General features: G+C 36.8%; 2 protein-coding genes and 1 non-coding gene across 3 annotated transcripts; 2 read left to right on the forward strand and 1 right to left on the reverse strand.

Annotated features, from left to right (window-relative positions):
- The first annotated feature begins 5,214 nt into the window (after nucleotides 1-5,214).
- Nucleotides 5,215-20,513, forward strand: LOC141676568 (putative methylenetetrahydrofolate reductase (NADH)). The gene is made up of 11 exons (XM_074482239.1): nucleotides 5,215-5,938; nucleotides 6,575-6,635; nucleotides 6,720-6,802; nucleotides 7,367-7,540; nucleotides 15,962-16,135; nucleotides 16,223-16,323; nucleotides 16,417-16,528; nucleotides 16,898-16,978; nucleotides 17,075-17,252; nucleotides 19,750-20,084; nucleotides 20,172-20,513. The coding sequence occupies exons 1-11, from the start codon at nucleotides 5,543-5,545 to the stop codon at nucleotides 20,277-20,279; spliced, it is 1,803 nt and encodes a 600-aa protein (XP_074338340.1). The 5' UTR covers nucleotides 5,215-5,542; the 3' UTR covers nucleotides 20,280-20,513.
- Nucleotides 20,514-21,220: 707 nt separating this feature from the next.
- On the reverse strand, nucleotides 21,221-27,691 carry LOC141677999 (T-complex protein 1 subunit eta-like). The gene is made up of 14 exons (XM_074484171.1): nucleotides 27,503-27,691; nucleotides 26,904-27,164; nucleotides 26,110-26,235; nucleotides 25,813-26,016; nucleotides 24,907-25,076; nucleotides 24,690-24,825; nucleotides 24,270-24,386; nucleotides 23,987-24,106; nucleotides 23,808-23,906; nucleotides 23,633-23,722; nucleotides 22,745-22,832; nucleotides 22,162-22,250; nucleotides 21,929-22,003; nucleotides 21,221-21,613 (listed from the first exon to the last, which is right to left on the reverse strand). The coding sequence occupies exons 1-14, from the start codon at nucleotides 27,515-27,517 to the stop codon at nucleotides 21,524-21,526; spliced, it is 1,680 nt and encodes a 559-aa protein (XP_074340272.1). The 5' UTR covers nucleotides 27,518-27,691; the 3' UTR covers nucleotides 21,221-21,523.
- A 26,544-nt stretch (nucleotides 27,692-54,235) lies between these two features.
- LOC141681069 (small nucleolar RNA R71) lies at nucleotides 54,236-54,342 on the forward strand. Its single transcript, XR_012558511.1, has one exon. It is a non-coding gene; the product is annotated as a small nucleolar RNA R71 (small nucleolar RNA).
- Nucleotides 54,343-72,089: the final 17,747 nt, after the last annotated feature.

The following is a 72,089-nucleotide window of genomic DNA, read 5'->3' on the forward strand; positions in this document are numbered from 1 at the left end:
CTCCCTGCCTCAATCCTCTACTTGGATTAATTGGCCCAACTAAACTGCCATTAAACGCTAAATTGTAACTCACTGTCGTGACACAGAGCATGATCCACTTGATCCATGTGTTACTAAACCCCATCATCTGCATCCTTTTCTTCAAATATAGCCAATCAACACGATCATATGCTTTGGAAATGTCTAACTTCAGAGCCACTTCCCCATCTTGACCCCTGTTTTTCTTTTTCATAAAATGCAAGACTTCAAAAGCCACAAGCACGTTGTCCGATATGTTCCTACCCGGAACAAATGCAGATTGGTTCTCCGTTATCACCCCTGGCAGAATAACTTTGAGTCTGTTTGCTAAAACCTTTGCTAAAATTTTGTATAGCACATTACAAAGTGCTATAGGCCGCAACTCTGTCATTCGTTCTGCATTTTTCTTTTTTCGGAATAAGCACCAAGGTTGTGTCATTTAGGTTTGCAGAAAAAGAACCTTCATTTAACCATTCTTTGCAACATTTGAAGACTTCTTCACCCAATAGATCCCAAAAGTGCTGAAAAAATGCCGGACTAAGCCCGTCAGGCCCTGCACTTTTATCTGGGTGCATCTGCTTAACAGCAGCAGTGAATTCTGCAAACGACAATTCAGCTGTGAGTTTGGCATTTTGAGCCTCAGTAATGACTCGATCTTCCTCCTCTTCAATCTGAACATAATCATTATTGCCCCCTGTGAACACCTCTTTAAAATAGTCTACTGCCATTTTGCACATATCATCATGACTATCTATTTTCTCCTCATTCTCTGTGACAAGATGCGAGATATGATTGCTTTTTTTCCTCTTCGATGCTGCAGCATGAAAGAATTTAGAATTACAGTCACCTTCAGCCAACCAAAACGTATTAGCTCTTTGTTTCCAGTATAATTCCTCATGAAGCAGCAAATCCTCAAGCTTTTGCCTTTCCTCAAAGTAGCACTTAACACCAACTTCATCATTTCTATTCATCAGCTCATCTAAAATGGCTTTTTGTTTCTTTACTTTATCTCGAAATTTATGAAAGAAGTTTATTCCCCATTTATCCATAAAAAAAGTTAAAGATAACAGCTTTGGAAGTAAATGCATTCTAGGAATCTCTCTCCAGACGTTAGAAACTTCCTCTTTAAATTCAGGCTCATGCAACCAGGTGTTTTCAAATTTAAATCTGAAATGCTTCCTAGAAAACTCAGTATGCATAGTTTCTAGCACAATAGGATCATGATCTGATTTAATAGTATGCTTAACTGATAACTTACAGAGTGGGTATTTCCTCCACCACAGGACATCTGCAAACGCTCTGTCCAGACGTTCTCTCACCCAATTTTCTGATCCTCTGCTCTTTTCCCACGTAAAATCACCTCCAAACAGATCCAACTCTGATAGACCACATTCCTCTATTGTTGATTTGAATCCATCCAAAAGTGACTGAGGGTGCACATGCAATCCAGATTTATCTTGTGCCAATAGCATGTCATTAAAATCTCCGAAGACACACCACGGGATACTATCCTGTCTCACCAAATTTTTAAGAATATTCCAAGACTCCTGCCTACGATTTCTCTCAGGAAGCCCATAGAAGCATGACAGTCTCCACATTACATTCGAACCTTTCAACATATGAATATCAATGTGATTTGTCGATGATTCAATCACTTTACAATCTACAGCTCTCTTCCACATAACAGTTAGACCTCCTCCCATCCCTACTCTATCCACAGCAAAGTAATCAAAAAAACCAAATTTATCTACTACCTCTTTAATAACCTTCTTCTCTACTAAAGTCTCCGATAAAAACACAAAATCAGGGTGATGAGATTTAAATAAATCTCCCAACAAACGAACTGCACGAGGGCTCCCCAAACCCCTGCAGTTCCAGCTTAGAAGTTTCATAATGGACGGCTAGCTTGCACAGCAAGCGTAGCCAAATCGTTGTTATTAGACCCTGTATAATCCTGTACAGAAAACACAGCTTCTTTGTACTGCTCCATATTTTTTATCTGTTCCAGGCTTGGTAGACTGTCACTTATGTCCATCGTAACTTTAGTTGGTGGCCCAATTCTTTTTCTTTTCCTTTCCTCTACATCCAGCCCAACGTCCTCTTCCATTTCCAGCCCATTTATAAATTGAATCAATGTCTTTGGCCCAGCCCCATGAGATATCCCGCCTTGAGTTATCAATAACGAACTACTTTTTGAATTTTCCCCCCCACTGTTCCTACTATCACGCCTCATGCTTGATCCCCTATCTTGATTTCCTGATTTTTCTCCCGTGAAAAAAGGACAGTTATTTTCACGGCCAACTCTCTCTGCCCAACCATCATCACCTTCCTCCCTTAACCACTTGGAACCACCCTGACCAGCTCCCCGGCGTGGTGGTGCACGCAGCCATGAACCCCATTCCTGACTACCCCCCTCGCTTCTGGAATCTATGGATTTGCGGCAAAATCTGTCTGTATGCGTAACTAGTCCACAAGCAAAGCAAAAATCACCCAATCTTTCATACTTACACGTTACAACAAACTCCGTTCCGTTTTTCCTTCTAATCTTCTTCTTCCTCTTTAATGGCTTCCTAACATCCAGTCTTATTTTTATTCTCATACATTCTCTCCAAATACTACTATCATTTTTTGGATCGTAATAGATGAACTCACCAAAAAAAATCCCCAACTGGTGTCCTACAGCCTCCGACATAAACCCACTAGGTAATCCATGAATCTGAATCCAAATATTTAGCCACCACAATGGAACCTTCAGAGGGTCTTCTCCTACTGGAATTGGTTCGACCAACAGCATTGCATTGTCGAAATTCCAGGGGCCTCCATTCATAACCCAAGCCTTATCCTCCTTGTGATAGAACTGGAAAAGGTAAATGCCTGACTCCAGTTCCTTTATGTTGATGCCCATTGTTGGCTTCCAAATATCAGCGATCTTCGTCTTCATGGCACGATTATTGATATTTTTCTCTGTCAGAAACCTACCGACCAAACATAAATCGTACTTATTAACCTCCTCTTCTATGTCGCCCTCAAAAATTAAATCTTCGTTCTCTTCATCCTCCACAGTTAAATCTACTAGTTGCTCATTGATGTTCTGGTACCGCGCCATTGACACAGCCTCACACAAATCTGAATTTCAGATAAGGAGAGAAAAACAACCTCTCACATGAAAGGAGAGAATAGGGCTCACTTACTTATTGAATGAGAGAGTTATCATTTATACGTGAATCCTGATTTTGGATTCCAAGCACTATTCCTAAAAACAAGCCAAACTCATCAAAAATCTATTCCTTTTTTTTGTGAAACGTCCAAAAACTATGAGTAGTGCTATGTTATCCTAAATTCTTCCCCAAAATTTTCACCCAGCCACACAACTTACAATTTTGATAATGTAGTATGCAAAAAAGTGATAGTTTAGATACACACTTTGTATTTTACCCTTTTAAAATACATTTCTCATAATTGAGCTGCTAAACCTTACTTGTACAGTTTCCGAAAATTATTTCATGGACACAATATGACAATACTCCGAGTTATTCATGTACATATATTTGGTTGCCTTAATAAAATCATTTTCTTACTTCACATACTATAATGCAAGTGAAATCTAGATGGAGTCTCCCATTGTTTTCATGGGCACACGAGTCTTGCATTAATTTTATGGGCGCAAGTGACAATATTTCAAGATGTACATAGGTTTGGTTACCTTAATTATAAACAGAAGCATATTCTTGCTCCACATACTATAATATGTGTTAAATATAGATGAAGTCTCGCATTATCTCAAAAATATATTATAAGATTTAGCTAAAATTAAGAAATCTCATCCTCCTTTTTTCTTCTAGAATCATATTTGGCCGAAGAAGCATCGAACATGTTGAAGTTTTTGCATTTTTTGGGCTTTATGTATCAAGTTATGCTTATATTGACTTTGTTTTTCTCACCACCCAGGCTTCGAATGTAAAAACAAAGAAGATAAATTTTAAAAAGATATTTATATATATTTCAATTTTGATGATTTCAATTTTCACATCAAATTTATTTAGTAGGAATTTAAAGGTTACATTTGTTAATGAGAAATGCTAGATTCCAGAAAAGAGTTCTAAAAAATATTTCAAAATATTTAGTTGTTTTTATATATTACTAACTAAATCCCGTGTGAAGCATGGGTTCTGTTAATATTTATATTTTTTATTTATATTTTATATGATTTTATTGAAATTCTAATATAAATAAAAAAATACGTTAATTAATAACAATATAATTATAATTTGATTGTGTATAATTTTAAGTTAAATCAAATAGTATAGTATAAAATAGCATATGTTTGATGAGATTTGAACCATTAACCTTATTTATAAATAATAATTAAATGTTAGATGTTGGCGGGGTTCGTATCTGTGAACTTGGTTAGTATATTTATTTATAAATATTTGTTGTTGACAGGATTCGAAACTAGAAATTTATTTGTAATTTTATAAATAATAATAAAAATGTGTGTTGTTGGCAGGATTCGAACCTGTAAGCTTGGTTGCTGTATTTTTTTTAATATTCGGATCTAACGGTTATGATCATTTGGTTAAGAGATCTGACGGTCGTAATCAAAAGGGATAACCAAAAATAGGGTTAACCAAACTACAAATTATACCCCTGTTCGGTTATTATAGTTTAGTACTAGTTTACGGCCCGTGCGATGCACAGGTCTTAGTTAATATTTATATATTTTTAATTCTATTTTATATAATTTTATTAAAATTCTATATAAATAATTTAATACTAAATAATGATTATATAATTATAATTTCAAATTAGATTCAAATAGTACAAATAGTATATGATTGATTAGATTTTATTCATAAATAAATAATAATGTAAATGTTTGTTCTTAGTGAGTGAGATTCGAATCTGAAAATTATATATATATATATAATATAAATATTTGTTGTTAACATGATTCGAATCTCAAAACTTATATATATCTTTATAAATAATAATATAAATATTTGTTGTTGACGGGATTCGAACCTGAGAACTTGTGGAGTGTACTTTTTTAGTATTTGGATCTAACGGTTCTGATTATTTGATGAGTATGATCCAACGGTCGTGATGGAAAGGGATAACTAAAATGAGGGGTGATGGGTTTCTTGTTTCGTTACAGACATGGAGCACTTATGAGTTCCAGGAATAATATTATATCAATTTGGATCAACAAGTAGCCCTACTCTTCCTTAATTGAGCCATAGATGTTTGCAATAAAATTACAAGAGTAGTGGCCGAAGTATGCCAAGTCACCGGGGCGAAATCTGGTAGAAAATGTGACCATTTATTTTCAAACAATATATCAATTCAATACCCTCCACCGACACCGCCAACTCGAGATTCTTACATATACAAAGATCTCAAATTCATCGTGCTACTGTGTTTTGTCCATAAAATATCGTTATTCGTGTCATGTTAACATATCAAACCCTAATGCCTCTATACAAATAATCCCAATAAACATTGACATTCTACACCAAACATCACCATGAAGGTAATCGACAAGATCCGCGCCTCAGAAAACAACGTCGTGTTCTCGTTCGAATTCTTCCCGCCGAAAACAGAAGAAGGCGTGGACAATTTGTTCGACAAAATGGAGAGAATGGTGGCGTATAATCCTACATTTTGTGATATAACATGGGGAGCAGGTGGCACCACGGCTGATATAACTCTCGAGATTGCGAATCGCATGCAGAACATGGTTTGTGTGGAGACTATGATGCATTTGACGTGTACTAATATGCCTCTTGATAAAATTGATCATGCGTTGGATACAATTAAGAACAGTGGGATTCAGAATGTGCTCGCGCTACGTGGTGATCCGCCTCATGGACAGGATAAGTTTGTGCAGGTTAAGGGAGGCTTTTCGTGTGCTCTTGATCTCGTAAGTTGAACTTCTCGCTTTTTTTTGTTGTTATTTCTTTGTTTTAGCTTCGTAATTTTTGGAATTTATTTGTAGCTTCAATGAAATTCAAGAAACATTTTGTTTAAATCTTGGCTTAGTGTTGTTTTCAAAACCTAATATGAATAGAATTCCTCATCTCTGATCTTGACCTCGTAATTTTGGTTTTGTCAAAAGAATATTTGTATTCTTTTTCGTAATTGCTGGAATTTGTATTTGTTGAAGTTGCTAGTGTAAGTGTGTGGAAGCTATGCATTCAATTTACATGTCATTGAAGCCAAAACTAATATGAGATATAAGTCCATGCCTATAACGTTCTTAAAACCAGGGTGTTGCTTATGTGCGTGTGCTTCTCTGTGTTGGAGATGGAAGTGTTTACATAGAAGAAATTTATAAACAGACATTTTCTGGAAGTGTATTTCCGTTAATTTTATATCCTAATAAACATAAGCTTGGTAGGAGATTATTGTGTAAGTTTTTACTTAGAAAGGGAAGTGTTCATCAGCTGCATAAGGCTCCACCAATTGTGCAATACATTACTATTATGTGTTACTTGAAATCTACTAATATAGAGAGCATTCAAATGTCTTACAATTCGAAGTTTCCCTTTTCTGGCAGGTCAAACACATGCGATCTAAATACAGTGACTACTTTGGCATCACTGTTGCTGGCTATCCAGGTCTCAGTTTTACTTGCTTCACTATTATAACTTTTAAACTTCTATATGGATTTTCCATATAACCACCTTTTAAAATTCCTGCAGAGGGACATCCTGATGTAATACAGAGTAGTGGAGAGGCTACATTAGAGAGCTATAAGAACGACCTGGCTTACCTAAAGAAAAAGGTAACTACTTAACCTTGCAGTTTTACTCCCATTTAAAAGAGCTTGCTTTAACTTGTCTTAGAAAAACCCTGCAGAATTTTGTTATACAGGGATATCCCTACAATGCTCAGAATTTTTTTCATTTTATGCCCCCAAAAACCTGCTGCCTCATATTCCCTGATAATTTCTACTGAAACTGTGATTCTAATCACTTGAAGGAATTTAGGGAAGGAATTTAGGGAATTGATTTTCTATCAGATGCTATAGACTTTATGCTTCTTGATGTATATGATATTCTCTTGTGAGTTGTGATAGTCAAATTGGAATTCGTACAATGCTAAGAAAATGACAGCAGGTGCTACAGATTATGCTGAACACATACAGTTTTTCTCTTGGCAATTTAGATAAAGATTAATATCTTTCAGTGAATCTATGTGAACTTTAAATGTTCTCTAAATTGTTAATCATAAACTTAAGTTGTGATTTATCAGTCTGTGCACTAGTCAAGAACTTCTATGTTCCTTAAAAACCTTAGACTACTTTATGGCTGTGTAGCCCGCTTCACTGATTGTGTTTGATTTACAGGTAGAAGCTGGAGCAGATGTTATTGTCACTCAATTATTCTATGATACAGATATTTTCCTTAGGTTTGTAAATGACTGTCGGGAAATCGGAATAACTATTCCAATAGTTCCTGGAATCATGCCCATCAACAATTATAAGGGTTTCATCCGAATGACTGGGTTTTGTAAAACTAAGGTATGCTGTCTTGCAAATTTGAGCCTGCAATAAGTATATAATTTATTTGGTTTCATACAATTAAGTACTTGCACACCCATGCTTCTATTGAGGCATATATAAACCCTCAACCTTTTTATAACTATGAAGAGATTCGCTAGGCTTTAAGCCAGAGGATTGTTTTCATACAGTTCTAGTCAAGAGAATTTTCACCGGGATTAGCATTACTTTGGTATCATTTACATAACTTTTCTAAAAATTCAAATAGCAATTATGAAATGTATTTCTGAGCTTGAATAATTGTAATAGATGGTGGATCTCTACTAAAGTTAAGGTTGTAAGCCTTTAAGCTTTTATTTGTTTAAATTGCATGATATCTAATTATCTATAACTTCTAAACAATATCAGGTAGAACAAATATCAAAACAAATATCTTTAATTGCTTACACATGCCAAGGTACTTTCTCTACAGAGCAAATAACATATACAGAATCCCTCTCCAACCGGAAGATTAATAAGTAAATTTACTCTTCACATGGCACAGCTTAAGGAACAAAAGTACTTGATTAGAAAAAACTTTTAATAATGCATCAGCATTGGTTGATGGCTTTTAAATCCTATTAATGTGTCATCCGGAGCCCCGACCATGAGGACCTTAGTGCAAATGAACCGAAATAGACCTTTTCATCCTCTCTACAACCACTGCAAGCTCTATGAATATTTAACGTGTCCATCATTTAGCATATTAGTTAATTCACCATCTATTTCAATTGAATGTTGATGTTATTCTTATGCTGCAGAATTTTAAAATGCGAGGACTCTATATTAAAGATCTTATACATATGTTGTTGTGCTTGTGCTTTCTTCAGTTAAAATATCAATGCTGTTAGAAAAGGGACTTGATTGAACTATATATCTTTAACAAATGCCTCAAAATATTACTATCTGATAGTATCAGATTTAGTTTTTCCTGTGAACGAGTCCACTAAATATGTTACTTTTATACTTTCAGGACAAACCACTGTTGATCAATTATCAAATTAGATTTGTAATATATTTACTAGTTGATGTAGTACAATATAAGAACGATATAAAAAGTGCTAAGATTATACGGTTTTCCAAGAACAATCAATATATTATTCTCAAAAATAAATATATAATCAAGCGTGTCCCAAAAGTAAAATGTTTCGGTATATATATACCTACATAAAATCCTAATGGGCTAATAAACCAAAACCCTAAACATGTGGGCTAACATAAGTCCAAAATGTATTAATATATAATTATAGGACCCGATCCCTATCAACTCTCCCCTGCTAAGAAAAGTTCGGCTCTGTCGAACTGAACTCCGTGTATCGCTGGAAAAGATCAGGAGCAAGCCTCTGAAACTCTGAAGCGCTGATCCAGGTGCGCTCATCCACCGACCTGCCACTCCAATGAACCAAATATTGATGATAACCACCACCACGCCGAGTCGGCACATACCTCTCATCAAGAACATCAACAGGCACATTAACTATATGTTGTGAAGAAACATAAGGGGGTGCAGGGGGCACAAGTACTGGTGGGGTAGATATAGGATCAATGGAGCTCGAAGGAGCTGGTGTAGAAGTGGATGGCACAGGTGAAGAAAGTGAAGAAGAGGGATAAATGCCAGCTGGTCTATGAAAAGGAGTAAGATCTTCCACATTAAACACAGGCCCAATCGCCATACCACTAGGAAGATCTAACTCATAAGCATTAGTACCAACCCTCTTACGAACCCGAAATGGACCCGTTCTCTTAGCATGTACTTTCTTCCAAGCACCAGGAGGTAACCTCTCATTTCGGTGTCGCAACATAACCTGATCACCCTCATTATACTCCTGAAACCTGCAATGAACATCTGTAGCAGACTTATAATTTTCATTGCTTAAATTAATTTTCTGACGTATCTCAGCATGCAACTCATGAATGTGACGTGCAAAAGACTCTGCAGACTAACTAGACCTATATGCAGGTGGAAGTGGAACCAAATCAACGGGCTTCCTAGGCTGACGACCAATATAGACCTCAAAAGGACTGACACCCGTAGACCTATTAACAGAACTGTTATATGCAAACTCAGCTGTAGGAAAAACCCCATCCCAAGTGGACACATGCTCTCTTATAAGACAACTAATCAAATCACCTAGACTCCTATTAACGACCTCAGTCTGTCCGTCGGTCCGTGGATGATAGGCGGTGGAGAACTTGAGACTAGTCCCAAGCAACTTCCAAAGAGTCCTCCAGAAGTAGCTCACGAACTTCACATCTCTATCAGAAACTATAGTCAGCGGAACACCATATATCCTAACGATCTCACAAAAGAAGATGGATGCAATATGAGGGGCATTATCAGTCTTACTGCAAGGAATGAAGTGAACTATTCTAGTGAAATAATCCACAACAACGAAGACTGAGTCATGCCCACTACGTGTCCTAGGTAACCCCAACACAAAATCCATCCTAAGGTCCTCCCAAGGAATGTGAGCAACCGGAAGAGGAGTGTATAAGCCCGTATTCTGTTTCCTACCCTCCGCCGTCTGACAAGTACGGCACCGTGCAACTATACGAGCGACATCCCTCTTCAAACTAGGCCAATAAAACATATCATCGACAATAGCAATGGTCTTATCTCGACCAAAATGACCAGCTAGCCCTCCCGCATGCAACTCTCTAGCGAAATGATTTATCAAAGACGTATTAGGGATACACAAGCGAACCCCTCGAAACAGGTATCCCCCATGAATACAAAACTCTCTCGAAGGCGGAGAACTAGGATCCTGAAAGCTAGCATATATCTCTCCAAAATCTCGACATAAAGGATAGTCCTGGATCATATGTGCAAATTCGACTACCTCTACACTCAAAGTGTTAAGGAGAATGGACACCCTACTAAGTGCGTCAGCGACTTTGTTCTCACTACCTTTGCAATGCCTAAGCACAAAGGTATACTCCTGAACAAACTCAAACCACTTAGCATGTCGATGATTAAGCTTCTTCTGAGCATTAATATGTTGTAGTGCCTGGTGATCGGAGTAGAGCACAAACTCCTTAGGCAACAAGTAATGTCGCCAGTACCTAAGCGCCTGAACTACAGCATAGAACTCCCTCTCATAGGTGGTATACTTCCTCCTGACCTCAGTTAGCTTTTCACTGAAGAAAGCTATAGGATGGCCCTCCTGACTCAATACTCCACCTATACCCACTCCAGAAGCATCACACGCTACCTCAAAGACCTTACCGAAATCCGGTAAAGTAAGGACAGGAGCGTGTGTCAGCTTATCCTTTACCTCGGTGAAGGCTCTCGCGGCTGACTTAGACCAAACAAACTCCCCTTTCTTCATGCTGTCAGTAATGGGAGCCATAATGGTACTAAAGCCTCTAATAAACCTTCGATAGAAGGTAGCCAATCCATGAAAACTGCGCACCTCATGGATATTGGAAGGTTCAGGCCACTCTCGAATGGCCTTTACCTTCTCAGGATCAGCGGAAACCCCATCCCTGGAAACGACAAATCCTAGGAATATCACAGAGTCACGCACAAAAGAGCATTTCTTCAGATTCACATACAACTTCTCATGTAAGAGAGCTGCCAGAACCTGACGCAAGTGAGATAAGTGTTCCTCACGCGTGGGGCTGTAGATGAGTATGTCATCGAAATACACGACAACAAATCTGCCAATAAAAGGACGAAGCACCTGGTACATGACTCTCATGAACGTGCTTGGGGCGTTGGATAGCCCAAACGGTAGGACTAGCCACTCATAAAGCCCATATGCGGTCTTAAAGGCAGTCTTCCACTCATCTCCCTCTCGGATACGAATCTGTTGGTATCCACTCTGTAAGTCAATCTTCGTGAATAACTGAGCTCCAACAATCATGTCTAGCATGTCATCAAGACTAGGAATGGGAAACCTATACTTCACCGTGATCTTGTTGATAGCTCGACTATCACAACACATCCTCAAACTGCCATCAGCCTTTGGCGTGAACAAGGCTGGCACAGCACAAGGGCTAAGACTCTCTCTCACAAAGCCCTTACTCAACAACTCCTCAACCTGTCGCCTCATCTCAATTTTCTCGATAGGGTTCATCCTATAGTGCGGCAGGTTAGGTAATGAAGATCCAGGGACTAAGTCTATAGCGTGCTGGATATCTCTAAGAGGTGGTAAACCCTGGGGTAGCTCACTAGGAATGACATCTGCAAACTCATCAAGAATCTGCTGAACATCCCTAGGAAGCTCAGTATCCCGCTCTACGGGTGCGTCTCTCACCTCTCTAGCAACTAGCATATATATAACCTTAGACTCTAAAGCACATCTCTCAAACTCACTCCTCGTCAGAATATGGAGAGATTTAGTTGGCTGTGTAGGTACGATGTTGACCTTCGGCCCACTACCAGGAATCTCACGAGGCATACTAGGTCGCAAGGTGACATTCTGCCCGTTATGCATAAACACGTACGTGTTTTGCCTCCCATAGTGAGTCACAATATGGTCATATAGCCAAGGTCGCCCTAGGAGTATATGAGCAACATCCATGGGAAGGACATCACACCATACACTCTCCTCATAATCCTCAAGGTGGATCGGTACAAGACATCTGTGGGACACAGGAATAAACACCTTGTTGACCCAAGCGACACTATAGGGATGTGGATGTGGTTCAACCTTCAGCTTCAACCGCGCAACTGCGATCTCGGCGACCACATTCAGACAACTACCCCCATCAATAATGACCTTAGACGACACTCCCCCAACCCTACTGAAGATATGGAAGATAGAAGTCCTCCTCCAATCTTCCTCCATCACATTAGTATACATCGCATGACACTCAACTGATGTTGGACCATCTGTAGGCTCCGCTCAGCCTCATCGTCCGGGGGATCAAGGGGACGGTTCTCCTCATAAAGATCAAGATCATCCTCTCCCTCCATTGCTCCATCTGGAACTGCCCCAATATGGTTCACACTCTTCTTCTTCGGGCACTCAAACGACCTATTCCTTCGCTCCTTACAGTAGAAGCACGTAAGAGTGGAGTTACCTATGGACTATCGAGTAGGGGTACTCACGCTGTTACTAGCCCGAGAAGTCCCCTAGGACACAGAAATGGCCCGACTCTGTGGGGCGGCTCGACTCGCTGACTGACTCAAGTATGAAGAACTCCTCTGCTGATAAGGGTCCTTCAATCGATACTCGTGCTCTAATGCGACCGGAAAAATATCCTATAATGTGTTCATCTGATTAATGAGAACATGTTGTCGAAGATCCGACCGCATGTTATTGTGAAACATGACGAGGGTCATGCGAGTCTCCTCCTTAAGATCACACTTGTGGAGCAACTCCCTAAACTTACTGATATACTCAACAAGAGGCATGGTACCCTGGTAAAGGTTATCAAATTGCTCCATCAGCCTATCTTTATGCCCCCAAGGAAGGTATTATCGAGACAAGCGCATCTTCATCTCAGGTCAGTGCCTAACAGGCGGTTGTCTCGTGCGCTCGAGGTCTCTCTCAATACTACTCCAGAAGATGTTAGCTTGCTTCACAAGCTTCATCTTAGCAAACCTAACCCTATGATCATTACCCATCTGATGTCAATCAAAGAACTTCTCAATACTGGCTAACCAGTCGGTGAAGGCATCCGGGTCAAATTTCCCATCAAACTCAGGGGCATCGACCTTAATCTTAGACACATCGTGTCGCTGATAGTCATATGGGTCATGGTCCCTGTAGTTACGGTAACCCTCTTCTCGCTCACGATCCCTATAAATGTGAGGATCCACACGTTCGCGACGTAGGGGTGGATCAACCACCTCTTCATCTCGGTCCTCGACACGTGCATGTTCCACTTGATCTATCCTAGTATGCACCTCATCGAACTTTGTTTCGAACGCAGTTTTCATAGATGTCATTCCAGTACTAAGTGCTTCTATCCTTTCGAAAATTTGAGCCAAAGTTGGCTTAGGACGGTCGGTGTTAGAACCATTGTGTGTATTAACTCCCATGATTACCTAAATGCAACGCTGAGACACAACAGTGAATCAATTAAACAACTTAAATTATGACTCAGCCACAAATGTTATCGCTAATCTCAAAGCAGTATAATAAATGGGACAAGAGATATGCAACTAATATGGAATAATATGCAACTAAGAGAATAAGTTCACACGAATAGTGCAAGAGAATTAACTACTAATATATGAATGAAATACTCTAACGATATGGAAAATGAGCCTAATATTTAAAACAAGAAAATCTTTTTTTCTTTTTTTTTAATATATGAATTAACCGATATATAATTACGCAATAAAAGAAGACCTAATAATAGGAAGAGAAAAAAAATGCTACTTACTAAACCAGGGGAATAGTAGTGGGTATCATGGTGTAGTACAGAGAGATATGGGATGTGTGTATGTATATAAAACTTAAAGTTACTCCTTTTGTTTCACACACAAGCTGATGGATGCGCGAACAGATGTCTAAAGGGGAGGCTGTGATGACTTTCCTCGCGGAACAGTGGCGGCAACAGCTTGAATCGGCGGCGGCAGACGTCTAGTGGTGATTCCGATGTCCTGTGGAGCAAAGAAGGGATTTACAACCGGGTCGGGTCGGATCTGGTTGCAATTGGGTCTGGGTTGAATTCAGTGTTGTGAAAAGCACGCCTAGGCGCAAAGCGAAGCAAAGCGCACCCTTAGCGCCTCATATATGTCGAGGCGAAACAACTTCAATCAAGCGCACGCTTTTAGCCTTGAAGCACAAAGCGCGCTTAAGCACGAAGCGATAGAAAAGCGCGCTTTAGCGAAGCTAAGCGCTTAATAAGATATTTAATGTTATTGGGCCACTTTTAAGGCCCAAAAGTACTAACCTATAACAAAAAAAAAAGAATTTTGGATCACTTTTAAGGCCTAGAAGTACTAACGAATAACAAAAAAAAGAATTTTAGGCTCAAATAAAAAGGCTATATCAGGCTCTCAGCTTCAACGACTTTAAAAGGGAAAACCCTAGCCGTTCTCTCCTCTCATCTTCTGAATAGCGGCATTCAACAGTCAGCACAAACCCTAATAATAAAGTAAGTATCTTCTCACTTACTTTCTCTGTCTACATGTTTATATATACATATATATATGTATATATTATCTTCCTTGTATTCTGCTCCTTGTCCCCATATATAATATATAACACATACATATTCACATGCACATACTTAAAGTTTATTATATAAACTTAAAGTTTACTTATACTTTATCTTTCAGATTGTTAATTAAAGATGACTAACAAAGCTATTGATCCCGCTCATAAATATGCCACTCGAAACCCCACATATTTGTACAAGTTCACGTGCAATTTCTGTGGGAGCTGGAAGCCTGGAATTCTGTGGGAGCTGAAAGCCTGAAATTCTGTCAATGAAACATAAATTTTGAATTTTAATTTTCCCTCTAAAAGTATTATTTAATATATTATAAAGGATAAATTAAGTTATTTTTGGCTTAAATTGTGATTTAATATATTATGAAGTAATTATGTTATAAACCTATATACATATATCCTAAATAATAAAAAAAATTGTAAAACATGCGCATAGCTTCAAAGAAGTGCGCCTCGCTTTTGCGTGCGCCTAGGCTCTAGAGAGTTTTGCGCCTCGGTGCGCTTAATGTTTTCGATAACACTGGCTGGATTAGGGATTCACAAATTGGGAATTAGGGTTGCCGCGGCAGCGGTTGGTGTGAAAGATGGTGTCCGGTAAGGGGGATGGTGGCTTATTAGAATTAGGCTCCGATTGATGAACAGTAGACGCGACTGTGGCTGTGAACAATAAACGGCTGTGAACAGTGCACGTGAACAGTGAACTCGATGAACACTAAAAATTTCTGGATTTAGGCTCTGATGCTAGTTTGATGTAGGACAATATAAGAACGATATAAAAAGTGCTAAGATTATACGGTTTTCCAAGAACAATCAATATATTATTCTCAAAAATAAATGTATAATCAAGCGTGTCCTAAAAGTAAAATGTTTCGGTATATATATACCTACATAAAATCCTAATGGGCCAATAAACCAAAGCCCTAAACATGTGGGCTAACATAAGTTCAAAATGTAATAATATATAATTACAGGGTCTGATCACTAGTACATGCGCACTACATTCGTAGCAGTACCTTGTAATATCTTTTGTCAATAATTAATAAGAAAAGGGAAACTTCTGTACTAGATTAGCATGATTAAAAAGTACTTAAGGAGATTTAATCCTCAGTTGAACTTGAAACTTAGGTAAAATTAGTTTCCTTTAATATCCAGACTGTCTAATATATGGAAGATTTTGAAAGACATGTTGTATATATTGTGGGTACTTGTTTTCATACGACGATGCTTTCAAAGTTTTGTGCAACGCAATGTATATATATACTTGGCACAGATACCAGCTGAAGTTACAGATGCTTTGGAATCCATCAAGGACAATGAAGAAGCTGTCAGAGCTTATGGAATCCACCTTGGAACTGAAATGTGCAAGAAGATCATGGCTACAGGAATTAAGCAATTGCATCTTTACACTTTAAATATGGAGAAATCAGCACTGGCAATATTAACGGTTATTTATCATATCCACAAGCAGTCTTTTTCCTTTTAATTTAAAATGTTTGTGTGTGTGATATGTATATCTGACTCACGTTTATAGAATCTTGGACTGATTGAAGAGTCTAAAATTTCAAGGCCTTTGCCATGGAGACGGCCAACCAATGTTTTTCGTGTTAAAGAAAATGTTCGCCCAATATTCTGGTATGTAGTGTCAATTAAAAAGGTTTTTACTGCATTTAATGACAACTTACAAAACAATCATATATATATTAAATCTTATGTTGAACTATGCAGGGCTAATCGTCCAAAGAGCTACATATCAAGGACAAAAGGTTGGGAGCAATACCCACATGGTCGCTGGGGTGATTCTTGTAATGCTTCATATGGAGCAATGGCGGATCATCAGGTAAACCCAACTAGTCCAATTCAAGTATATAAGCTGTAAACCTTTTGATAATTTGCTGAAAATAGAATGGTGACGTTCCAAATAAACTCAGCTCTATAGAAATGACTTTTAATGATTTTATCCAAGACTCCAACTTTCACGTGCGAGGTTAATGTATTCCTATTTGATTAGCACAACTTAAGCTATGTATTAGATCTTCCTCAGCACAAGATTCATACAAGTGTTGCGCTGCAAAATTCTCTTTTATAATATTTCGTTTATTGATAAAGGTTATAGATGTGGGCAGTCTTTAAGCTTGCATTTTTAGCCACTACTGCGGCCACATGATACTGAACATTAGCATAATCATCACTCTCTGCTCATGCACAGTTCATGCGCCCACGTTCACGCGATAAGAAACTTATTCAAGAATGGTTTGTCCCTTTAAAGAATATTGAAGATATTTATGAGGTATGTGTGCCTGCCTGTGGTAGTGTATCCTATTTTTGAATTTCTTAATGTGATGATGTTATCGATAATGATTCTAAAGCCACTGTCATAAATCAGAGATTTAACATGTTCTGCATGGGAAAATTGAAAAGTAGTCCTTGGTCGGAGTTGGATGGGCTTCAGCCAGAGACTAAGATTATCAGCGAGCAGCTTGGAGATATTAACTTGAAGGGCTTTCTCACAATTAACAGCCAACCAGCAGTAAATGGATTAAAATCCGACTCTCTATCTGTTGGTAAATCTGATGTCCGTGTATCTACTGCTCATTTTGCTTCTGCTATCATATGTCCAGTCATTTAAATATAAACAGTAAACACTATTTCAAATGATAACCAATGAGTCATGCCGATAAATAAGGCACCCAAATTATTAGAGAACTTATTTGAAACTTTAAACCCTGTATAACGGTCTATACACTCTCCCGTAGAGCCGGCAATTCACATCGTTCGTATATTTTCGTATCATGTACTTTTGTGTTCCGTGTAGTGAATGGCAAACATATGTTCGACCCATTTAGCATTCGTATATTAAGAATAAATATGTATCAATAACTCATCGTTTCGTGTTCGTGTAAAAAAGTAAATAAACTAATTAATAAATATATAAAATATTATATAGGTGGATATAATTTTACATATATATATTTATATATTTATATATATATATATATTAAATATATATATATAGGGTTAAGTTCTATGGAGACCACTTTTTTTAGAGACCTTAGAGACCACCTATGTTCTGCAAGTTAAATATTGCAAAACATATTACTCCCTCTGTTTTTTTTATTTGTCGCTTTGAATTTTGCACACATTTCAATGTTCTTTTACTGGCTAGTTAAAATTATCATTTATAAAATTTTCTTTTTGTAAATAAAAGTAGACAACTTATATTTTAATTCACAAAAAGAAAATTTTTAAAATCATATTTCTAACTAGCCAGTCAAACCACATTGAAATACGTGCAAAAGTCAAAGCGACAAATAAAAAAATAGAGGGAGAATTTTGCGAATCATGCTCTACAAAGATCCCTATTTTATTCAAAATCTTGAATATCATATATGTACTGCATGTAAAACATTACAAAAATATTTTATTCTGCAAAACATGTTAAGTTTGCGGAACATTGGTTCAGGTTGCGGAACATTGGTTCAGGTTGCAGAACATACACATTCTACTTATTAAACTTAAATGATTTTCGATAATTTTAATGAATTAGTGATACTCGTAAAACATACTTCACAAATAATATATTTTATAGTGTTTTGATTGCAGAACATATGTGGTCTCCAAGGTCTCTGATGAAAACGTGGTCTCCATAGAACTTTATATATATATATATATATATATATTTACAGATAACGGTATATTTTTGGATATATTTTTATAAATATATATGAATTTTATGTATATATACATATAATATTAAAGTTTATATAAATGAATATATAAATATTAAAAAAATATTAATAAATTTATTATTTCGTATACTTTCGTGTCGTGTCGTGTATTCAAGGGTAAACACATATCCGTAATCGTTTAGATTTCGTGTTCTTTCGTGTCGTGTACTTTCGTGTTCGTATACAAAAAACTGGACACATATCCATTTATATCGTATCGTTCTCGTGTCATTTTATCGTGTCTTATACCAAATTGTCAGCTCTACTCCCAAATGCTAAGGACCCCAATTTTTTCTCCAAATATGACGTGTCATGTATAAAAGATAATTTTTTATTAATATTATGTGATCATGTGTGTGTAAATATGAGTATCAAATTAAAATTTAATATGTATCATGTCACATCATTTAAGCAAATTTTGGGAAAAATATTTGGGAAACCTAGCATTGCTCGATTGATTATTAGTATTAGAGTATTAAAGATAATTGCATTTGACATCCTTAGTTTTGGCTCAATATCAATATTATATACCTATTTTTATAAATTGTAGTTTGCAATCTCTAACTCTCAATTCGTATGCAAAATGTACCATTTTGACAGTAACAACTAAAACAATGAAGGGTAAAATTGAAATTTTAATATAAAATATAAATAAATTTAGTAGTTATAACTCGAAAAAACCTAAAAATATTTATAATAATGAATTCTTCCCCTTAAATACACACTAAAATAATAATAACGTCAAATACTAAAAAAAGTGATGCAGCGGATTTAATATTTAAATTTAATATATCAAAATTAATGTTTAAATTTATGTTGTAAAATTAATTTTAGTGAAATTATAAATTTTTGGAATTAACACCATATAATAAAAACTGAAGTTGAAATACTAGTATGACTCAAAAATTCAAAAATAAAAAATAGATATATAATTCAATTTTTAATACAAAATTAGAACATATAAAATATATTTTTATTATTTTTATAGCTGAAATTCTTATTTTACCCCTGTCCAACAAAAGGAAATTAGGCAAAAAGGGTGTTATTTGTATTGGGTTTCAAAAAAATGATGCAAACTGCAATTTCTAAAAATAGATATATATTATTGATTTTGGGTTAAAACTAAAGATTCCAAAATGCAATTCTTTCTTAATATTACCAATTATTTCTTAATATTACCCTTACAAAACGACTTGTGTTCTGGAGCAGTATATCATTGAAGTTGTTTTTCTTGGTTCCTCAAAGTCACAAGGGAGATTTATTATGCACATCCGATATGCATTCTCTAGACGAGATTAAATTTAATGAAGTTGTTTTGGTACTCGGTCTGCAGGATGGGGTGGCCCAGGTGGGTATGTTTATCAGAAGGCTTATGTAGAGTTGTTCTGCTCCAGTCAGAAATTAGAGGCTCTTGTCGACAAATGCAAAGCTTTCACATCACTCACCTATATGGCTGTGGATAAAAAGGGAAGCTGGGTTTCTAACATGAGCAACAGTGAGGTGAACGCGGTAACATGGGGTGTCTTCCCTTCAAAGGAAATCATACAACCAACTGTGGTGGATCCTTCCAGCTTCTTAGTGTGGAAGGATGAGGCATTTGAACTATGGTCTAAAGCATGGGCACAATTATACACTCAAGACGACGCTTCAAGAAAATTGCTACATGAGGTTAGTGCTATCAGTTGTTTAGCATGATATGGAGTTTGGTATATAAAAATTCCGGCCTGGTTTTCTCATATAAAACTTTGGTTACAGATACAAAACAGTTACTACTTGGTCAGCCTGGTAGATAATGATTACATCACTGGTGATATATTTGCCGTCTTCAAACAAATTTCGAAGATTGAGGAAGTAAACATTTAAACATCCTCCTGCCCGTTACTACTGCCAGGTATCGGCCATCACTTGCATGGTTTTACTGAAACTGTTATTATCATCATCTTTGTGCTTAATCAGTTCTAGTACAACCTCAATGTTCTGTAATAATAAGATTCATTCTTTAAATTTTGTGTTTGTCCCCTGCTTCATACATGTATCACTGTGTTATGAGTTTGTATCTGACTTTCAGAATGCGACTAGCTACCAGACTTCTAAATACTCCCTCCGTCCCGTAATACATTTCTTATATTGACTTCGGACACTATTCATGTTAAGCGATTGACTATTAATTTATGTCTAATCTATAAGATTAAATATAATCATGTTAATTCGTATTTATGAGTATTTTAATATAATAAAGTTTTTATATTTAATATTAATACGAAATTAAAGATATTAATAATTAAAAGTATGCATTGGTAAACGTATCCATCACAAATAGCAAACATTTTTAGGGACAAAGGGAGTAACTTTTATCTTTACCTCCCAACTGATATGCAACTAAATACAACCTTTATCTACGGAACAAGAACACTCGTCTGATGAGGGGTCAAATTTAACTCTGATGAGTTTCAACTTATTTTGACCTTAAATTTTTTATCAACTTTCAACAGATAAATCAAAGTGCTTTGTCAAATGTGACTGTATAATATTGGTACATCAAAATTGATCTTATATGCTTACATCAAAATTTCATTGTACATAAACATGTCAAAACGAAATATTGGCATTCACATGATATATAAGAAAAAACAATTCTACAATTAAACAACCAAGTGCTTCACGAGTCCAACAAATTGCATGTCACAAGAACACAAGTACAGATGATTTTGATTATATAACTTAGTATCAAGCAAGAAAAAACTTGCGTGGGCCAGAAATAAACGTAAGAGATACTTTGCTATCGTCAAAAATAGACAAATAAATAACATAAATATCAACAACCTCACTCTCATCCACCTTTACTTTAAAAATACAAAGATACAAAGACATAATGTGTACTCCCCAGTGATCAAAATTGGCACAAGCCATACAAATTTTTGAGCATTGGTTTCAAAACTGCACCACTAAGGCCAAATCACAAATAAAAATACAGCCTTAAACATCTTAGTTTAGTTACAAAGGATGAATAAAACAAAAAATTAAGAATGGTGAATCATGCCTAAAAACTCCTATTGGGGTCAACCATCCATTAAACTGTGTAAAAATACACCTAGTACCTTAATAGCCTATCGCCTACGCATTCCTCTACCACGACCACCGCCACCACGACCTCTACCCATTGCACTTGCAGCAGCTTCTCCCTGTGCACTCTCAGACTGCATTGGGAATGTTACCAGAAGCCATTAGAAGCTTTTAAATACAACAAAAAATGAAGTAAAAAACATAAAAGGGTAACCGTTGAAGGAGAGTTATGCTGCAAAATCAGGGCTTAATAGCTTGGTAACAGTAATTTCTAAGTTAATAAAAGAACGCCAAATAATTAAATTTAAATTCAACATAATTATTATCACCTCGGTTCCATCAACCATAGATAATCCTCAGCAGTGGAAAAGAAGTATTTATTCTAGAACTATGAGTCTACATTTGTGATTTGATTGTATAAGCAGCTCTAACAAAAGGAGCAACATTACCTTTGGGTTCTTCACAGTCTCATCCACACTTAAGATAAGACAAGCTGCCTCTGTGGCTGCATTGATGGCATTTATCTACAGCAACAAAAAAAACATGAAGTAATCTATTTTTTTTGGTATGGTCAATTATAGAAATCTAAGTATTCATGCACACATGGATGAAATCAATCAAATCATCTACTTGCAGGATTTTATATTAAACAGTATTCATAATCAAGTAGCCAAAACCATACCTTTACAACTGCTGGTTCCCACACAAAATGTGCGTATGAATCAGCAATCCCGCCTGTATTTATATCTACCCCATAAAGTGCACCCTCACCTGCAAATAATTTTTCAGCACAATTACATTCAAGAACTGGTAAAATCACATGTTCAATGCTGAAATGTCAAACGCTGAGGGATGATATCAAAACCACAAAACATTAAACAAATGTGAAAGCAAATACATATATTTATGTTGGCTACTTTAGAAAAGAGGTGAATGAGGCAAGGAGAAATTCAGTTCACCATTTCTCAAGATGACTTATATCATCAAGGACACAGAGAAGTATGTACATAAAGTTTAAAAGATTTTAAGAAGTGCAGATCCACTGGCCAATGCCTATACAATAGGACCCGAGCCAATATTCAAACACAACCACCCTTTTAAATATAGTACAAAAACTTTAGGGACATTTAAAGCTCATATAAATTGTTAAAGACAGCCCCTAAATTCATAAAGCATGTGCATTCCAAATGCTAATTAATAATTTATCAAGAATCTCTTTCAGATTACAAATATATAGAAAAAGAAGATGAAAATAAGTGGCTAACCTGAAGCTAGCGCATGTTTCTGTCTTAGATTGTTCAGCACATCAGTTGCATCAAATCCAGCATTGTCGCAAAGTTGCCGTGGGATAACCTAGAACACATAGTTTACAGATATAAGTAGAACAGTTATTTAATTTTTTTTATGTACTTGACCATATTAGTAGAGGAGAAGAGAATATGCAGCTAATAGGATGACTGACAGATATCTATAGAAATGGTAATCTCCTAATTAGCATTACATTGATTTTTGCTTCAATATTAAAGCTAGGAGGATGGTTCATACAATGTAAAAAATTAATACCATTGTTGAACTTCCAGGGATCCAAAACTGGATTGCACAGCAATCGTAGTCAATGAGAATCATTGATACCTAAACTTCGCTAAAATCAAGCAATAGCCAGCACAGAGGTAGAGTTCCATAAAAGTCCAATAAATGTACTGTTTCACTCCTGCTCACATTTACATGGTCCAGGTTTTAATCACTCCTTTCCAACCTTTGTCAAATTTAGAAAGTCTAGCCCACACAGCCCGCACAGTAAAACACTGCAAGCTTGCTAGTTAATTGAATTAATATTCTTCGCAGAATATCAATCAAAGATGTTTCATATATGATCCTGAATAATCTCCAATGTTGTCACCAACATATTAAAGATATAGTTATGAGATTTGAGAACTCAAGCCACCTGCCTCTAATATGTGTGTTTAACTTTCTGGCTTACGGGGGTAGTAACATAAATCGAGCTCAATTTAAATTTTGTAAAAAACAAATTAGAGGAAAAATAAAGCAGGAAAAAAAAATGCAACTTCGTGCTCGAACTAGCAAAATATAGTGGTTTTCTTAAGGGCACCCACTAGGCAGATAATCTTCTTGGGAATCGTTAAAACATTTACCTCAAGAGCTTTTGCATAGGAGTTTATAAATAGTTGCGACTTTCCAGCTATTGTGCGTGAATGCTGCCTCAAGTATCTGCTAATCTCCATCTACAGAACAGAATATTAGTCATTAAGGTTCTATTATATTTATACTAACATAAGAATTGTCCTAGAGGAAGTGATGAATCCATACATCTATAGCGCCACCACCAGCAACTACAGTAGAGTTCTTCATAGCCCTCCGAACTATCATAATTGCGTCATGTAAGCTGCGCTCTGCTTCCTCGATGAACTGATAGCAACCACAAAAAAAATAATCAACAGTGTGAAACCTAGAATACACAAATATACACAACGGTGATAAAGACAAACCTGATCAGCTCCCCCGCGCAGAACTATAGTGGCTGTCTGGCCTGAAGGGCATCCACTAAATATATTAAAACGCTCATTTCCAACTTGCTTTTCCTCAAAAATCTCACAAGTTCCCAGAACCTATTTTACAAATCAATCTCAACAACTTAGCCACATGAAAAAAGAGAAGGGATCTGATTTAATAGAATATCATAGTATTCTAAATTCCTAACAATTCTTGATACAATAGTATATTTGACAGTCTAATGGATGAATTTTTTTTTAACCAAATCAAAGGCTAAACCTCATCAATGACATTGTTGACTGATGTCTGAACAGTTCCTCCTGTGGCTGCTGCAACCCGCTGCAAATCCTCTTCAGCAACACGTCCAGCACAAAAGATATCTCGATCTGCAAAATACTGAAGAAAACATACAGATTAGTAGATGATAATTGTTAAAGAACACTCCCTGATGTTGAACAATATTGCAATAAGTTCAAACTGAGATAAGCACGATGAATGTCTCAATACCGCATATTGTAACAAGTTGGAAACTTGGATTGATTTCCCAAGTTCAAACACTGGTATAACAAAAATTTACTTGTGGGAAATTCTAGTGAACTAACACGGACAACAAGAAACTTTAAGTAATGTTTGCAAGATGTCTGATCAAGTAATAAGATAATTTGAATCAATGCTCAAATAAGTGAAAGAGGTCATCACTTGTGTTCCTAGATCACCAATAGCCAGACGTGAAAGAACAATTTTGGCTCCACTCTTTACACATTTATCCAATTTATCATAAATGATATTCCATTCTGCATCAACAATTGACTGATACTGCAATGGATCTGATAGCCTGTGGTGTACGAGCGCACTCATTTAGTAAGGTTCATATTGCTTAAAAACATATTTTTTAGGAGAAGCTGACCAATCCAACCTTATTTCAGCATTTTCTTTTTCTGATTTTAGCTCCAATTCAATGTTAAGTAATAGTATCTTGGGATTCTCAAATTTCTTTGGTTGCTGTTCAAAACCAGCATATGAAAATGTCTTCTTGAAGGCAACACCATTTACTAGGAAAGAGTCGCGCATTGTACCTCCGGGAACCTGTAAAATAAGTTTTGATATAAACAAATAAAAGAAATGGAAATAACTTCAAGCATAGAAGGTGACCTAACCAAGGAATATGCAAATAAAACGCACATGAATGGCAGACCACCAAATTTATCAAATTTGGTTGCAAGCATATTCAACTCTCGCGGTACAATGTTTCAAAATACACAATCAACACGAACCTAATAATCCACAGGCTTAGCAAAAACACGACACCAAAATATAGTTTACACAACATGGCACTTCAGTCTAGCTCTCTACACCTTACTATATGGAGATACTAAATAGACTTCAGTATGAACTTCACAACAGTTTCTGCAGTAGCATCTTAATGTTATACGAGTATGGACTATGGACAAACAGAGAAATAAAGAAATTCAAAAAGAATGAAAGATATTTCAGTAAGGAGAAGAGAAGTGTTGTATTTGCATATTAATTTGCCTGCTACGATCCACTTATTAATGGTTTGCAACACCTTTTAAATAAGAAAAATCTTTTTATAACATGTAGATTTACTGTCATAAGACTCGCAAATGTTACAATAAACCAGCTAAATGTCTGTAGTGATGTCAATATACAAAAGTCAAACAGGCAATGTTGCAATGCAATCAAGATTAATCAACTATTAATGTCACTGTTGTATAAGTATAGTTTAAACCAATGTCCATAAGACATGATCACTCCAGCTAGCTTCACAATTTATTCCAGATTCAATACCAAACATGATTACCTTCTTTATTCCAATCATGTTTAGCCTATCATCATTTCCAATTGCTAGGACAGAATCAACAACCATTGATGCAAAGAACTCTTTCTCTCCACCTATAAGCTTTGAGGAGAGCGTGGTAGCAGCACACTTAGCTAATAGACTTCTCTTTTCTTCTAAACTTTTTCCCTCTATGCTAACAGCTAATTCTTTGATCTTCTCGATTGCCTATTGAAAAGTACATGATGCCAAGGCTTAATTTAAATTATCAAAAGAAAAAAAAGAACACAAACATTACACAAAAGAACCAAGATCCTCTACCAAATAGGAAGCGGTCCGATAACTCCGGATGAGGTTTTGTGGGTGCACACCATCTTCAATGAAGGGCTTTGCCTCCTTCAAGAACTCCCCTGCAAGCAAAACCACTGTAGTTGTTCCATCACCCACCTGTTACATCATTGAGACAATATATATTCAGTTAAGAGCATCGTGGACATTTCGTAACGACTTTGTAATTAGGCAAGGCCACATTTTCCACATTAATTAACAAATCAATCACTGATACTAGTTTTAAAAAATATGTGGATTATCGTGGGTATATAAATGTATTTAAGACATCTTTATTTGTTCTCAAACACCATATGTAAAAAGTATTATAATCTGCAAGGTATTTATTGTCATACAAACACAAAACTTAATCTCTAGTAGGATTAAGAGTTATTTCAGTGTTCATGTTCATCATGCCCTGTAACCACTTTTTGTAGAACCACATGGCTTGTAATGCAATTTTATATTATTTTGAAGTAACAAATACAAGCCAGGATCCATACATATTGGATATCTCAGTTATGCAGGCATTACTGTCAAACCCCACATCATCAGCTTACTTCAATATTGCCTCAAATTTAAAAGCATGCCACAACAACATTACAGGAACAAGTAAATGAGCATATTAAATCTAGGATTACAACTATTGCAAAGTGCTAACAAAGTGTAACAACGAGGTATGACTGGAGAGACAGCCATACCATATATAATTTAACTACTAGCAGAGCATAATTACCCACCGCCACAACCCACATTCTATAATCGCCCAATATCAAAAGCTATATTACCTCAGAGTCTTGCGACTTAGCAATATCAACAAGGATCTTGGCAGCAGGGTGGACAATATCAAGAAGCTTCATAATTGTAGCACCATCATTAGAAATAGTGGTATTTCCCTTTTCATCGTGAATCAATTTGTCCATACCCCTCGGTCCAAGAGTGGTCCTCACCACATCGGCCACAGCCATACACGCATTAATGTTGCTCACTAATTGAGCCTTCCCTTGCGACATATCTGTCCCTTCTTTCAACAATATAATCTGAGGTTGCTGTTTTCGCATACATTTTAATAATTAACAAAACAGTCATAATCAATAAGATCTACCGGAACACCAATATTCGCGACAAACAAACACACCTAATGTTTACAGTTAGCTCAATTTATCGAATTATAACAGTTTTCGGGTTTCGAAAATGTGAGTAAATATAAGTTCAATACATCAATGATATTCGCACTAACTGTGATGTATACATATATATACTTACAACTACTGTTGTGAGTTGATAATTTTCAGTTCGAATGACGGTCTCAATTACTGTGAGTCTGTGATCTATATTACATATATTTGAGCTGGTGAATTAGAGTAGATGAAAGAGAAGAACTTACCATCATAGTAGACATTGTGAGTGGCGATGTGGAGAGAGAGAGATCAAGCACAAGATGAAAGAGAAGAGAAGAGTGTGTATGTTTGTGTAGTACAGTCTGAGAACTAGGGTTTTGCTATACTTTTTTTGGTAATTTAGTTCCGTGAAAGCAGAGGTGGCCAAACAGGTGGTTCAACCAGCCCGAACTCGCCCCGGCTCGCCTAGTAAACTGTATTAATTCGACTCGTAACGGGGCGAGTCAAACTCGGCACTGAACAGGAACAGTAACGGTGCGAATACAGTTTCGTTATTTTCTAACCGTGAATCGGCAAGGCACAGCTCGTTAAAGCGGCACGGCACGAGACTGAACCGGGACGCGAGAACAGACCGGCACGTCAACCCGCCAACTCGCGTAACCCGTGTAAACCCGACCAACCCGTGTGAACCGGCACGTGAATTAAACACTTTGACGAGCCTGCCTGTGTTAGTGTCATCTCTCTGAGTCTGTGTCCTGCACCTCTGCACCTCTGCAAATTCAACGTTCAAATTTATTCGAGTCACGGGCTCAACTCAACGGCTCTCATGCAGCTTTTAAACGGCTCTCTTCTCTCCTCTCAGGCTCTCACCCTCTAACGTCCATTTTCTTTTCTCTCCCTATAAATCACATTCAAACCATTCCGCTCTTTCCACTGCACTTCTTACTCTCTACTCTCGTCTCTATTTTTTACTTTCTCACTCACCAACTCACTGCCACTCTCTTCTCAAAGTCTGTAGATTTTATTTAGTTTTGTAATTATTCCGGCAAAACATAAGTAATATTCCGGCGAGCTTCAACTAATTCCGGCGAAAATTTTAAAAGATGGAAGAAGGCAGAGGAACAGTTTCATCCCATGGTTTAACACAAGCAACCGCTATGCGACCACCTCGACCTATGGAACCCGGTAAAATTTTGTTAATTTTTTGTATTTTATTATATTTGTTAAACTTAATTATTGTTTTTTATTTTCGTATAAAAACCTTAACGTAAGATTTGTTGATTTTTTGTATTTTTATTATGTTTTTCAAAATTAATTATGTTCGCATATGTAAATGTCCTTGTTGTTCTAATTGTGTTTGATTATTACATGTTTTAAAAAAATTTGTTTTTAATTTTCATATAAAAGGGTTATTGTTTTATTTTGAATAATATGTGTTCGAATGCAGCAGTAGATTAAATCCGAATTAATTTTTTATATTCGAATTTTGCAGGTAGTACTTCTAGTGCAAGACATTCATCACATGTTTGGAATTATTTTTCGAGAGAACCAATGACGGAAGAACCGAATAAATTTAAAGTGTTTTGTTTACTTTGTATTCAAAATGGTCGAAATCCACCCCCTTTTACTCACTCTAAAGGATCCGGTACGGGAACGCTTGATAGACATTTACAAAAACATCACGATATTACGAAGCAAAGTCATGAAAGTGGAACCGCACGTGGAGGTTCACCACAACAAACACAGATGGGTGGCTTCGTGACATCGTCGCCCGGTGGAGGTATGCCTTTCGTTTATAATAGAGATAAAATGATCGAATCATTTGCTACTTATCTTACGTTAGACGAGATGCCTTTTTCTCACGCCGAGAGTCCAAATTTAGAACATATGGTTAAAGAATCAATTAACCCGACATTTAGAAGGATTCCTAGAAACACAATTAAACGTCACACACAAAAACAATATTATCGTCAACGATCGCAATTAATTGAATATTTTCGTGATTATGATGGTATGGTTTCGTTAACTAGTGATTGTTGGAGTTCGAGTCAAGGTGAGCCATTTATTTGTGTTACGGTTCATTGGATCGATTCCGACTATTTTTTACAAAAACGAATAATTGCTTTTGATGTCATGGACGAGTCACACACCGGTTATAACATAAAACAAAGAATTGTAGAAACAATAACCGAATTTAATTTGTTTCACAAGGTGTTTACGATATCTTTGGATAATGCCTCGTCAAATAATAGAGCTATGTTTTATATTAAGAATGATATTCCCACGATTTTAGATGGTCAATTCTTGCATGTTCGATGTTGTGCACATATAATTAATCTATCAGCTCAAAAAGGAATTACGGAAATAACTCATTTTTTAGAACCCATTAGAAAAATTATTAAATATTTACGTATAGCACACACATTAAGAAGAGAATATAAAAAATTATGCAAAGCAAATGGGTTAAGGCCGAAAAAATGGGGTATTGATTGTTCCACAAGATGGAGTTCTACTTATAACTTACTATGTGAAGCAATTAAATATAAGGTAGTTATCACCGAGTTATATAATTCTGATTCCAGAAATCAAGTGGAGGATAGATTGATTAACGAATCTATGTGGAATTGCGTCCGAGTCCGCTTTTAGCGCAGGTAGAAGAGTGTTGGACGAGAAAAGATCAAGTCTTGCACCGGACGTTGTAAAAATATGTGTTTGTAAAAAAGATTGGGATCAAGCTGCAAAAAGACAAAAAGGGAGGAAAGAAGATGATTCGGATGGAGAAGAAGATATTTGGATGACAATGGACACTTCACGGTGAAAGATAAAATATGTCGATTTCTAATTCTATGCAAAATATTGGAATTTTTAAGAATATCATTTCAGCTTTCCCCAAATAATTTAGCTCATACTTTAGCTAGCTCTAATTATTCTATAGTTGAATGTAATTGGGAGTCGAGTGTGGCTTACCCTTATCTTATTCATGTTCATGTTCTTGAGAACGATTTGAAGTAATAGAAGTCATTTATCTTTTGACAAAAAAAAAGAATATCATTTCAGAATTTTTTGACCAAGAATACAAGTTTAATAGGCATCTGCGGAATAGATAAGCCTAATACAATACGTATTTTAGAAATTGGTATTACGTAAAAAAATTGAAAAAAAACAGAAACAAGACACGGAACACATATTTGAAATGCATAACAATTTGATATTGAGGCTCCTGAATATGAATTACAAAAAAAATTGAATATTTTTTTACACAAATTCTATGATTGTAAATTCGTATTACTAATGTGAAATTAAAAAGCGTATTAGACCGATATCTTGACCAAAATTTTTAAAATATTATTCCTATCGCATAATCTTAAATATAAGATATTTTTCATTTTTTCTTTTACATGTCTCTTCTTGGCTCTTGCTAGAAGGCTTATATAGCATGTCCATGACATTCTTGTATTTTTCTTAATATAATATATTATTATAAAATAATGTTTTTAGAGATTTGATACATTATCATCTCCAACAAAGTTTTATGTATTCCTTTTTTATTATTTTATTATTAAATGTAACTTGAACTCATACGAGATAATAGATAGTAGAGAGAAAAATGGGTATTGGTCCTAAAAGACACTTTGTAAGAAAAAATGATCTAAAATAGCATATTTGAAAATAATATCTCAAAATAGCGCTTTAAGACGTGAATCGGAGTGACGTTTTGGCTAAAACGCTGGGTCAACTGGCATTTTGTTTATTCTATTTTTTTCCTTTTTCTATCTTTAACATTAGAGTATCGCCCTCTAATACTCTAATACTCGCATGACACTCATAAAGTTTCACAATAACATGCGGCTGGATCTTTGACAACATGTGCTTATTAATCAGATGAATATATTAGAAGACATTTTCCAGGTCGCATTAGAGCACGAGTATCGATTGAAGGACCCTTCTTAGCAAAGGAGTTCCTCATACTCGAGTAAATCAGAGAGTCGAGCCGCTCCACAGAGTCGGATTACTTCCGTGTCTCATGGGACTTGTAAGGCTAGTAATAGCGTGAGTACCCTTACTACATGTTAGTCGCTAAACACGCGCTAATAATACACGCAAGTATACGAGTTCGCAAGTAGTATAGAATTTTTTCTAGTTCGTTCCCACAGAGACTGTATTGGTTAACTGATTAATTCACGCACTTAAGCAATAATGTATGGTTATTATTCAATGCTAAGACGATAACTAATTTAGGTTGTTTATAACTAAGAAATAAACTAATAATTATAACTACGAAAATAAGATTGATTGAATTATTAATTATGACAAATATGGGATTCTAACTTCATTAAATACTTCATCCAATAGCCTTATTGATCTTAACTTTAGCGCAATGGTGATGACACTAATCAGATAACACGAAACTGATAAATGCCAACTTTCGTTGCGCGAGTACCTCACTACCAGACATCCACAAAAGATATAGAAGTTGAATAGATACCAATTATATTGAGACCCTATATGTCTATAGAATTTGACAACATAACAGTTTAAGCACATGTGACGCCCTCAATCTCGGGGTTAGGAAATGAGGACTCACACACCTTTAATCTAATAATTAAATAAACATAAACCTCGATTAACTACTAACAGGATAAACAAGATAAAGTATGAGACAAGATTACAACTACCAATCATAAAATATAACTTACAACCCCAAAATATTATTAAATAAACAATATCGATTCCAGCTGGGAACCGACAGATAACCCATTGTATCTTTACAGATTTCTTTCTAGGTGCGTGCTCACTCAAAAATACCACTACCTGCTCTGGCAACCGGAAGCCCTCAACACGGTAGGGACCACCAGGTACGCTCTTACGAGCAGTGCGCCTAAGTCTGGCCATCTTCTTGCTTAACTGACATGGTTAGATTAAAACAAAACATATGAGTATAAAACTCAGCAAGTAACTATAAAGCAGTTCTCCGATATCAAATCACAATATACTTTACCAAACTCAAGGCATTCTACTTTATTAGTTCTAGGTGGCAGATTTCCAGCTTTTGGGTTAAGGAAAGGTTTTGAAGGAACAATATGGATCTTTTAAGGAACAAGGCTCAACGTAGGTCGAAAGCCGACATTTATCACAAATCATTAAAGAATCAGAATAGATCTTTCAAAAAGAGGAAAGCAACAGTATTTCAATATATGGAATCAATCATATGATCAACAGATTTAAGAATCAGGGTTCTCGAGCTTTAAGCTTCACATTGACATAATCAACTCTTTTCAAAACAATATAAACTATTTTCATTTTCAAGAATCAATTTACTAAACAGAAAGTTTCAGTTCCCTTTTAAATATTCATTTAGAGCCCTTGATTGGATCACTTTATCTTTCCATTTCATTATAATACGGGTTATCAGCCCGTACCGACCTCCATCCGGTCTTTAAGGTACCAATCAACATAATTTCAGCCTTAAGTTGGACTAGCCTCGCTAGCCTCTTACCATGACTGGACTAGTCCCACTAGCCTCTTACGTCCCAATCCAATCCATCAGGAATTCATTCGGAAAACCTTGAGTTGGAAAAACAAATAGGTTTTCTAAAATCCATTTTATCATTACCAAGAATATGAAATCATTCAGACTCTTTCGAGTCGAAACTCATTCTTAAGTCAAATTTTAAGATAAACAAAGTTCAGGGAGTGATTCAAAGATAAGCAAGGAACAATTCTTAAGGATTCTGTATCAAGGATAACAAGGCACTTAAGTTAGAAGGATCAACATCTGTTTAGGGATCAATATGATGATCAGGAAATAAGGTATCATTAAACAGGGTTCACAAGGATAATTATAGGGTTCAATACAATTCATGGCTTAATAAATAACTTAAACAGAAAGGACAGATTATCAAGGGTTGAATCAACAAGCTTATCAATAACAGTTTATCAAGATCAAAGGCAGGGTGTCTCAAATCAATATCAGGGTTTCACAATTAAACAGTTCAATACTCTACATGGTATGAACTACATTCTCTTTACAACCATTTACACAAGTAATCAGAGTTACTTACCTGAATTTGCTTTCCTGAAGGTTGAACTACTGCCACCTAGTATATCCTTTCCTTTCCTAGCCTGAATGCCCTTACGCTCCGAATCTACAATCAAAACCAAAACCTTAATCAGTTTCTCAACTCTCGTTCCCGGAACGATCACTCAATTACGATAACTCGATTATATCCTTGACTCGAGTATACGAATATAGCTTATACACATAAGCACATAACACATAACACATTCCTTTCTCGTAACCTTTATATCTTTATATACTTAACAATCGAAAGTACTTGCTTAACCTTAGTTATTTCTCAAATCACACTAATATAATTCTTACGAGTACATGATTTATTCACAACTAAACCTTTACGACCATAACTATCACTTATGGTTATCAAAATCAATCAATCTCCACCTTAGCTCACATAAACATATAACATAATAAAAAATCTTTAAAAATAATCATTCTCTTCTCTTTTAACATCAAAATTTGAACCCAAATAAACATATAAATCACATAATCTCTAGAATTACTCATGCATTGACTTAGCATCAAATCAATTCCTTTTATTCCTACATTCCATTCGGCTATATTCACAAAACACAATTCAAAGGTCGAACATTGACATGCAAGCATTAGATTTGCTTAAAAACTTGAGATTATTCCAACACTCATCATTTTTAGCTTATTTTTAACTCGACATTTACATGCAAGTCTATACTTTAACATGCATCACTAATTCCTCTTGTAAATCAACATGCAAATCTCGAGACTAGCTAATTAACCAAGAATCAAGTTACAAAATTTTAATTCCCTTTTCATTAGTACAAAACTCGGACCAAAACTTAGCATGCAATAACAATTTCACTCCTTTTAATCCCTTAACCATTCTAATAACAATCCATAATTACTTTATTCAACAAGAAAAATCAAATCAATCACTCCAAGGATCAAAACCATTCGGGTTTTCAAGAAAACAACACATGCAAATGATTTCTCTTAATCCTTTAATCACAAATCAACCCATAATCAAATCGACAACTCACTTCTACTAAACACTTATCAATTTAACTTTTAGAAATCAAAACCCTTTTTGAAATTTAAACGATCCAAGCATGCAAACACCAAAATCAAATTTTATGGTATTAGAGTTCAGTTTTTCACATCACGACTCACCACCGGTTCACCGGAGTTCATCACCGGTGGCGGTGGCTTCACGGTGGTGCCCTCATTCGAGGGTATCCAACCATAAAACCTCCGATTCTCTAAAAAAAATGCAGCAACACTACGTGCAATATGATTTTATCACAATAATCACAGAAACAAGAATTGATCAAGCAAACCCCGGGTCTCGTCTCAAAACCGAACCCAAACACACACGCACACACTTCGCATGCAAGCATAAACACACACATACACACTCCAATAACCACATATAAGTGTTAATTAGGAGATTTTGAGAAGGATTAGTGAGAGTTATCAAAGAAACAAGGAGTTTACCAAGAGAAAAGAAGAAGAACCGAGATAGAGAGAGAGAAAGAGAGAGAGTAGCCGAGAGAGAGTGTGAGAAAGAAAGAGAGAAGAGAGATTGATATACTCGGGAAAAATAAAGAAAAAGGGGGGGGATGAGTTTTATACTCAATCAAAATCAAGGGCAATTTAGTACATTTCTAATTCCCTTTTTATAAAGTGATTTTCCTTTCTCTTTTTACTCCCATAGATTATTGGTGGAAAAATAATATATCTCTCGGAAAGTTAGAAATTATAGCGATTGACGATTTTGAAATGTAGATCTCGAAATTAGATTTCCAACCATTACTCATAATAGATTTTTGAGCAAACGGTTAATTTTATATGATTTTCGCAAGTTCGAGCTTATAATAACACTTTTCCACTTAAAAATCAATTTAAAATACAAAGACCACCAAATAAATCAGTTCATCATTTTAAAAAAGTCACTAGGACTATTACGAAGATAACAAAATAATTCCCATGTTTTTATCTTACTCGGATAATTTTATAAAAATGCGCGAGGGTTAAATAAACCTTTATTTAAATCAAATAATTCCTTTAAAAAAATGTCACAGAGCACATAGTCATGCACACAGACAAGCAATCACACATATACAATCACATAACGACTCAGGTCTGATCATAGATTTTATCCCTCTTTAATCTTTATCCTTTTTTTACGCGTACCGGGTCACGTTCAGCCTAACGGCCCGACGCTCAGCGTTTCGATTACGCTTCTCATTATCATTATCGATCGACACGTCGCTTAGGACGAAATACTTTATTTACACATTCATTTCATTCAATCACACATAATTCACATTTATATTTTTTAACTCCTTATTAGGACGGGTTCCGTTCTACCTGACGGCCCGACGACACAGCCTAACTCCTAAGCTGACTCTTTAAATTGGAACGTTTTTATTTACGCTCCTATATTCTAATATACTGGAAAAGACAATTAATCAGCACTTAGTCACATAATTATAATCACATCACATAAAGCATACTTTATTAACTTAATTACGTCACAAAATTCTCAGTCGTCACAATCTACCCTCCTTAAAAGGATTCTGTCCCCAGAATCTAATCTAAGCAAATAGATGGGGATACTTTCCTTTCATTTCACTTTCTAATTCCCAAGTCGATTCTTCAACTAATGGATTTCTCCACAACACTCTAACTAGAGGTACAACTTTATTTCTAAGCGTCCTCTCTTTTCGGTCCAAAATTCGAACTGGTTGTTCCACATAGGACAAATCTGGTTGGATTTCCACTGGTTCCAACTCGATCACATGGCTCGCATCAGCATTATACTTTTCAGAAGAGATACATGAAATACATTGTGCAGATGTTACATTTGCGGAGGTAGCGCTAACTCATATGCCACTTTCCCAACTCGACGCAATACTTCAAATGGTCCAATATACCTAGGACTCAACTTTCCTTTCTTTCCGAATCGGGTTAAACCTTTCCAAGGAGATATCTTTAACAAGACTTTGTCTCCAGATTCGAATTGCACATCTTTTCGTTCTTGATTTGCGTACTTTGCTTGTCGATCTTGAGCTGCAATTAACCTCTTTCAAATCATTTCTACCTTTTCCTTTGTTTGTTGAACTAGCTCTGGGCCAATTAATTTGCGCTCACCAACTTCGTCCCAATATGTAGGGGACCTACACTATCTTCCATACAATGCTTCATACGGCGGCATGCCAATACTCGCGTGATAACTGTTGTTGTAGGAAAATTCAATTAAGGGCAAATGATCGTCCCAATTTCCTTTGAAATCTATTGCACAGGTTCGCAACATATCTTCAATTGTCTGAATTGTCCTTTCACTTTGTCCGTCTGTCTGTGGATGATATGTCGTACTCATTTTCAACTTAGTTCCCAAATGATCATGGAATTGTCGCCAAAATCTCGAGTTAAACCTTGGATCTCTATCAGACATGATAGATACAGAAACTCCATGACGCATCACGATCTCATCCAAATACAATTTGATCAACTTTTCCAACGAAAACCTTTCATTTATCGGCAAGAAATGTGCTGACTTGGTTAACCGATCGATTACCACCCAAATTACATCATGATTTGACTTGGTTTTAGGTAATCCTACCACGAAATCCATCGCTATATGCTCCCATTTCCATTCGGGTATATCCAGTGGCTGAAGCAATCCGCTCGGCCTTTGATGTTCCGCTTTGACTCTTTGGCACGTATAACATTTACTTATCCATTCCGCAATTTCCTTTTTCATGTTCGGCCACCAATAACTTTCTTTTAAATCTTGGTACATCTTTGTACTTCCAGGGTGAATTGAAAATCTCGAGTTATGCGCTTCTTGCAAAATCTCGTGCTTTAGTTCCACAACATTAGGTATCCAAATACGTGAGTTAACACGGTATATTCCTTTCCCATCTTTTTGAGCTTTAATTTCTTCTCCCGTCGACTTATCCCTTTCGCGATTCATCACTTACTCTTGACAACATCGAATCTTTTCCAAAATTTCGGGTTGAAATGACATTGCATATATAGCTTCACCTCCAAATTCTGGAGTCTGCACCTCTATTTCCATCTTTTCAAAATCTTTGATCAATTCTTCCGATGTCGTTAACATATTCAACCTTTCCTTTCGACTTTGTCGCATATTCAATTCATCCGAGTAAAGATATACTTTAAACTCTTATGATCCGTATAAATCTCGCACTTTTCCCCGTACAAATAATGCCTCCAAATCTTAAGGGCAAACACGATTGCTGGCAATTCCAAATCATGCGTTGGATACTTTTGCTCGTGCGGCTTGAGTTTCCTTGACGCATATGCTATTACCTTCCCGTGTTGCATTAACATACATCCAAGTCCTTTATATGAAGCATCACTGAATATCACAAATTCCCCTTTTTCATCTGGTAATACCAACACTGGGGCAGTTACCAGCCTCTTCTTTAACTCTTGAAAACTATCCTTACACTTTTCTAGTCCATACAAACTTCTCATTATTTCGTCAACTTTGTTAACAGAATGGCAATCTTAGAGAAATCTTGCACAAATCTCCTGTAATATCCGGCTAATCCCAGAAAACTTCTGACTTCCGTAGGAGTCTTGGGTCTTTCCCAATTCATTACAACTTTTATCTTGGCTGGGTCAACTTTGATTCCTTCTTTATTAACTACATGACCAAGAAATTGCACTTCCTTTAGCCAAAATTCGCACTTTAAAAACTTAGCAAACAGCTTCTCTTTTCTCAGAATTTCCAAGGAAATCCTCAAATGCTCCTTATGATCTTCTTCTGTCTTGGAGTAAATCAGTATATCGTCGATAAACACAATAACAAACTTATCCAAATATTGCTTGAACACTCGGTTCATAAGATCCATAAATGCAGCTGGCGCATTCGTCAAGCCAAATGCCATTACCAAAAACTTATAGTGTCCATATCTCGTTCGGAACGTTGTCTTGGGTATATCTTCCACTTTAATCTTTAATTGATGATACCCAGATCTTAAATCAATCTTTGAGAAACACGAAGCTCCTTTCAACTGGTCAAACAAGTCATCGATCCGCGGTAGAGGGTACTTATTCTTAATCGTCAACTTATTTAGTTCGCGGTAATCAATACACAACCTCATACTTCCATCCTTTTTCTTTACAAACAATACTGGTGCGCCCCACGGGGATACACTCGGTCGGATCACTCCTTTGTCCAACAATTCTTGCAACTGAGCTGCCAATTCCTTCTTCTCAACTGGCGTCATGCGATAGGGAGCTTTTGACATGGGTTCCGTTCCAGGAGCCAAATCAATCGTAAACTCAATCTCTCTGTCTGGAGGTAATCCAGGCAATTCATCAGGAAATACATCCGGAAAATCGCTTACTACCGGAATATCCTCGATCTTTACCGATTCTTTCTCCACATCCACGACATGAGCCAAATAAATTTCGTATCCTTGACGTATTAATCTTCTTGCCTCAATAGCCGTTAGAAATTTCTTCTCTTGCCTCTTTCCTTTGAATATCACTTCTTCCCCATCCTTGGTTCTTAATTTCACCTTCTTATTTCTACATTCTATTTGCGCTTCATGGTTTGACAACCAATCCATTCCCAGTATGACCTCAAATTCTCCTAACTTAAAGGGAATTAAGTCAGCAGAAAAGTGTCGACCTTCTATAGTCACCTCACAATCGGGACAAATCTTGCTAGCAATAACTTTCTCTTGATTGGCTACCTCTATAATTAAATTAGGTTCTAGAGGGTACGCAACACAATTTAACTTATCAAGAATACTTTCAGAGATAAAAGATCTAGTTGCTCCAGAATCCATCAAAACTTTTACTTCTACTAAGTTAATAACAAGCATACCTGCTACCACATCCACATCTTGCACTGCATCTTTCATCGTCATGTTAAAGCTTCTAGCTCTGGGTTGAGCTGATGGTGTTGGGAGAGACGGCGGTCCAGCAATCCTGAGAACATTAGCCTTCTGAACAGGCTCTTTACAATTTCTGGCCATATGGCGCACTTTACCACACTTAAAATAAGCCAAATCAGGCTTCCTCGCTCCACTTGGGCATTCTGAAGAGTAATGCCCCTTCTGGTTGTATTTAAAACACGTCACATCCAACTTATTACACCTTCCCGGGTGTCTCTTTCCACAATTCTTGCATTCTTGCATCTGGGGTCTGTTGTCCTTCCCCGGTTGTCCTGCTTTCTGGAAACGGTTCTTCTGAGCTCCGTTATCGGGTTTAAACTTCTGAAATTTTTGGTTCTGACCTCCACCATTCTTGCCAAACTTCCCTCTAAACTTTGAATTGCCTTGATCTTGCTCTGAACTTTCAAATTTCCTCTTTCTTCCTTCATTTTCTCTCCTTGCAGCTTCCCGCTCATCTTCCACTATCATTGCCTTTTGAACTAAGGCAGCATAATTCTTGATCTCCAACATTGCTATTTGACTCATAATCCACGACTTAAGTCCCTGTTGGAACCTCTTAGCCTTCTTTGCCTCTGTGTTCACATACTCAGGTATGAATTTAGACAACTCCGAGAATTTCACTTCATACTCCGCTACTGACATATCCTCCTATCTAAGATCCAGAAATTTCATTTCCAATTGATCTTGCATATAGCTCGGCAAATACTTTTCCAGAAATATCTCAGTGAACTGCTCCCATGTTAAGTCTTTGCCTTCCAACAACGCCTTAGAAGACTACCACCAGAAACTTGCTTCGTCTTTCAGGTAATAACTTGCATACCGAGTTTTCTTGTCGTCCTTAACTTCTGCTAACTCAAAAGCTTTTTCCATTTCTCTCAACCACGACTGCGCTTTAATCGGGTCTGGAAAACCTAAGAACTCCGGGGGATGAACAGATTGAAAGTGTTTGAAATTTCCAACTTTAGGGGCCACAGGTTGTTGCAAAAGCTGAGCAAGTCTGCTCATCATGGTGGTTTATGGGTTTACTTCTGGGTCTTGGGGTGGGAATTTCTTCTTCTTGGTGATCTGGTGAGTTGGCCATTTCTTACAAACCTGATTGAGTAATTATTTAGCAATACGATGGCATGGCATATATATAGCAACAGTTTCTATAAAATCTCTTTTATGGGTTTTAATTTTTTTCCCAATTTGCACATGCAATCCTATTACTATATAATTCTCATATCAGTGTTGTTTTATCATGGCATAGAATAGGGTTTTATGATCTTTAAACATGGTTATACGAAAACATGGTTGTATACAAACATGATATTGAGAACAGTTTATGAGATATATAAGGTATATAATGGAAAACAAGACAATGTATTTATTTAAACAAGGGTACATAAAGATAAGTCTGGCTATCACAGGTTCTGAAATAAGGTACAATAATATAGCAGGGTTAAACAGAGGAAAAACTGGAAAATATCCCCCTATCTACCCCTAACTTCCAACTACTACTACTACAACACATATCTGAAATACAACAAGATAAATGAAAAAGGGATCCCGACATCTGAACAAGTATCCCAAAGCCTACCGGCGCTGAAAAACAACAATCTACGGGCTCAACCAACAGTCTCGTCTAATCATCTAGAATCTCTCTCAACACAACCAACATCCAACGAATGATCTTATGCAGCCTCCGGGCCTCAGCATCAGCATCACTAGTGGATGGTCCCTCATCCAATCTCCTCCTGGCAACCTGCTCTACCAACTGAATCGTAGCTCTTCACTCCTCCATCACTACTGAAGTCCTCTGCCTAGAATCTCGAATCAACCTATCTACCAAAGCTCCCAACTCAGGAATGCGGGAGTACACAAAGTCTCGATCCTGGGCTAACTTGCCACCAACACTGACAGGTACAGTCTTAGGCATCTCAGACTCTGGCTCAGGGGCAGGGATCTCTGAATTTGGCCTCAAGGGTGAAATCTGCATAGAGATCTCACTACTCTCAGAAGGGTCCTCCTCTAGGTCTGAACTAACATACACAGGCTCCTCTGGAGAGGGTGGAATGGGGTCCACTAGGGTACCAGTCAAACTAATCTCTGAGTCTGAGTCACTACCACTACTAGGGTCCTGAGAGAAAACACAAAACAACAACCAAGAAACAATGTTAGGGTTAAATAAAGCTTCCAGCTAACTCACACCCTAACTCTAGTTTCCACTCTAGCTGATACACACTTTTCTTAGACTATACCCAATAGTCTAACTCAACTCTATATGAGTCGAACTGTCTCAATAGATATATACCCAAAATACCCAAAATACCCTTTTTATATTCCTAACTTATCTCAGGGACTAGATCCTGTAGCTCTGATACCAACTTGTGACGCCCTCAATCTCGGGGTTAGGAAATGAGGACTCACACACCTTTAATCTAATAATTAAATAAGCATAAACCCCGATTAACTACAAAAGAGGTCAACAGGATAAAGTATGAGACAAGATTACAACTACCAATCATAAAATATAACTTACAACCCCAAAATATTATTAAATAAACAATATCGATTCCGGCTGGGAACCGACAGATAACCCATTGTATCTTTATAGATTCCCTTCTAGGCGCGTGCTCACTAAAAAATACCACTACCTGCTCTGGCAACCGGAAGTCCACAACACGGTAGGGACCACCAGGTACGCTCTTACGAGCAGTGCATCTAAGCCTGGCCATCTTCTTGCTTAACTGTCATGGTTAGATTAAAACAAAATATATGAGTATAAAACTCAGCAAGTAACTATAAAGCAGTTCTATGATATCAAATCACAATGTACTTTACCAAACTCAGGGCATTCTACTTTATTAGTTCTAGGTGGCAGATTTCCAGCTTTTGGGTTAAGGAAAGGTTTTGAAGGAACAATATGGAGCTTTTAAGGAACAAGGCTCAACGTAGGTCGAAAGCCGACATTCATCACAAATCATTAAAGGATCAGAATAGATCTTTGAAAAAGAGGAAAGCAGCAGTATTTCAATATATGGAATCAATCATATGATCAACAGATTTAAGAATTAGGGTTCTCGAGCTTTAAGCTTCACATTGACATAATCAACTCTTTTCAAAATAATATAAACCATTTTCATTTTCAAGAATCAATTTACTGAACAGAAAGTTTCAGTTCCCTTTTAAATATTCATTTAGAACCCTTGATTGGATCACTTTATCTTTCCATTTCATTATAATACGGGTGATCATCCCGTACCGACCTCCATCCGGTCTTTAAGGTACCAATCGGCATAATTTCAGCCTTAAGTTGGACTAGCCCCACTTGCCTCTTACCATGACTGGACTAGTCCCACTAGCCTCTTACGTCCCAATCCAATCCATCAGGAATTCATTTGGAAAACCTTGAGTTGGAAAAACAAATAGGTTTTCTAAAATCCATTTTATCATTACCAAGAATATGAAATCATTCAGACTCTTTCGAGTCGAAACTCATTCTTAAGTCAAATTTTAAGATAAACAAAGTTCAGGGAGTGATTCAAATATAAGCAAGGAACAATTCTTAAGTATTCTGTATCAAGGATAACAAGGCACTTAAGTTAGAAGGATCAACATCTGTTTAGGGATCAATAGGGTGATCAAGAAATAAGGTATCATTAAACAGGGTTCACAAGGATAATTATAGGGTTCAATACAATTCATGGCTTAATAAATAACTTTAACAGAAAGGACAGATTATCAAGGGTTGAATCAACAAGCTTATCAATAACAGTTTATCAAGATCAAAGGCAGGGTGTCTCAAATCAATATCAAGGTTTCACAATTAAACAGTTCAATACTCTACATGGTATGAACTACATTCTCTTTACAACCATTTACACAAAAATCAGAGTTACTTGCCTGAATTTGCTTTCCTGAAGGTTGAACTACTGCCACCTAGTATATCCTTTCCTTTCCTAGCCTGAATGCCCTCACTCTCCGAATATACAATCAAAACCAAAACCTTAATCAGTTTCTCAACTCTCGTTCCCAGAACGATCACTCAATTATGATAACTCGATTATATCCTTGACTCGAGTATACGAATATAGCTTATACACATAAGCATATAACACATAACACATTCCTTTCTCGTAACTTTATATCTTTATATACTTAACAATCGAAAGTACTTGCTTAACCTTAGCTATTTCTCAAATCACACTAATATAATTCTTACGAGTACATGATTTATTCACAACTAAACCTTTACGACCATAACTATCACTTATGGTTATCAAAATCAATCAATCTCCACCTTAGCTCACATAAACATATAACATAATCAAAAATCTTTAAAAAGAATCATTCTCTTCTCTTTTAACATCAAAATTCGAACCCAAATAAATATATAAATCACATAATCTCTAGAATTACTCATGCATTGACTTAGCATCAAATCAATTCCTTTTATTCCTACATTCCATTCAGCTATATTCATAAAACACAATTTAAAGGTCGAACATTGATATGCAAGCATTAGATTTGCTTAAAAACTTGAGATTATTCCAAAACTCATCCTTTTTAGCTTATTTTTAACTCGACATTTACATGCAAGGCTATACTTTAACATGCATCACTAATTCCTCTTGTAAATCAACATGCAAATCTCAAGACTAGCTAATTAACCAAGAATCAAGTTACAAAATTTTAATTCCCTTTTCATTAGTATAAAACTCGGACCAAAACTTAGCATGTAATAACAATTTCACTCCTTTTAATTCCTTAACCATTCTAATAACAATCCATAATTACTTTATTCAACAAGAAAAATCAAATCAATCACTCCAAGGATCAAAACCATTCGGGTTTTTCAAGAAAACAACACATGCAAATGATTTCTCTTAATCCTTTAATCACAAATCAACCCATAATCAAATCGACAACTCACTTCTACTAAACACTTATCAATTTAACTTTTAGAAATCAAAACCCTTTTTGAAATTTAAACGATCCAAGCATGCAAACACCAAAATCAAATTTTATGGTATTAGAGTTCAGTTTTTCACATCACGACTCACCACCGGTTCACCGGAGTTCATCACCGGTGGCGGTGGCTTCACGGTGGTGCCCTCATTCGAGGGTATCCAACCATAAAACCTCCGATTCTTTAAAAAAAATGCAGCAACACTACGTGCAATATGATTTCATCACAATAATCACAGAAATAAGTATTGATCAAGCAAACCCCGGGTCTCGGCTCAAAACCGAACCCAAACACATACACACACACACACACACTTCGTATGCAAGCATAAACATACACATGCACACTCCAATAACCACTTATATGTGTTAATCAAGAGATTTTGAGAAGGATTGGTGAGAGTTATCAAAAAACAAGGAGTTTACCAAGAGAAAAGAAGAAGAACCGAGAGAGAGAGAGAAAGAGAGAGAGAGTAGCCGAGAGAGAGTGTGAGAAAGAAAGAGAGAAGAGAGATTGATATGCTCGGGAAAAAGAAAGAAAAAGGGGGGGGGATGAGTTTTATACTCAATCAAAATCAAGGGCAATTTAGTACATTTCTAATTCCCTTTTTATAAAGTGATTTTCCTTTCTCTTTTTACTCCCATAGATTATTGGTGGAAAAATAAATATAACTCTCTCGGAAAGTTAGAAATTATAACGATTGACTATTTTGAACTGTAGATCTCGAAATTAGCTTTCCAACCATTACTCATAATAGATTTTTGAGCAAACGGTTAATTTTATATGATTTTCGCAAGTTCGAGCTTATAATAACACTTTTCCACTTAAAAATCAATTTAAAATACAAAGACCACCAAATAAATCCTTTCATCATTTTCAAAAAGTCATTAGGACTATTACGAAGATAACAAAACAATTCCCATGTTTTTATCTTACTCGAATAATTTTATAAAATTCGAGAGGGTTAAATAAACCTTTATTTAAATCAAATAATTCCTTTAAAAAAAATGTCACAGAGCACATAGTCATGCACACAGACAAGCAATCACACATATAAGATCACATAATGACTCAGGTCTGATCATAGATTTTATCCCTCTTTAATCTTTATCATTTCTACGCGTACCGGGCCACGTTCAGCCTAACGGCCCGACGCTCAGTGTTTCGATTACGCTTCTCATTATCATTATCGATCGACACGTCACTTAGGATGAAATACTTTATTTACACATTCATTTCATTCAATCACACATAATTCACATTTTATATTCTTTAACTCCTTATTAGGACGGGTTCCGTTCTACCTGACGGCCCAACGACACAGCTTAACTCCTAAGCTGACTCTTTAAATTGGAACATTTTTATTTACGCTCCTATATTCTAATATACAGAAAAGACAATTAATCAGCACGTAGTCACATAATTATAATCACATCACATAATGCATACTTTATTGACTTAATTACGTCGCAAAATTCTCAGTCGTCACAGCACAAGTTATTTATCTTGATTACATAGGGAAAGTAAGATGGTTAAAATTACCTACGAATCATGTATAACAATAACACATTAACCTATGCTAGCATGGCAAGTTCTAAATCCTTAAACTTAATTTCACTTCATTAAGAATTAACACACTATCTTATAAGTTCGCGACGCTCATAAGACGAATACGCACAACCAATACTAGGATATCATACAATCATCACATACTAAGATATCAATCAATTTAACTAAAGAAATCCATAAATAAATCCGCTAGAACCCCACGGTAACGACTAGCCCATAATCGGACTCATCATCAATGTGGGTTCCGATGAAAGCATGGTATATAAAATGTAGTCTTTATAAAAATAAATAAAACCAAGTACAAACAAGAGTATAGGTTCAACAAAACAAGAAAGGAGCATCCAAGATTAGAACTCAAAACAAAGATTCACAAGAATAAAACTAGATCATCTTCACCTTTGTTGAATTGTGTTATAGGTCTCTTGTCGTCTTCTCCTTGTGCTCTGGTAAGTCTCCTTCTTAAAAAATGATCTTGAGTTATCAATATATAGCAGTTCAATCAGCCCAGAAGTCCAGAAAACAGAATTGCAATAGAATCAAGATTTTACTATCCCAACACGGCGCGGGCGCGCGCTTCATTAGCGCGGGCGCGCTGGCTTCCTGTACTTCGACGCGGCCGCGCTGAGCCGCGCACTACATCAGCGCGGCCGCGCTGACCTTCTGCGAAAATTGACTTCTTCCATTTTTTCTTGTAGATTCGAGCCAGTCTTCGCGAGTTTTTATTCCAACACCACCTAGACACTATATTAGCACCAAAACAATGTTAATTCACCTGATTACCTAGATAATGCATGAAATGCAAAAATACTTGAAAACACGTTAATATACTTAACAACTTGAGTACAAATGCACCAATCCAAAGCTTATTAGAGCATTATAAAGTGTCATAAATGCCACTCAACATACCCCCAAACTTGAATCGATGTTTGTCCTCAAGCATAAACAGACTCAAAGAATAAGAAATAAAAATACATGAATGCAACTAATATGAATGAATGATCCCCATAGAGTAACTAAACCAACTAATAAGCAACACCTCAGCAAATGCAATTATTCGCATAAAGATCAATCAAATCTCTCAAATCAACCTACAAACCAGAGAAGTGCGTGTGTGCAAATGCTTACAGATATACTATTGCTACTAGATCGGCAATCATGACTCACTACTTATCAAAATAATCGTAAGTTTATTAATATAATAAAATTTAGACTCAAAATAACTTATAACACTTCAATTCGTATATCATAGTTTTTATGGATTCATGCTTTTATTCACAATAACACAACACAAGTATACTTATTTGATCGTGCAATGAGCGAGGTCCACAAAAGACTTATACAATAGTACCCATGTAGCGAGCGTTAGGTTAGCAAATCCCAGACTATAAAGCCTTAGGTCACTAGGCACAAAGTCCCCTAAGAACTTAATAACTCGAGTACTAAAGAGCCCACTCGTGATCAATTATACATAACTCTTATTCTTTTTCTTCTTTTTTTCACAAATTTCTGAACGATTGTGTTTCGCTCCATCTTATTCAACCCTAGACTACTCATATAAATATGAGCCGACTACTAGCCATTTGACGCCTAACCTTATTCACAACTAGCATTCAAATCAATCTAAAAAGAATCAATATCACCAAACACGACATCACTACACTAGCATCAATATCACAAATCAATCGGAAAATTATCTAAGGGATCATGTTAAAATACAAATGCATGAAACTAAATGAACAAAATATCATAAAACTACCAAAAATAATAAAAAACAAAAAAACACATGGCAAAATATGCAACTATATGAAATAAAACTATCATGAATATGCAAACTATATGAGACTCACACAAACTATATTCCTTCAACTACTACCCCCAAACTTAAAATATTCACTGTCCTCAGTGAAGGTAATAGGAAGGAATCAGGCATATCTACTGTGAATCAGAATCCTCACCCTCAACGTGTGGAGTGTCAGGCGTGTCTGGAGGTGGATACACTGAATCCTCACCAAAAACTGACCACTGGATGTCAATACCGGTGGCTCTAAAAGTTTTCCCAAGTGCCTGGGTGAGATCGTGTGCAAACCGACTATAGATGTCATGTATCGCATCCATCTTCCTCGCGAGACGCCTATACTGCGTCAAACTCAAACCAGCTCCCAACTCTGCTCTTGCTACCTCCTGTTACTGCTGCTGCTACGACAAACCAGCCTCATCTCCATATTGAGCTCTCCAAGCCGCTCTACTTGCCTGCTGCGTACCACCAGCATACATCTGATCGCGGGGCACACCCCCTGGCAGATGATCAAATGTGTAACCAAGCCCCTTAGGATCGGGCTTTCCTCCTCCCCACTCCTGCATGTTGTGTAGCGTAGAACTATCAATAGGAGCACTGGGAAGTTGAAGCTGCTCATGTGCTGGCCAATGAACTCCAACCGCCACGCATAACTTCATCACAACTGACGCGTACGGAATATCACCTGTAGTACCTCCCCTCAAGAATCTCAAAATCCCCTGATGTATCACCATCCCCAAGTCAATGTAATCACCCTACAGAATACCCCACAACAGACGAGCATGCTCCACAGTAATCTCATGCACATGCGAAGATGGCATAATGTTAGCACAAATAAAGGAGTTCCAAGCCCGTGCAAACCTATTCATGCACGACTCCGGGAACGTAGAGTAATCAGTAGTGCCCCTCTTGAACTTCCAATGAGTATTAGGCACACAGAGAGTAGCAACGATGAGATCCAAATCAAAGTCCTCCGGAGTCTTATCGTTTCACGTGTCCTGACCCACCTTCCTTGCAGGCTGCTCAATCCTACCCTGATAGCATCAGCAATATTCTCTACAGTCCTCCCCCTCACCACCGTGAACCCATTCTTCTCCGCCTTGGCGTTTGCATAGAACTCCTGCACAACACTTATGGGCACAGCAGCGGGAGCCTCACAGAAAGGTACACAGCCCATCTCGAGAATCATCTCTAACAGCTTACCATCCTTCTCTGATGGCAGAAAACCTCGCTTCTTAGCAATAGGTTTCGAGAGAAGCCTCGTGTACTCCTCCGCAGCCTCAGGAGTAGAAAACCTGGGCCTCACACCACCCGCAGATGAAGAATCGGTGGTACTGCTATCAACTTATGTTCTTTGTCCCTTGGGTGCCATCGGGATTGAAGAAGAAAGAATAAAAGCTTAAGTGGTTAGAGAGAATTTATGTTTGAGAGTTTGTGAATTGGTGAAAAAGTTGTGTGTAAGTGTATGTATTTATAGGTGGAGAGGTGTAAATTCTATAAGGAATAGAAATGGGAATTGATTATGGGAATCGTGGGAATAATGGAATTGATTAGGAGAGGGAATTATGGGATGTGGAAGAGTAAAAATCGGGTTGGAATTGATTTTGGAGTAAAAGTCCCGATTTTACCTTAATAAACTGCTGAAATAATTTTTTTTCGAAAAGGACCCGGCGCGGGTGCGCGCTAGGACAACGCGGGCACGCTCACTTTCTGGAAAACCGGCGCGGGCGCATGCTAGAACAGCGCGGGCGCGCTTGGTTACTGGAAAAACGGCGCGGTCGCGCGCTTGTTCAGCGCGGGCGCACCCAACTTCTGTAGTTGGCCCTGAATTTTTTCCTTTTTCTGTTGTTTTTTTATTTTTCTCTTTTCTTCTTGCTTCCTCTACCTACTAATGTACAACATACTTGGGTTGCCTCCTAAGAAGCGCTTATTTTACGTCGCTAGCTCGACGTAGAATCTGGAGATCAAATGGACAATAAAACAACACTAACCACCTCGCGGTTTGCCGTGTCACCATAATAATGCTTCAACCTCTGACCATTTACCTTTAATGCTTGGGCCGGATCATTTTCAAAAATTTTCACCGCTCCATGTGGAAACACAATTTTGACAATAAAAGGCCCTGACCATCTTGACTTCAACTTACCAGGAAAAAGACGGAGACGAGAGTTGAATAAAAGAACTTGTTGCCCCGGCATAAATGACTTGAGCACTAGACCCCTATCGTACCACCTCTTGACTTTCTCCTTATACATTTTGTTGTTCTCATAAGTTTGAAGTCAGAATTCATCAAGTTCATTCAATTGAAGCATCCTCTTCTTTTCAGCCGCATCCAAATCCAGATTCAACTTCTTCAAATCCCAATATGCGTTATGCTCGAGCTCCACAGGCAAATGACACCCCTTACCATAAACCAACTGAAAGGACGACATTCCCAATGGAGTCTTATATGCTGTTCTATACGCCCAAACAGCTTCATCAAGCTTCAAAGACCAATCCTTCCTTGATGGACACGCCACTTTCTCCAAAATACGCTTGATCTCTTTGTTAGATACCTTAGATTAACCATTTATCTGAGGATGATAAGTCGTAGCAATGCGATGATTCACATTATACCTTTTCATCATAGCAGTAAACTTGCGATTGCAAAAATGCGACCCCTCATCACTGATTATGACTCTTGGAATTCCAAACCTTGTGAATATATGCTTGTGAAGAAAATTAAGTATCACTTTCGCATCGTTCGTTGGCAACGCCTTGACTTCAACCCATTTCCACATGTAATCAACCGCCAATAAGATATACTGATTGTTACAAGATGAGACAAATGGCCCCATGAAGTCAATTCCCCAAACATCGAAGACCTCAACCTCGAGAAGCACATTAAGAGGCATCACATCCCTCTTAGACATATTACTCACACGTTGACATCGATAACATTTCAAAAAGAACTGATGATCATCTTTAAACAACGTCGACCAAAAGAAACCTGCTTGAAGAACATGAGTTGTTTTCTTTTCTCCACCATAATGTCCTCCATAAGCCGTTGAGTGACAATCTCGCAGAACCCCCCCCCCCTGTTTCGCTGTAAGAAATACATCTCCTGATGATTTGGTCAGCTCCTTGGCGAAAAATAAATGGCTCATCCCACATATACCACTTCACCTCATGTAGAAACTTCTTCCTTTGAGCATAAGATAAGTCGGGAGGCATGATATTACTCACAAGGTAGTTCATAATATCTGCAAACCACGGTTCTTCTTCTTGCACTCCAAATAGTTGCTCATCGGGAAAAGACTCATTTATCAATGTCTTATCCAATAAAGTAGCATTAGGATTTTCTAAACGCGAGAGATGATCAGCGACTTGATTTTCAGTTCCTTTTCTGTCCTTGATCTCTAGTTCAAATTTTTGAAGCAAAAGAACCCATCTAATCAATCTAGGCTTCGAGTCCTTTTTTGAGACGAGATATCGAATTGCGGCGTGATCAGTGAAAACTGTCACCTTAGTCCCAAGTAGATAAGATCAAAATTTCTCAAAACCATAGACAATAGCCAAAAGCTCTTTCTCCGTAGTAGTATAATTCAGTTTGGTACTATTTAGGGTCTTACTAGCATAGTAGACCACATGTAATATGTTGTTCTTCCTTTGCCCAAGAACTGCTCCAACTGCATAGTCACTTGCATCGCACATCATCTCAAAAGGCTCATTCCAATCAGGTGCAGTTATGACCGGTGCCGTGATTAAACTCTTCTTCAATGTCTCAAAAGCTGCAAGGCACTCATCATCAAACTTGAAAGGAACATCTTTCTCTAAAAGACTGCACAAAGGCTTTGAAATTTTCGAGAAGTCCTTGATGAAATGCCTGTAAAAACCCGCATGACCAAGAAAACTGCGAATTCCCTTAACATGAATAGGTGGAGGAAGATTCTCAATGACCCTCATCTTGTCCTTGTCCACCTCTAGACCTTTACTGGAAACCTTGTGCCCGAGAATGATGCCCTGTCACACCAGAAAGTGACATTTTTCCCAATTGAGAACTAGATTGGTCTCAACATACCTCTTGAGAATATGTCCAAGATTTTGCAAGCATTCATCAAAAGAATCGCCAAAGACTGAGAAGTCGTCCATGAACACCTCCACATTTTGGCCAATCATGTCAGAAAAGATGGCCATCATACATCTCTAAAATATGGCTGGCGCCCCACACAGACCAAAAAAAACTCGTCTGAAGGCGAAAGTACCAAATGGACAAGTGAAGGTAGTTTTCTCCTGATCTTCTGGAGCGACACAAATCTGATTGTAACCCGAATATCCATCCAGAAGACAATAGTACTCATGACCGGCCAACCTGTCGAGCATTTGATCAATGAAGGGCAAATGAAAGTGATCCTTCATAGTGGCTTTGTTTAGCTTCCTGTAGTCCATGCAAACCCTCCACCCCGTGACTGTCCTTGTAGGAATAAGCTCATTCTTCTCATTTGCTACCATAGTAATTCCTCCTTTTTTCGGCACACATTGAACCGGGTTTACCCATGAACTGTTAGAGATAGGGTAGATGATCCCTGTATCTAACCACTTAAGAATTTATTTCTTCACTACTTCCTTCATGATAGGATTAAGTCTTCTTTGCTGCTCGACCGTAGGTTTGCTACCTTCCTCTAGCAGAATTTTATGCAGACAGTAAGAAGGGCTGATTCCTTTGATATCTGCTATAGTCCATCCAATTGTCGACTTGAACTCTCTCAGAATCCTCAAAAGCTTCTCCTCATCACTACCTGAAAGGTCAGATACAATAATAACAGGAAGAGTAGATGCATCACCTAAAAATGCATACCTCAAATGTTCAGGTAAAGGCTTAAGCTCAAGAGTAGGAGCTTCCTCAATCGAAAGCTTGAGGCATTTAGGAGCTTTATTCAATTCCTCCATTCCAAGAGATTCAAAAGGCATATCAATTTTCCTTTTCCATGGAGAACCATTCAAATATTGCAATTATTCTTCCCCTTCTTCATCTTCACTATCTGAATTCCCCAATAAGGCTTTTTCTAAGGCATCAGACCTTAGCAATTGATCAAGTTTCGAGGTGATCACCGAATCGACCAACTCTACTTTTAAGCACTCCTCATTATCAGTAGGGAATTTCATAGCATTGAACACATTAAAAGTAACATCCTGATCCAGCACTCACATGGTGAGCTCACCCTTCTGCACATCTATCAAGATTTGGCCAGTCGCCAGGAAAGGTCTTCCCAAGATTATGGGAATCTTCTTATCCTCCTCGAAATCAAAAATTACGAAATCAGCAGGAAAGATGAGTTCATCAACCTTGACCAAGACATCATCCACAATACCCCGCATATATGTAATAGAACGGTCGACCAATTGCAAGGTCATATAAGTTGGTTTGGGATCAGGTAAATCCAACTGCTTGAAAATTGACAAAGGCATCAGATTGATGCTAGCTCCCAAGTCATATAAGCATCTGTCAAAAGACACTTTTCGAATAATACATGGAATAGTGAAGCTTCCTGGATCTTTAAGCTTTGGAGGCAGCTTCTGTTGCAGCACAACACTGCATTCCTCCGTGAGAGCGACTGTCTCTAAATCATCTAGCTTTACCTTATGAGAGAGAATACCTTTCATAAACTTTGCATAACTAGGCATCTGCTCGAGAGCCTCGGCGAAAGGTATGTTGATATGAAGTTTCTTGAATACCTCTAGAAACTTCTCAAATTACTTTTCCAGCTTTTTCTTCTGCAACCGCTTGGGAAAAGGCGGTGGAGGATAGATCTGTTTCTACCCTGTATTACCCTCAGGTGGAGTGTGCTCAACAGTAGTCTTCCTTGGTTCCACTCCTTTGTCCTGCTGCACTATTTCTTTCTCAGCACCAACTTCTCCAGTCAACTCTTGAGTTTGTTCGGGATTCGCAACCTTTCCAGACCTTACAGTGATTGCCTTTACATGCTCCTTAGCTTCCCTCTTTCCTGGGACTTCAGTGTCACTAGGTAATGTACCAGGCTGACGATTTAGCAAGACATTGGTAATTTGCCCGATTTTATTTTCCAAGGTCTTGATAGAAATAGCTTGACTCTTGCACATAAGCTTCAACTCCTCTAATTCAGATTTTTTATTAGCTTGTTGTAACTGGAGTTGTTTTCTTGGTGTATATTGTGGTTGCTGAAAACCAGGGGGTTGTACTGTTTAGCTGGGTACTGCTGATAAGGTTGTTGAACCGCATTCTGAGCATTGCTCCAACTGAAATTAGGATGATTGTGGTTGTTGGGATGATAGGTGGCTGGCGCTGGTTGCTGCGATCGCTGGAAGTTGCTCACGAACTAAGCTGATTCACTAGAAATTACGCACTGATCAGTCTCATGGGCACCAACACAAAGCTCTCAGACACTTGCGATTTGATTTACTCCATAATTAGCCAAAATATCCACCTTCATCGTCAAAGCTTTAAGTTGGGCAGTGATAGCAGTAGCAGCTTCCAACTCTAGAATTCCTGCGACTTTTCCCTGAGTCAGTCTCTGGGAAGGATTCTGGTACTCATTAGCAGCCATCAGTTCAATAAATTCATAAGCTTCATCGTAGTGCTTAGCCCACAAGGCTCCTCCTGATGCTGCATCAAGCATGGGTCTAGAAGTAGCACTTAATCCATTGTAGAAGTAATTAATAATCATCCAATCAGGCATGCCATGCTGTGGGCACTTCCTTAGCATCTCCTTATATCGATCCCAAGCCTCACACAGAGATTCCCCTGTTTGCTGAGCAAACTGGGTAAGAGCATTGCTGATTGCAGCAGTCTTTGCCATGGGGAATAATTTAGTAAGAAACTTTTGCGCAAGATCCTCCCAAATGGTGATAGATCCTGCTGGCAGAGAGTGTAACCAGCACTTAGCCTTGTCCCTCAGAGAGAATGGGAACAGGCGTAGCTTGATAGCGTCTTCAGTCACATCATTGAATTTGAAAGTGTCGTAAATCTCGATAAAATCCCTGATGTGCATGTTGGGGTCTTCAGTAGGAGAACCCCCAAACTGAACTGAGTTCTGTATCATCTGAATCGTGCATGACTTGATATCAAAAGTGTTAGCCCTGATGGCTGGTCTGATGATGCTTGACTGAATGTCATTAATCTTAGGCTGAGAATAGTCCATCAAAGCCTTTATATTTTCTGCTTGATCTCCCATCGCTACTACAACTGGTTTTTCGACTTTCTCATCTTCTTGTACCTTCTTTTCTTCCTCAAAAACTTCCTTCCGAACTACCACAACTTCTTCCTCGGCTTTATCCAGTGTTCTCTTACGAGTACACGAACGCATATGCATACACCCTCGCTAGAGTACCTGAAATAAGACAAGGAAACAGATCAGTAACAATGTCTGAGTCAATGAACTTTAACGACCACTGATGGAAAGCACATAAACTATCAATTAACACTGCATTCCCTGGCAGCGGTGCCAAAAACTTGTTAGTCGCTAAACACGCGCTAATAATACACGCAAGTATACGAGTTCGCAAGTAGTATAGAATTTTTTTTAGTTCGTTCCCACAGAGATTGTATTGGTTAACTAATTAATTCATGCACTTAAGCAACAATGTATGGTTATTATTCAATGCTAAGATGATAACTAATTGAGGTTGTTTATAACTAAGAATTAAACTAATAATTATAACTACAAGAATAAGATTGATTGAATTATTAATTATGACAAACATGAGATTCTAACTTCATTAAATACTTCATCCAATAGCCTTATTGATCTTAACCTTAGCATGCAACAGTGATGACACTAATAAGATAACACGAAACTGATAAACGCCAACTTTCGTTGCGCGAGTACCATACTACCAGACATCCACAAAAGAGATAGAAGTTGAATATACACCAATTATATTGAGACCCTATATGTCTATAGAATTTGACAACATAACGATTTAAGCACAAGTTATCTATCTTGATTATATAGGGCAAGTAAGATGGTTAAAATTACCTACGAATCATGCATAACAATAACACATGAACCTATGCTAGCATGGCAGGTTCTAAATCCTTAAATTTACTTTCGCTTCATTAAGAATTAACATATATCTTATAAGTTCACGATGCTCATAAGACAAATACGCACAACCAATACTAGGATATCATATAATCATCACATACTAAGACATCAATCAATTTAACTAAAGAAATCCATAAATAAATCCGCTAGAACCCCACGATAACGACTAGCCCATAATCAGACTCATCATCAATGTGGGTTCCGATGAAAGCAATAAAACCAAGTACAAACAAGAGTATAGGTTCAACAAAACAAGAAACAAGCATCCAAGATTACAACTCAAAACAAAGATTCACAAGAATAAAAGTAGATCGTCTTCGCCTTTGTTGAATTATGCTATAGCTATCTTGTCGTCTTCTCCGTGTGCTCTGGTAAGTCTCCTTCTTAAAAAACGATCTTGAGTTATCAATATATAGCAGTCCAATCAGCCCAGGAGTCCAGAAAACGGAATTACAATAGAATCATGATTTTATTATCCCGACACGGCGTGGGCGCGCGCTTCATCAGCGCGGGAGCGCTGGCTTCCTATACTTCGGCACGGCCGCACGCTTCATCAGTGCGGTCACGCTGGCCTTCTGCCAAAATTGACTTCTTCCATTTTTTCTTGCAGATTCGAGCCGGTCTTCGCAAGCTTTTATTCCAACACCACCTAGACACTATATTAGCACTAAAACAATGCTAATTCACCTGATTACCTAGATAATGCCTGAAATGCAAAAACACTAGAAAACAAGTTAAAACACTTAACATCTTGAGTACAAATGCACCAATCCAAAGCTTATTAAAGCATTATAAAGTATCATAAATGCCACTCAACACTACACGGTCCATAGGTAACTCCACTCTTACGTGCTTCTACTGTAAGAAGCCAGGGCATAGATCGTTTGAGTGCCGAAAGAAGAACAAGAGTGTAAACCATATTGGGGCAGTTCTAGAAGGAGATATAAAGGGGTAATGATCTAGCTCCGTATGACGAGTATAGTCTCTGTGATCCCCGGGACGAAGAGGCTGAGCGGAGCCTGCATATGGTCGAGCATCAGTTGAGCAACATGTAATGCATGTATACTCACGTGAGGGAGGAAGATTGGAGGATGACTTCTGTCTTTCACATCTTTAGTAGAGTTGGGGGAGTTTCGTCTAAGGTCATTATTGATTGGGGTAGTTATCTGATGTAGTCGTCGAGATCGCAAGTGCGCGGTTAAAGTTAAAGGTTGAATCACATCCACACCCATATAGTATCATTTGGGTCAACAACATCTATTCTTGTGACCATTGATGTCTTGTATTGATCCACCTCGAGGATTACGAGGAGAGTGTATGGTGGGATGTCTTTCTCATGGATGTTGCTCATATACTCCTAAGGCGACCTTGGTTATATGACCGCAGTGTAACTCACTACGGGTGGCAGAACACTTATGTATTTATGCATAATGGGCTGAAGGTCACTTTGCGACCTAGCATGTCTCGTGAGATTCCCACTTATGGACCGAAGTTTAACAGTGTACGTGCACAACCAACTAAATCTCTCCATATTCAGAAAAGGAGCAAGTTTGAGATATGTGCTTTAGAGTCTAATGTTGTGTATATGTTAGTTGCTAGAGAAGTGAGAGACGCGCTCGTAAAGCGGGGTACCGAGCTTCCTAGGAATGTTCAGCAGGTTCTTGATGAGTTTGCGGATGTCATGCCCGATGAACTACCCCGGGGGTTGCCACCTCTTAGGGATATTCTCGCACACTATAGACTTAGTCTCTGGATCTTTATTAAATATCTTGCCACACTATAGGATGAATCCTACTTAGCAGATATAGATGAGGTAATGGGTTGAGGAGTTGTTGATTAAAAAATTAGTGAGAGGGAGTTTTATCCCTTGTGATGTACCAGCTTTGTTCACACCAAGCATCCATTGGCATGGAAGAGATGGGATAAACTTCAAGAATAGCATCAAGATTTGTTGTACTCAAAATTTGTCCAGCTTCATCAACCAGCATTTCCACACCAGTTGTATCACTTTGAGATACAGGTTCTTGTGGGCTTGGGCAATTCTCTCTTTTGCTGATATATGGGTTTTCTTCTTCAATCTCCTAACATTCCTTTTAACCTGCTAATGAGTAACCTCTCTTACTTTCCTTTTCAGCTTGACGGGGGAATTAGATATTGTAACAGGAACATCATCTTTTGTTTCACTCTTATGACTCCTTGGTTGTTTTTAAAATGCAACTATGCCCAATTCATCATTATTTGTCAGCTTGACCTTCTTAGAGGAACTCTAGACAACTGTCATTATTTCAGGATTTAGACTTATAAATTTTGATGAAAGAGAAACAATGTCTTATTCATCAGAATCTGAGATAACAGTCACAAACTTCCTTTCATGAGTGGTAAAAGGTTTAAGGAATTGATAGATTTGAGGCTGCTTTCCACCTTTCTTCTCAAGAATTTTTTAGTGTGGTTTCTGAGAAGGCCTAAGTCCCGATCCTTGAGGGGCATCGAATTTTGCTTCCTTATTTGTTTTCTATAACAGATGCCTTTTGAGAGACACCTGAGGGGGCTTGTGTTTGTTGTTCAGCTTGGGTTGTAGAACTTGGGTTAGCTACAGGGCGGTTCCCAACAGTAATTTCCTGTAGCTTAGCTCTTTGCATGTTTTGTTGTGCATAAGTCTCAGGAATCCTTGCAATTAGCAAGTCCCTAGCAAAGATTGGAATCATTAGAGGTGCAAGAGCAATCCTCTCTTTATCTTTAGAAATTAAATTAGAGAAATCTCTTTTGGTTAGCTTAAACACTGATATAATTTGGTTAGTAGAGGTTGTGGTATCAGGAAAACAGTGATTAAAAATAAGCTGACAGAATCTAGCATAATAAACTATATTAGCATCAGCTTTTAATCTATCTCCTATAAAAACATAAAACTACTCAACCAGAGTCATAATTACAGTTATGAATCAGAGAGTACCCAATCTACTGTGACATTATAGGGAGTGCATCAAAGTCTATACACTTGTTGTTGAAAGACCAAGTGATGCAATCGAAGTAGAAATTCCATTCCTTTCGAAGCCCGTGTCTTTTCAATTGCCCCATATTCTTCAGTTCTTTATCATATACAATCTCTATAAAGAATCTTCTCATTTCAGCATCACCAATGAAGGTAGTGTAAGACTGATGAGTAGGTAGATGAAGAGCGTCCTGAACTGTTTGAGGTGTTACAACCTTGGATTCTTCATTGTGCTCGAAAATGATACTTGGAGTACCACTTTCACCACCATCATCATAGATATCAGTTTTCCACAGAGCAAGAATATTCTTCCCAATCAATAATAGGGTATGTAATAGAATACCCTACTTCACTTGCAGTCAGCAAATCCTGAAAGATGTGATAATCGGGATGGACACCAGTCTTGTCCAGAATTGTTGCATAATTGTTTGGTACGAACGTAGCAACATGGTAGAAATCTTTGGTAGAAACTCAAGAAGTCATATTGAACTATTTTTAAGAAAAAGCTTAAAAACTAATTAGGGTATCAGAGTTTAAACGAGATAGAAGAAAAGGTAAGAGAGAGTAAAAGAGTTTGAGTAAAGACAAAATGATATTTTAAAATCATAAGATAATTTTGTATATATCAGTACTCTTTTACTCACAAACGGTTCACTTTAGTGGGACACATGGCACAATCTTATTGCTCGAAAATTTTTTATGGAACAGATAATTAGGAAAAGTAAAGACGTGCACAGTTACACAAAGTAAAGCCTGTAATTACTGAAATGTTTTTCCTAGAACACACACCACCAACCATGAAAATTTAATCATCGCATAAAATTACCCACTAACCCACAATTACTATTTTAAATAATATACTGACTCATATACTTTTTGAATAAATTCAAAAATCACCAGTAAGTAATAGTCAATCAGAGTTTGACCATTATCAATATTTAACCAACTACTATCAAAGTTTATCGAACAACCATATTATCAGAGTTTATTCATGCAACTACTTTGGAGAGCAAATTATCAGAATTTAGCACTCCATTTGAATTTCATATGATAAGTAGCATGAATACATGGCATCACTGTTTAACAAGGTTATCAGTACATAGAAAATGATACCAAACTCTGATCACATATGACTGTTATAGAACACAACATATTCATCAGTATTTGACAAATGTTTGAGATCATTCCCAACTCATTCACCAATCTTGTAAATATAGCTTCAAAGAGTGATTTGGTGAAGATATCTGCTAGTTGCTGATCTTGAAAGGTTTCGGGCACATAAACACAACAGAAACGATGTAAAATTAAACTAAAACTAGAATAAAATCGAAACCCTACGCAGGATCAATGTGAAATAGATATTTAATTCGTAGTAAGAATCTTTACTTTAAAGAAGCTTTAAGAGTTCATTAATGGAGTTCCAAACTTTGTTGAATCACCATGTATCCCTCTCTCGCGATCTACGCTTTACGGTATCCACACAAATGCTTTTTTGAAGGATTGATGTGTACTAGCACCCGAAAACTCCATCTCTACCTCTCTTCCTCTTTCTCCTTGAACAACTAGATTTTGTAAACCATGTATCATTCTTTATAAATCAGCCCTCAAAGAGTTTATATAGAGAGAAAAATGAGTTTTCTAATTATAACTAATACTAATCCGAAATCCCAATTTATTATTTAATTAAGTCACACTTATTTAATTAATAACTTATTTTGGAATTAGTTTAAGTAATTTCTCTATTTTTTTATTTAATTAATTAAGTCATACTTAATTAATATCATAAATAGAACAAATTACTTATTTAATTTAAATTCATGATTAAATTATTTCTCCTTCAAGCGTTCTTTGTGTGTGACCCTGTAGGTTATTATTACGTTGGTAATAATTTTAATATCTCATTTTAAAATTATAAATAATGAGCGGCATCTAGTAATTATTAGGAATATGTTGTAGGCTTGATGATAATTTACCAAAACACCTTAGTAAATCTAATTAAGTGAAATTGTATCTCTCAACGGATAATCTTACTTGTCATCGGTTGAGAGAGTAACTTATATTTTAACAAGTATTTGTAGCACATTCCTATGTACTGTAATTTCTTAGAGAATTAGAAGTTGTAGGATATCCTAAGTCATGTTGACTGCAAGAATAATATGTAAAATAGGTTGGCTAATTGTATATATTAGATTCCTTGTAATTTTACATAAGTGAAATTGAGTCAACTGCTTTGGAAATATTTTTCAACGGATGTTTCTACAAGGCTTCGACGGATGACCCAAGTCACATTCGACGGATGATCCAATGGAGTCTCGACGGATGATTCAATAGAGTTTCGACGGATGATCCAACAGAGTCTCAACGGATGACAAATTAAAATAGGAGTTGATAGTGACTTGACAATCACATAGGTTGATTATATACAAAAGGAATGTGGCAGCCTGTAATAAGGATTATAAAGATCAAGAAGCATTTCCATTTCCATGCTAACTTGAAGAAATATAAAGATGCTGGATGGAGAAATGAAGAAGCATGCGATTAGACTTAGACAGTTTTGTTTTATTAGTTTGTCTCTTTCACATGTAACTTGGTAATATATAAACCAAGGGTAGCAAGTAGAAAAATATCGATCGAAAGAACTGAGAAATATATAAGGCACAATCTGTTAAGAATTTCTCAGTTCTCTCTTTGAAAATTCACTTATAAGTAGATGTGTGCTTTTTGAATCACAAAGATCTTCTACATTTATATATATCTCTGGTGGAAACAACAATCCACCAGAAAGTTTTTAAACATCCTTATTTATTTACTTTGTGTTTTGAATACTTGAATATTTCTTATCCGCACTTAGCATATTCATACACAGTTATATTTATATTTGCAAGAAGTTTTAAAATATTTTGAAGAAACCAAGAATTACATTCAACCCCCCCTTCTGTAATTCTACTAGTTAGATTGTTTGGGAATAACAATTGGTATCAGAGCAAGCTCTTGACACAATAAGAGTTTAAAGATCAAAGCAACTAATAACATGAGCAGGAAGGATGTTGGAGTGAAGATCCCATAATTGGATAAAGACAACTATCATCATTGGAAGGTGAAAATGCACATACAACATCTCTCTCAAGATGAAAGATATGTTGATTGCATTGAGAAAGGCCCTCATGTTCCTCAAAGAGCTGCTACAGACACTGAAGGAGCTGTAGGCAATGAGTAAAGTGTTCCAAAGCCACAATGAGAATGGACAGATGAAGACATTGAGCAAGTACACAAAGACAAGAAGGCTATGAACATTTTGTTAAATGGTCTTGATGGAGACATTTTTGACAATGTCATCAACTGCAAAACTGCTAAAGATATTTGGGATACAATTCAAATCATATGTGATGGAACGGAATAAGTGAGGGAAAACAAGATGCAACTTCTGATCCAGTAGTATGAGCACTTTTATTGTGAAGACAGTGAATCTTTGAGTGACATATTTAGTAGATTTCAAAACTGCTAAATGCACTAAAGCTGCATGGAAGAGTCTATCAGACAAAAGATTCAAACCTGAAATTCCTTAGATCTCTACCAAAAGAATGGAAGCCTATGACTGTCTCTCTTAGAAATTCTCAAGATTACAAGGAATTTACTTTGGAAAGATTACATGGCATTTTAAAAACTTATGAGCTTGAGTTGGAACATGATGAACAGATAGAGAAAGGATGAAAGAAGGGAGGATCTATAGCTTTGGTGGCTGAACAAGAAAGAGTGAAAAAGATGAAGGTTGAAGTTGTGGAATCTGCACCAAACTCTAGGGTTTGTGAAAGCAAAGGAAAAGGGCTAGTAGCTTAGCATGAAGATCATATCAGTCAGGATGAAATGGATGAACATCTAGCTTTCCTATCAAGAAGGTTTGTCAAGCTCAAATTCAAAAAGAATTTTGGAGCAGCCAAGCCAAATAGAAATATGGTGGATATATCCAAATTCAAATGTTTCAAATGTGACTTAAGTGGTCATTTTGTAAGTGAATGCAGAAAGCCTTATTCTGAAAGAAAGAAGTTTGAGCCTGTGGATTATAAAAAGAAGTACTTTGAATTGCTCAAACAAAAGGAAAGGGCTTTCTTGACTTAAGAAAATGATTGGGCAGTTGATGGGGTAGATGAAGATGAAGAAACAAGCTATGTCAATCTAGCTCTAATGGCCAAATTAGATGAAGCAGAAGTCAGTTCTTTAAGCAATCAAGTAATCATTACTAATCTAGCACACCTTTCTAAAGATGAGTGTAATGATGCTATAAATGACATATGAATAGAATTATATCACTTGCGTGTTACACTTAAATATCTCACTAAAGAAAACACAAAAATTAAGGAAAACAATTTATTTTTAAGTGAAAGAAATATTCTGTTAAAAACTCAATTTGTTGAGTTTGAGAAACTGAAAATAGAGTGTAGATTTGCTAAGGAGGAACTGACTGAATCTTAAAAGAAAGAAGAGATTTTAAGAAAGCAGCTTGAACGAGAGCAAGAGGTAATCAAGGCCTGGAAATCATTAGGAGATGTTCATACCCAAATTGCTAAAGTTCAAGGCATATAATCATTCTGTGAAGAAGCCTGAAAAAAGAGTAAGGAGAAACTGGATCCTATTTTGACAAAAGGACTTTCAACGGATGTGGATTTAACGGATAATGAAGATTATCCATCGAGAGATAAAAAGGAACCATATCCGTCGAGTGAAAGAAAACCAATTAGCAAAGCCAAGCTGTCTAAACTCAATGAGAAATATGGATCAGTTTCCAAGAACTTTGTTACAGGAGAATCAGGTCAAGTCAAGGAGAACAAAAGAGTTAATGTGGGTCACTATCAATGAAGCAACTGGATGACAGATTAGAGAAAATTGAGGTTAAGGCAGATTCAAAAAGGAAAAATAACAGGAATGGAAAAGTAGGAATTAACAAACATAACAACTACACACCTGATAAATATGCACCTAGAAAAATCTGTGTTAAGTGTGGTAGTGTTAATCATTTCTATGTTAATTGTAAACTTGTTATGCCTGCTCCCATGTATGCACCTAACTCATTTCCCAACATGCCCACTATGCCTATGAATGTTATGCCTGCACAAAAATTGAATGCACAATTTGCTAACATGCCATTTGTACAAAATGCTTACTATGCTGCATTTAGTATGCCTCAAATACCATTTAGCATGCCATACTCGAATAACATGTTTGCACATAATATGCCATTTCATGTTAACCAACCTGTGCATGATAATTCTGCAATTATGAATGGTTTTCAAAGCCCTACTCTAATGACCAAGGTTAAATATCAATCACCTAAGTCAAATGAGGACAAGCCTAAGAAACCTAAAATGAAGGCTAACAAGGCAGGACCCTAGGAAACTTGGGTACCAAAATCAAATTGATTTGATTTTGATGTGTGCAGGGAAACAGAAATAATCTTTGGTATCTGGATAGTGGTTGCTCAAGGCACATGACTGGAGATTCTACCCTGCTCACTGAATTCAAGGGGAGAGCTGGCCCAAGTATCACTTTTGGAGATGGCAACAAAGGGTATACTGTGGGATATAGATTGATTTCTAAAGACAATGTCATCATTGAAGAAGTTTCCCTAGGACTCAAACATAATCTTTTGAGTGTCAACCAACTTTATGACAAGGGAAACTCTATAACATTCAATCCAGAAGCCCGTGTTACTACAGAAAAAAAGAACAGCAAAGTGGTTCTCATTGGAGTGAGAAAAGGAAATGTGTATCTTTTTAGCAAAGTAAGTCAAGATGAAAGTTGGCTATGGCACAAGAAACTGTCCCATCTAAACTTCAAGACTATGAATGAATTAGTCAGGAAAGATCTTATAAGAGGCGTTCCTCAAGTTGAGTTCTCAAAGGATGGACTGTGTGATGCCTGTCAGAAAGGGAAACAAATCAAGGCATCATTCAAAAAGAAGTTTGAATCTACAATTGAGAACCACTACAACTATTACACATGGATTTGTTTGGACCAGTCAATGTGTTATCAATCTCAAAGAAAAGATATTGTTTAGTGATTGTGGATGATTTCTCAAAGTTCACTTGGACATATATCCTAAAATCTAAAGATGAAGCTAGTGAAATCATAATCAATCATATAAGGCTAGTCAACAATCATCCTGATCTTAAGGTTAAAAGAATCAGGAGTGACAATGGAGTTGAGTTCAAGAATTCTGTAATGAAGTTGTTTTGTGAAGAAAATAGCATCATGCATGAGTTTTCAGCAGCAAGGACTCCACAACAAAATGGAGTGATGGAAAGAAAGAACATATCTCTAATTAAATCTATAAGGACAATGCTAGAAGAATCAAAGTTACCAACTTACTTTTGGGCAGAAGTTGTAAAGACTGCATGCTACACTCAGAGTATTTCTTTGGTCAATCAAGCAAAATGCATGACTCCTTATCAATTATTCAAGAACAGGAAGCCAACACTAAACTTTATTCATGTCTTTGGCTGCAAATGCTACATTCTAAGGAATTAAACTGAGCAACATGAAAAGTTTGATGCCAAAGAAGATGAAGGTATTTTTATTGGGTATGTAGTTGGAAAAGCATACAGAGTCTACAATCTCAGAACCAACATTGTTATGGAATCTCTACATGTTATGTTTGATGATAAGAAGATCGAAGGACTGCAAGATGAAGGTTTTCATGAAAGCCTCAAATTTGACAACATTGAGATGAACTGTGATGATAGTGATGATGAATGTGATCAGGAAATAATCTCTAAGGATAATGCAGAAAAGTCAGCAACAAATGAAGCACATAATTCTACATTCGTCGAGAGAAAAAGTGCATCATCCGTTGAGAGACAATCTACATCATCCACCGAGAGGCAAAGATCAACATCCGTTGAGCCATCAATAGGAGTTGAAAGTCAATATAGATCACACACAGAAAGGACCCCAACTTCAAGTCAAAGATCCACAAACTCAGGGGGAGTTTCTTCTAATCAAAACTCAGTCACTCATCAAGAAAACAGTGAGGCCTCTTCATCTAGAGCTAATCTACCACAATAAAGAAAATGGACTAGAGATCACCCATTTGAACTAATTATTGATGATGCATCTTTAAGAGTGCAAACAAGAAAAGCAACTCAAGAAGAATGTTTATATAGCAGCTTCCTGTCATGGGAAGAGCCAAAAAAGGTAGAAGAAGCTTTGTTGGGTCCTAATTGGGTTTTAGCTATTCAAGATGAGCTAAACCAATTTGAAAGGAATTAGGTGTGAAAACTGGTACCCAAACCTAAAGGCAAGAATCCTATTGACACCAAATGAGTATTCAGAAACAAAATGGATGAAAATGACATAGTAGTCAGGAACAAAGCTAGATTAGTTGCTAAGGGCTATTGTCAATAAGAAGGAATAGATTTTGATGAGACCTTTGCTCCTGTTGCAAGACTTGAAGCCATAAGAATCTTTCAAGCCTATGCAGCCCATGCCAATTTCAAGGTCTATCAAATGGATGTTAAAAGTGTCTTTCTTAATGGAGATTTGGAGGAGGAAGTCTATGTCAGTCAGCCTCCTGGTTTTGAAGACCCCAACTTTCCTGATTATGTCTACTATCTTTTGAAAGCAATGTATGGTTTGAAGCAAGCACCTAGAGCCTGGTATGACACTTTGTCAAAGTTTCTTTCAGAAAATCATTTCACAAAAGGTACTGTTGTCAAAACTCTTTTCTTTAGAAATGTTAATGGCACTAATATACTTGTTCAGATTTATGTAGATGATATTATATTTGGTAATATAAATGAGGAACTTTGCAAAAAGTTTGCCAAATTGATGCAAAGCAAATATAAAATGAGCACGATGGGAGAACTAACTTACTTCCTTGGTTTACAAGTAAGCAAGTTAGTGATGAAATATTCGTTAGTCAATCCAAATATATTTGTGATTTTTTAAAGAAGTTTGACTTAATGGATTGTACATCTGCAAAAACTCTTATAGCCACTGCTACTAAACTAGAGTTGAACACTACTAGAGTTGAACACTACTGAAAAGTCTGTGGACATTTCAAGTTATAGAGGCATGGTTGGCTCACTTTTATATTTAACAGCTAGTAGGCCAGATATAAGGTTTGCTACTTGTCTTTGTGCTAGATTACAAGCTGATCCTAGAGAATCTCATTTAGTAGCTATTAAGAGAATTTTCAGATATCTCAAAGGAACACCAAAACTTGGCATTTGGTATCCTAGAGATTTTGGTTTTGATCTAATTGGTTATTTGGATGCAGATTATGTAGGTTGTAAAATTGATAGAAAAAGTACAACATGAACCTGTCAATTTCTAGAAAACAAGCTAGTGCCCTGGTTTAGTAAGAAACAAAATTCAGTCTCTACTTCTACAGGTGAGGCTGAATATATTGATGCTGGTAGTTGTTGTGCACAAATTTTATGGATGAAAAATCAATTATTGGATTAGGTCTACATGTGGAAAAGATTCCAATTTTCTGTGACAACATAAGTGCGATTGCTATTACTTAAAATCATATGCAACATTAAAGGACAAAACACATTGATATCAAGTACCATTTCATTCGAGAACATGTCATGAATGGTACAATGGAACTTCAGTTTGTTCCAAGTGAGAAGCAACTTGCAAATATCTTTACCAAGCCACTTGATGAATCCACCTTTACTAGGTTGTTAAGTGAGTTAAGTATGCTTAATTATTCCTAAATTGTTTTAATGTCTAAGCAATTTGAAATGCAGCCAGAATCGAATTTGATTTTTCTTATAAAGATTAAAATTTTGGCTAAGTCAAAATTTGAATCTAAAATTTAAATCTCGATGGATGTTCATTATCCGTTGAAAATGAATATCTGTTGAATTTTATTATCTGTTGAAAATTAAATATTTTTCTGGGTACTTTTTATCTCGATGGATATTTGTTTCATCTTTATCCGTCGAATTACTTTAATCATAGTTGTTAATTCTATTCCTTATCCGTCGAATTTACTTATAGTCTGTAAGTATATTTCGATGGATAATCTCTAGAATTTCTACAGTTTATTTTATTTTTAAACGACTATTTTGGGAAAATTTCATTGGCTACTTTATTGTACTTTTTAATTTTTACTTGTTTATTTCTGAGAAAGTATAAAAGCCCCCTTTCATTTTTCATTTTACTTTTATCTTTCTCAAAGCAATTTTACTCTTTTCGTCTCCAAACCAGAACCCCTTTTCTCTGTAACTGCTCTTAATCACAACAATGGCACCAGTGGTCAAAATAATATCCCAATCTGGATTTATGTATGAAAAGAACAACTTCGTAGCACTTGTGAACAAAGAAATTGCTGCTTCTGAGGACTATCACAAGATGATGGACTTCATTCCAAATTGTAAATTTAGCTCTGCAATGCTTGAATCTCCAGTTATTTACCATGAAGTTGTGGAGGAGATTTGGACTACTGTAGTGTATAACTCAAAAGATAAGACCATTGCCTTCTCTCTCAAAGGTAATGACTATTGCATTAACTGTGATGAAATTCAAGCATGCTTTCATTTACCTGAAAACAACACACGTGTTCCACACACAGACATAGATATGAGCACCATTCTTGTGTGTATGGGTTATTCTCTAAATCCTGTCAAATTAGGTGATGTTAGGAGAATGGCCATTAGGAAAAAATGGAGCTTTCTCTGTGATTCTTTTATTAAGGCATTTTCAGGAAAGATTAGCAATTTTGATGCAGTCAGTTACTCTATGGTTAACATGCTTTACATGCTTTTAAGTGATAAGTACTTCAAATTTAGCAGTTCTGTCATGTATGAACTAGGGTATAAGTTAGGAGATATTAATAAGAGGTCTAAGAACAATATATTATGCTAAATTTATTATGATTCTAGCAAATCATGTGTCTATGGATCTCTTAATTGAGAACCCAACAAATAAGCTTGATTGTTGGGTCCAAGAAAAGAGGGTTCTTGTTGATCTTAACAGGAACAATCTTCACAATGAAGTGACTCTCATTTACCTGCCAATCATGGAGGCACCTCAGGTAAGTGAGGTAAATGTTTCTGTCTCTACTATTTCCCAATCTCAGATTTCTTTGCAGACCACTGTGGTTATGGCATCTGTGACAGTGACCAAACAGATGCCTGTCCAAGCCACAAAATCCAAAATTTCCAAATCCAAGTCAAAGAAACCCCACAATAGTTTCTCTCAAAAGAAACTAGTTTTAAAAACTACCGAAACACAAGAGAGGAGTGTGAAGGGTGGTGAGGAAGGTGAGGGACAAGGTGAAAATCAAAAAAACCTTAAGTATAAGGAGAGTAAGGTTTGTGTACCCAAACCAGCCACACTGCAGTTTCCCAACAAACTGTAGTGCTTAATAAGGAAACAAGCTCATTACTAGTTGCATCCTCCCAAAAGGATGTTACTATTGAAACAAGCACAGGCCAAATGGGGAAGGGACACAGACCAACCTCAAACTTATATAAAAAAGAAGAAATCTAAACTTATGGGGGAGTCATAGGGTGTACACACAGTGCCAACTGCAGTCAAAGACTCAATTATTGCACTATCACAAATTCAGATTGATATGGCTCCAATAAATGTCGAGTCATAGCCAAAATCTCTCACAACTGAAACATCTTTCACACACAATTCTCCCACAAGCTCACTGGATGTGTATATGATAAACACATCAATTCCTGATTCTCCATCTTTGACACTCATGAAGGAGCCAAATCCAAAGCAAGTGGGCATCATCTTTTAGATGATTTGTTGGCTTACTTGTCATTTTTTCTAGTACTACTGAGAAATCTGTGCTTAATCTCAAATAAATCACCACAGATTCTACAGTAGTTTCAACTCCTAACTCTATCACTTCTACTCTTTTGATGGATATTCCTCATCCGTCGACTAGTGATTGTCTCTCGACGAATAAGCTTCACAACAATTATCCGTCGACATTCACAACTACTATTTTGATGGATATTCCTCATCCATTGGAAGTCTCTACACAACTTGAAATTTCCAAACGTGTAGATGACTTAGTGGTTATTCAATCACTATTAGGATTGAGGGAAGGGAGTGAACTGAGTGAGAGGCTGAGTTGCTCTCAGGCAAAAGGAGAGGAAATGAGTGATCAAATGCATGCTATTTCTTCCAGCATGGCAAAAATGAGTGAAAGGAGTCCCACCTTAGATGGTGAAGGTGAGGGTGTGAGGGTGGGAAGCCAAGGGTAGCCCTTGATGCAAGAAAAGAGAGATAATGAGAGAAAAGCAGGTACAATAGAAGACTGGGAAGAGCCTACTGCTAGCGAATTAAAGGATGTCAGTGATGCAGAAAAGAAGTAGTTATTTCAGCAAGAATATCAAGCTATTTTAGACTTTGTTTCTTTTGATGCTGAGATATTTACTCATCCTATTCCAGCATATCAAATTCTAGCAGGACAGAGCAATAAGGCTGCTGAAAGGACTCTGAACTTGGTGGACACTATAGCTTCTATGCTAAGAGCCAAGGATGCAATTAACTCACTACCTTCTACAGCTGATGATGATCTTGACTATCCTTCTGGTGCTTCTAGTGGCTCTATTAAAGATGACACTCTTGGAGAGGATGCTGAGGATGTAGGCAGGAGCATAGGGGAGAAGTAAAAACTCCAGATTGGATGTTTACAAATGACTGCAATTATCATCACTTCAAATCCACCCTGTTCAAACTCATTCACCAAACACAAGCTGCAATACAGGCCACAAATAGTGCCAGCACCAAGAGTCTTCTACAAGCATATCTAGAGTCCCTACAGTTGCACAAAATTCAAGCTCTCCAACATTCTCAAATTGTAGATGTACTGAAGTAAGATATTGCACAAGTCAAGCAGGATATCTATAAAAGATTGGATGCTAAACTTCCTGATACTACAATGACCAACCTCAATCAAAATCTCAGGAAAGATTATGACTTGAATAACAAAGTTGAGGATATGGGTTCAAGATTGTCCAAAGTGGAGAATTCAGTTGCTCAAATTCTCTCACATCAACAAACTCAAACTCAACTGTACATCAACTAGTGGATGCTCAAACTTCCAACCCTGCTCAACTCGATGATAACAAAAAGGGGGAGAAAACTTCCAACCCTGCTGAACTGGTAGCTTATAACTTAATAAGTATTTGTAGCACATTCATGCGTACTGTAATATCTTAGAGAATTAGAAGTAGTAAGATATTCTAAGTCATGTTGACTGCAAGAATGATATGTAAAATAGGTTGGCTAATTATATATATTAGATGTCTTGTAATTTTTCATAAGTGAAATTAAGCCAACTGCTATGGAAATACTTTCAACGGATGTTTCTACAAGGCTTCGACGGATGACCTAAGTCACATTCGACAGATGATCCAATAGAGACTCGACGGATGATTCAATAGAGTTTCGACGGATGATCCAACAGAGTCTCGATGGATGACAAATTCAAATAGGAGTTGATAGTGACTTGACAGTCACATGGGTTAATTGTATACAAAAGGAATGTGGCAAACTGTAATCAAGATTATGAAGATCAAGAATGTAACGAATGGGAATTTTCGTGAATTAATTATGTGAATAAAGTGTAATTATATGAATTATATGTTATTATGTGAGAATGAAAATATTTAAATAAATATTATATTCCAGTTTGACGTGTCAGCTGGTATAAATAGAATAATTGTGAAGCGTAGTTGAAAACGCTCAGCGTCGGGCTGTCAGTCAGGACGCGACCCGTTATGCGAAGAATGAATATTAGTAAAAAGGAAAATTTTGTTATTAAGTATATTTCATTACGATACGTGATATGTGAATCTATGTTGCTAACTATTAAGGTGCATGATTATGTGATTATATGCTTGTATGATATTATTTGGAATTTTAGAAAATAAGAAGTGCATTAATTGCTATTTATATAGGTTATAAATGCATTTTTATTGTTTAAGAAAAATAGTTTTTAAAATTATTTTTATTTAAAAATTTTGAATTTGATTTTATTAAATTCCTAAAATTATAAGCTATTTTATGTTGTCACCCTCGTAATTTATAGATTTATGGTTTTATTTATAAAATGTATTATTTATAATTAATTAGATTAATAATTATTAGATTACCTAATTGCCCTTGCAATCATTTCCACTCACAATATAAGAGAAGGGTAGTTGTGTAATTAACCACCCCGCTATCTCATTTCAACTTAGCCAAATGACCATATCATCCTTACATGCATTTTTGTGCTGGTAGTGAGAGAAGGGTAGGTTGGTAATTTTACAATTTCATTAACTTTTGAGAATAAAAAGATGAGACAAAAGCTTGTTACACTACGCCATAAGTGGGCTACTGTAATGCAAGTGTTACAAGGAGTGTTACATTAGCTAAGAAAATTTTGTGCTATTGTAACACCTCTAAATTAATGTTACAATAGATGTATAACTACTGTTACAAAGAAATGTAGGTGTTGCATAATATGTAACACCAGCAC

This window comes from Apium graveolens, chromosome 8 (genome assembly GCF_009905375.1).
Source record: "Apium graveolens cultivar Ventura chromosome 8, ASM990537v1, whole genome shotgun sequence".
NCBI lineage: Eukaryota > Viridiplantae > Streptophyta > Magnoliopsida > Apiales > Apiaceae > Apium > Apium graveolens.

Bases quoted from the DNA above. Each gene is read 5' to 3' on its own strand.
- LOC141676568 (XM_074482239.1), top strand. From the start codon at position 5,543: ATGAAGGTAATCGACAAGATCCGCGCCTCAGAAAACAACGTCGTGTTC. The intron at 17,253-19,749 runs GTAAATCTGATG...CTCGGTCTGCAG, and splicing joins ATCCGACTCTCTATCTGTTG to GATGGGGTGGCCCAGGTGGG. The intron at 20,085-20,171 runs GTTAGTGCTATC...CTTTGGTTACAG, and splicing joins CAAGAAAATTGCTACATGAG to ATACAAAACAGTTACTACTT.
- LOC141677999 (XM_074484171.1), bottom strand. The intron at 24,107-24,269 runs GTTTAGCCTTTG...TTTGTAAAATAG, and splicing joins TCAACAATGTCATTGATGAG to GTTCTGGGAACTTGTGAGAT. The intron at 23,723-23,807 runs GTATGGATTCAT...TCTGTTCTGTAG, and splicing joins CTGGTGGTGGCGCTATAGAT to ATGGAGATTAGCAGATACTT.